Source organism: Ovis aries, chromosome 9, assembly GCF_016772045.2.
Source record: "Ovis aries strain OAR_USU_Benz2616 breed Rambouillet chromosome 9, ARS-UI_Ramb_v3.0, whole genome shotgun sequence".
NCBI lineage: Eukaryota > Metazoa > Chordata > Mammalia > Artiodactyla > Bovidae > Ovis > Ovis aries.
In genome coordinates, this window is record NC_056062.1 from 83,285,021 (window position 1) to 83,357,109 (window position 72,089).

The window sequence follows — 72,089 nt, forward strand, 5'->3', positions numbered from 1 at the left end:
GAGCCAGTCCATAATATGTCCTACCAACCTCCCAGGAACTTTCACACTGGAATCTATCTTGACTGAGAGATGAGTTCACATCCACCAGAGAGGGCCCTCAGTTCAGTTCAGTTCAGTTCAGTCGCTCAGTCGTATCCGACTCTGTGCGACCCCATGAATCGCAGCACGCCAGGCCTCCCTGTCCATCACCAACTCCCAGAGTTCACCCAGACTCACATCCATCGAGTCAGTGATGCCATCCAGCCATCTCATCCTCGGTCGTCCCCTTCTCCTCCTGCCCCCAATCCCTCCCAGCATCAGAGTCTTTTTCCAATGAGTCAACTCTTCGCATGAGGTGGCCAAAATACTGGAGTTTCACCTTTAGCATCAGTCCTTCCAAAGAAATCCCAGGACTGATCTCCTTCAGAATGGACTGGTTGAATCTCCTTGCAGTCCAAGGGGCTCTCAAGAGTCTTCTCCAACACCGCAGTTCAAAAGCATCAATTCTTCGGCACTCAGCTTTCTTCAGTCCAACTCTCACATCCATACATGACTGTGTCAGGGCAAATATGGAGACAAGCAAGATGACTGGTCAGAGACAATCTGGAACACTGTCCATACATAAACCATGTAAACAATCCTCATTCTACACTTCACTGAAGCTCCACCTGTGTATTCTTCCACACTACTCTGCTTCTAATAAATGCTTTCTCTGCTTCACAATCTGTCTCTCTGCTGAATTCTTTCTTTAAAGAAGACAAGGGCCAAGTTCCTGCTTCAAGTCACTGCACCCATTATGCCATGAGATCAGCTATTATAAAAGCATATTTTCCTTGGAAACTAGATATAAATATTTGCAGGTGAATACCTAATGAATACCTATAGAAGGCTGAATGCCAAAGAGTTGAAGCTTTTGAATTGTGGTGCTGGAAAAGACTCTTGAGAGTCCCTTGGACTGCAAGGAGATCAAACCAGTCAATCCTAAAGGAAATCAGTCCTGAATATTCATTGGAAGAACTGAAGCTAAAGCTGAAGCTCCAATACTTTGGCCACCTGATGTGAAGAGCCGATTCATTGGAAAAGACCCTGATGCTGGGAAAGATTGAGGGCAGGAGGAGAAGAGGGCAGCAGAGAACGAGATGGTTGATCACCGACTCAATGGACATGAACTTGGGCAAACGTAGGAAATAGTGAGGGACAGGGAAGCCTGGCATCCTGCAGTCCATGGGGTCACAAAGAGTTGGGCATGACTTAGTAACTAAATAATATCACCACCTAATGTATTCAGTTCACATCCTAGTAATAAACTATAGTTGATATATGAAGTAAACAGTTCAATCTATTTAAAGCTATAAGTTCAGTTTAAAATAAAGCACTTTTTAATCAATATCCACATGAGAGATGAAAGTTCAGGGAGAGAAAAGACAAGAAGAATGTTAGTAAGAGTTATCGAATTATGTGTCCAGTTTCTGCTAGGAATAATGGACTCCAGAAGTCTAATCAGAATATGCTAAAGTACAGTATCTGGGTTGTGATTTTATCCCTTCTTAGGCATTGAGATTTTATAAAATGAACATAAGTTGGAGCCAGAGACGTAGAAGTCACTCAGTCGTGTCCGACCTTTTGCGACCCCATGGACTATAGCCCACCAGGCTCCTCCCTCCATGGGATTCTCCAAGCAAGAGTACTGGAGAGAGTTGCCATTTCCTTTCCCAGGGGATCTTCCTGACGCAGGGATCGAACCGGGTCTTCCGCATTCCAGGCAGACACTTTAACCTCTGAGCCGCCTGGGAAGCCCTGAGTTCAAATCCTAGCTCTGCTGCTTACTAGCTGGGTAATCTTTCCAAATTTATCCAATAGCTTCAACACTTTAAAAATCTAAACAATGTTTTAAGGCTTCAGTTCAGTTCAGTCGCTCAGTCGTGTCCCACTCTTTGCGACCCCATGATAATCGCAGCACACCAGGCCTCCATCCACCACCAACTCCCAGAGTCTACTTAAACTCATGTCCATCGAGTTGGTGATGCCAACCAGACATCTCATCCTTGGTCGTCCCCTTCTCCTCCTGCCCCCAATCCCTCCCAGCATCAGGGTCTTTTCCAATGAGTCAACTCTTCCCATAACATGGCCAAAGTATTAGAGTTTCAACCTCAGCATCAGTCCTTCCAATGAACACCCAGGACTGATCTCCTTTAGGATGGGCTGGTTGGATCTCCTTGCAGTCCAAGGGACTCTCAAGAGTCTTCTCCAACACCACAGTTCAAAGAACCAATTCTTCAGTGCTCAGCTTTCTTCACAGTCCAACTCTCTTATCCATACATGACCACTGGAAAAACCATAACCTTGACTAGATGGACCTTTGTTGGCAAAGTAATGTCTCTGCTTTTTAATATGCTATCTAGGTTGGTCATAACTTTCTTTCCAAGGAGTAAGCATCTTTAAATTTCATGGCTACAATCACCATCTGCGATGATTTTGGAGCCCAAGAAAATAAAGTCTGACGCTGTTTCCAGTGTTCCCCATCTATTTCCCATGAAGTGATGGGACCAGATGCCATGATCTTTGTTTTCTTTTTCATGCAAAGATGGGCTCGATAAAGGACAGAAATGGTATGGACCTAACAGAAGCAGAAGATATTAAGAAGAGGTGGCAAGAATACACAGAAGAACTGTACAAAAAAGATCTTCACGACCCAGATAATCATGATGATGTGATCACTAATCTAGAGCCAGACATCCTGGAATGTGAAGTCAAGTGGGCCTTAGAAAGCATCACTACAAACAAAGCTAGTAGAGGTGATGGAATTCCAGTTGAGCTATTTCAAATCCTGAAAGATGATGCTGTGAAAGTGCTGCACTCAATATGCCAGCAAATGTGGAAAACTCAGCAGTGGCCACAGGACTGGAAAATGTCAGTTTTCATTCCAATCCCAAAGAAAGGCAATGCAAAAGAATGCTCAAACTACTGCACAATCACACTCATCTCACATGCTAGTAAAGTAATGCTCAAAATTCTCCAAGCCAGGCTTCAGCAATACGTGAACCATGAACTCCCTCACGTTCAAGCTGGGTTTAGAAAAGGCAGAGGAACCAGAGATCAAATTGCCAACATCTCTTGGATCGTGGAAAAAACGAGAGAGTTCCAGAATAACATCTATTTCTGCTTTATTGACTATGCCAAAGCCTTTGACTGTGTGGATCACAATCAACTGTGGAAAATTCTGAAAGAGATGGGAATTTCAGACCACCTAACCTGCCTCTTGAGAAATCTGTATGCAGGTCAGGAAGCAACAGTTAGAACTGGACATGGAACAACAGACTGGTTCCAAACAGGAAAAGGAGTACGTCAAGGCTGTATATTGTCAGCCTGCTGATTTAACTTCTATGCAGAGTACATCATGAGAAACGCTGGACTGGAAGAAACACAAGTTGGAATCAAGATTGCCGGGAGAAATATCAATAACCTCAGATATGCAGATGACACCACCCTTATGGCAGAAAGCAAAGAGGAACTAAAAAGCCTCTTGATGAAAGTGAAAGAGGAGAGTGACAAAGTTGGCTTAAAGCTCAACATTCAGAAAATGAAGATCATGGCATCTGGTCCCATCACTTCATGGGAAATAGATAGGGAAACAGTGGAAACAGTGTCAGACTTTATTTTTGGGGGCTCCAAAATCACTGCAGATGGTGACTGCAGCCATGACATGAAAAGACGCTTACTCCTTGAAAGAAAAGTTATGAGCAACCTAGATAGTATATTCAAAAGCAGAGACATTACTTTGCTGACTAAGGTCCATCTAGTCAAGGCTATGGTTTTCCAGTGGTCATGTATGGATGTGAGAGTTGGACTGTGAAGAAGGCTGAGCGCCGAAGAATTGATGCTTTTGAACTGTGGTGTTGGAGAAGACTCTTGAGAGTCCCTTGGACTGCAAGGAGATCCAACCAGTCCATTCTAAAGGAGATCAGTCCTGGGTGTTCTTTGGAAGGAATGATGCTAAAGCTGAAACTCCAGTATTTTGGCCACCTCATGCGAAGAGTTGACTCATTGGAAAAGCCTCTGATGCTGGGAGAGACTGGGGGCAGGAGGAGAAGGAGACGACAGAGGATGAGATGGCTGGATGTCATCACGGACTCGATGGATGTGAGTCTGAGTGAACTCCGGGAGATGGTGATGAACAGGGAGGCCTGCGTGCTGCGATTCATTGGGTCGCAAAGAGTTGGACATGACTGAGTGACTGAACTGAACTGAACTGAGCTTTAAGCTAACTTTCTCACTCTCCTCTTTCACTTTCATCAAGAGGCTTTTTAGTTCCTCTTTGCTTTCTGCCATAAGGGTGGTGTCATCTGCATATCTGAGGTTATTGATATTTCTCCCGGCAATCTTGATTCCAGCTTGTGTTTCTTCCAGCCCAGCATTTCTCATGATGTACTCTGCACAGAAGTTAAATAAGCTGGGTGACAATACACAGCCTTGACGTACTCCTTTTCCTATTTGGAACCAGTCTGTTGTTCCATGTCCAGTTCTAACTGTGGCTTCCTGACCTGCATATAGGTTTCTGAAGAGGCAGGTCAGGTGGTCTGGTATTCCCATCTCTTTCAGAATTTTCCACAGTTTATTGTGATCCACACAGTCAAAGTCATAATGATAATCTAAAAGAAAATGCAAAATGAAGGCTGGCAAATAGCACAAAGTGGTAGCACCGAAATGCGTCCCCTATTCCTGCCATAACAAGTTACCACAAGTTCAATGGCTTAAAACAGCACACAGATCTTGCAGTTCTGGAGGTCAGAAGTCTAACGTGGGTCTCTGTTGGCTAAAATCAAGGTGCGTCAGCAGAGCCACATTCCCTTCTGGAGGCTTTGGGGAGGATCTGTTTTCCTGTCTCACCCAGTGTTCAGAAGCTGCTACAGTTCCTTGACTCACAGCTCCTTTCTTCACCTTCAAAGGGAGAGAACAGCATCTTCAGGTCACTCTCACTATGATTCTTCTGCCTTCTTGTGATTACATCGGGCCCATCGGGTCATAATCCAGAATAATCTCTTTATCTTAAAGTCAGTTCATTAGCAACTGTACATCCATCTGCAAGCTTCATCCCCCCTTGTCATGGAGCACAGAGCATAGAGTTCCGAGGGACTGTGGTGTGGACATTTTTTAGACAGGGCTGTGGCTCTGCATTTCACAGTGCTCTTTGCCCTTAACACTTGTTCATTCGTTCATATACTTACTAAAGGAAAATACAAATGATATAGTAAAAGTATCTTTCAGTTCAGTTCAGTCACTCAGTCGTGTCCGACTCTGCAACCCCATGAATCGCAGCATGCCAGGCCTCTCTGTCCATCACCAACTCCCGGAGTTCACTCAGACTCACGTCCATCAAGTCAGTGATGCCATCCAGCCATCTCATCCTCTGTCGTCCCCTTCTCCTCCTGCCCCCAATCTCTCCCAGCATCAGAGTCTTTTCCAATGCGTCAGCTCTTCGCATGAGGTGGCCAAAATACTGGAGTTTCAGCTTTAGCATCATTCCATCCAAAGAACACCCAGGACTGATCTCCTTCAGAATGGACTGGTTGGATCTCCTTGCAATCCAAGGGACTCTCAAGAGTCTTCTCCAACACCACAGTTCAAAAGCATCAATTCTTCGGCGCTCAGCTTTCTTCACAGTCCAACTCTCACATCCATACATGACTACTGGAAAAACCATAGCCTTGACTAGACAGACCTTTGTTGGCAAAGTAATGTCTCTGCTTTTGAATATGCTATCTAGGTTGGTCATAACTTTTCTTCCAAGGAGCAAACGTCTTTTAATTTCATGGCTTCAGTCACCATCTGCTGTGATTTTGCCAAGAATTCTTCTGTTTGAGTTAAGTGTTTCAGTTCAGTTCAGGCCACACCAGGCCTCCCTGTCCATCACCAACTCCCAGAGTTTACCCAACTCATGTCCATTGAGTCGGTGATGCCATCGGACCATCTCATCCTCTGTTGTCCCCTTCTCCCACCTTCAATCTTTCCCAGCATCAGGGTCTTTTCAAATGAGTCAGTTCTTGGCATCAGGTGGCCAAAGTACTGGAGTTTCAGCTTCAACATCAGTCCTTCCAATGAACACCCAGGACTGATCTCCTTTAGGATGGACTGGTTGGATCTCCTTGCAGTCCAAGGGACTCTCAAGAGTCTTCTCCAACACCACAGTTCAAAAGCATCAATTCTCCATTACTCAGCTTTCTTTACAGTCCAACTGTCACATCCACACATGACTACTGGAAAAACCATAGCCTTGACTAGATGGACCTTTGTTGGCAGAGTAATGTCTCTGCTTTTTAATATGCTGTCTAGGTTGGTCATAACTTTCCTTCCAAGGATTAAGCATCTTTTAATTTCATGGCTACAGTTACCATCTGCAATGATTTTGGATCACTCCAAAAATAAAGTCAGCCACTTTCCACTGTTTCCCCATCTATTTGCCATGAAGTGATGGGGCTGGGTGCCATGATCTTAGTTTTCTGAACGTTGAGTTATGAAGCACTTCAGTTCAATTCAGTTCAATCAGTCAGTTGTGTCCAACTCTTTGCAACCCCGTGAACTGCAGTACACCAGGCCTCCCTGTCCATCACCAACTCCCGGAGTTTACCCAAACTCATGTCCATCGAGTCAGTGATGCCATCCAGCCAACTCATCCTCTGTCGTCCCCTTCTCCTTCTGGCCCCAATCTCTCCCAGCAGATTTATACATTAAAAAATTAGCTGAGGTGTTTGCGGTGGGAGAGCAGTGGGCCAAGAGCGTAAGTTGCCCACCCCAGGGGCTGCCTGCTGTCCCGCTGCCCTCCGAGTGCAGCCATGTCAGAGGAGAAGCCCCAGGAGGGAGTGAAGATGGAGAAGGATCACATCAACCTGAAGGTGGCCGGGTGGATGGCTCCAGGGTCCAGTTCAAGATCAAGAGACACGTACTGCTCTGCAAGCTGGTGAAGGCTTCCTGCAGCGCCCAGGCTTGTCCATGAGACGGATTCGGTTCAGGTTTGATGGGCAACCCATTAATGAAAGAGACGCCCCAGCACAGCTGGAGATGGATGATGAGGACACCAACAGTAGACAGGCGGCCTCCAGCATGGCCAGCTGCCTCTTGGGGTGGGGGGCTGCCTCTAGAGCCCCCATCCCCTTCTGGAGCTGGGCTGTGTTTGCTATCGAACAGTGCAGGTGTGGCCAAGCCCATCGGCAGGCAGGCTCAGATACCGAGGACCTTCCCTAGGTGCCCAGCGCCACTGCGGCAATGCTCCCCAGCCTCCCTCGGCCCATCCCCTCCTAGCTTTGTTTGGGTAAAACGCCCACGTGGTGAGGGACTTGGGTTTTGTTTTTACCTTTTTTTTTTTCTCCCTCCTATGACATTTTCTCCCAACTTGTAACCTGAATGCCTGCTCTCTGTCTAGACGGGGATTTTAACCCCAGGCGTTGACCACCCCTCATTTCAATCACGGAGAGGACTATCACCACTCTGGGGTGCTTCTATGGGGCTAGTTTTGGGGTCACGGTCGGTATGGAAAATACACTTTCACTTACTGATTCTTGCGGGCACAGGTTTTTGTTTTTTTTTTTTTTTAAATGCTAAATATTAGAAATGTAAGCTTTGCCAGAATATAGGATAGTTGAAGGGAAAAGACTGGAATGTTTCTTAAAAGGTAGAAAGTTCTTCAGTAACACAGCCCTGGGCAGGTTCTGGGGCCCCGGACCCATTGCCGTCAACAGCCGGTGGCACTGCTCAGACCCAATGAAAATGGGCTTTTCCCCTTTCCTTAACAGAGAAGAGAGTAAGTCCCACACATCTGCCAGGGTCACAGTGCCAGGGCCTCAGATTTCCTCCAGTATTTGCTTGTGATGAGTAACAATAGTCTGTACGTAAACTAGGAAGATAGAAAATACTGCTGATTTTGCCGTTATGTCTTTATGTAAAAGAGCTGCTTCAAAGCGTGGCTACAAGTGAGAGATGCCTCCTGGTTCTCCCCGAGGACCGTGCTCTGCTCCCCAAGTTGGTATGGAGCTTGCATGTTATGTGTGATTTCAGTCTGTGCAGCATTTTGGGGTCTGTCTTAGTCAACCTCCAGTGGTTGTCCCGTTGCCCTTCCGTGTGGACTCGCTCCTGTCTGACAGCCCCCTGGCTGCCTGTTCGGGTCGCCCGGGCAGGATGGCCACCATCCTCTCCTGCTTGCCTGAGACCTAGCTGGAGAAGTCTGCACTTCCTTTGTCTCTTGCTGTTCGGGCACGCACAGGGTGTCTGCGGCTCTGTTGTGTTTATTCCCCAATTGGTACATTATTTGTTGTCTTGTACTACTGTCAATGGTCAATATTGTTTGGTATTCTGTCAAAAAAAATTAGCTGATAATACAAGGTAGCATGAACAAGCCCCAATATGACTCATTTAAGAGGAGAGCTCACTTAGATGAATGAGGGAGAAAAAAAGAAAATTTTGGTTATCCACGAGAAGTAATAAGGTCACCTCCTTCCTGCCACGAAAGGGCAATGTGATCTTAGGTTGCATTAAGATGAGAACAAAGGAGGGGCTCACCTTGGTAAATCCTTGGCAAATCCCCTGGAGGTTTTGAAGGGTATAAAAAATCTTCAGTGGAGCCAGAGGAGAGAGCCAACAGGGTGAAGAGCCTAGACTCAGAAAGTATAAGAAGTTTGGGGATATTTACGGTGTGGTCTTCAAATACCTAATTGACAGACATATGAAAAGAAATCTAGATTTATCTTTGAAATCTTTGGAGTTTAAAAATGCTAAATCACTTCAGTTGTGTCCTACTCTTTACAACCCCATGGACTGTAGCCCGCCAGGCTCCTCCGTCCATGGGATTCTCCAGGCAAGAATACTGGAGTGGGTTGCCATTTCCTTCTTCAAGGAATCTTTCCAACCCAGGGATCGAACCCATGTCTCTTATGTCTCCTGCATTGGCAGGTGGGTTCTTTACCACTAGTGCTGTGTAGAAGGTAGATTTAAACACAGTGTGGTCATTTTACATGGTTACAGTTTCCTGAAATGGAATGAGCTACCTGAGTTTCCTGTCCCTGGAGGTATTAAAATAGAATCGACAAGTGTCAAAGAATGTGCTCCCAAAACACTCCTTCAGGCCTTGAACGTTGTATTTACACTGTAATCATTTGCATTCCAGTCTCCTTGTGCAACTCGTGACTTCTTTCCGGTCTGAATCTATCATTTTAACTTGGCTCAGAAGGTACAAAATGAATGTTGGTCTGGCAAATAGATGCATGAATGAGATTAAGGGTTCGACAGAGTGATCTTTAGTCCTTCCAACTCAGACTCTCAGTTCTCAGCTAGGATTTGAACTAGGTTTAAAGAATGGAATCAGTTGCAGAAAGAGGGTGGCGGTGTTGCATCCTAGGTTTCACAGTACAGAAAAAGCTCAGAGACAAGAGGGAGCGAGAGAGTGGAAGAAATACGTTGGGTGAAGTACAGGAATTAGAGTTGGGGCAGAAGGTTGGGTCTTGATTCTTGAAGGTTCTTTAATTTTAAGGATGTCAGGCTTTCTCATTCTGCAGTCTGAACCCAGGCCGATGCTTGACTAAATCCTTATGAAAGAAGACAGAAAGAGTGCTCTTACAGTTATGCATTTTGGCTCTGGGGACTTGCTATGGACTGAAATGTCCCCCATGATTCTTATCTTGAAGCCTTAACTCCTAGTGAGATGGATTAGGAGGTAGGGGTTTGGGGAGGTGATTGGGTTTAGATGAGGTCATGAGGATGGGGCCCTCATAATGGGATTAGCTCCCTTCTAAGAAGAGACACCAGGGAGCTTTCTCTCCCTCTCTGTCTCTCTCTGCCATATGAGGACATATGGAGAAGGGAGCCATCTACAAGCCAGGAAAACACCCTCATCAGGGAGCAGAATCAGCCAGCACTTTGCTCTTGGATTTCCCAGCCTCCAAAACTGTGAGAAATACTGAAATAAGCATCTCCTGTTTAAGCTGACCAGGCTATTGTATCAATATCTTTGTTATGGCAGCCAGAACTGACTAATACAGGGCTCTTGCCTACATCTGGGAGTAAAGAGTCAGAGCTCAGCACTAGGAAGTAGCAGCAAAAATATAAAGGAAATCAGATGGGAAGAGACATTACTGAAAACATTAAGACTTGGTAGTGAGATAACAAGAAAGGGTTTAAAGGGGAGGCCCACAGCTTGTGAACATGAGGGCAGACAGTTATGTACACTGAGCTTCTTAGTGCAATGGAAGGAAGACGAGAAACTATTTGGAATATCCAGGATTTCCTGCAACTGTTTCCATTAAGTTCGTGGCTGAAAATGGACTATTTTTAATGTTGATGAGAATGGCAAGTCAAGAGTTTTAGTCTGTGGAGAGCAGACCCCATGGACTGTAGCCCGCCAGGCTCCTGTGTCCATGGGATTCCCCAGGCAAGAATACTGGAGTGGGTTGCCATTTCCTTCTTCAAGGAATCTTTCCAACAGGAATCTTTCTCTCCTCTCCTCTTGGAGAGGAGCTGTAGTACTGAAAAAATTCTACTCTGAATGGTAGTATTAACAGTAGGCACTGTTGGACAAGCCCTAGGATGGGCCAGCCTGATACACTGTGTGCATCATCCCACTTCATTAAATTATCCCTCATTTGAAGGCCTCAGCTTGTACCCCAGGCAGTATCTGCTTTAGGGAGTGCCCAAGGAAAATTCTCGTTCACAGTAGCTCTAAGGATAATTATGTGTCTCTAAATAGCTGAATTTCTTTTTTAAATTTTTGGACCCTGAATGGAATTAACACATGACCCTGTGTGTGTGTGTGTTTGTGTGTGTGGTGTGGTTGGCAGAGGCAGGAGGAAGTTGAAGGAGTTATGCTAAGTTTCAGATCCAGAATTGTGGCCCAATTTTAGTTATGTGTAATATACAATTTTTTAGCCTCTTTCCTGTTTCTTATTTTTTCCCTCCCCTTGTTTTTCTATCCTCCTCCTCTTTTAATTTATGCTGCCTTGTATTTTATGTATCTCTGAAGGCAGTCCTAAATTCCAAAACAAAGGACAATAATTACAAATATATTTCTATTTACGTCAGTCCCCACTTTACAGATAAGGAAGCAGAGGCTCAATTAATTTATTTAACTTGCTCGAGATCACAGTGGGTGTACTACTTAACTATTGCCAGGTAACAAATCCCCTTCAAAACTAGCAGCTTAAACCAATAAACACATAATTTCTCAGTTGATTCCTGAGGGTCAGGAGTCTGGGAGCGGCTCAGTTGGGTAGTTCTAGCTCCGGGGCTGGTGGGGTTGCAATTGAGCCATCTGCTGGGGCTGTAACTGTTTGAAAGCGGCAAAGTCTTTTATAACTTAACCTCAGAAGTGATGATCACTCCCATCTTCCACCAGTCACACAAACCAACCCAGGTAAAGGGAAAGGAGTCCACAAGGGTGTGAGTCCCAGGGATAGGATCGCTGGAGGCCATCTTGGAAGCCGCTACTCGCAGGGAGGAAATAGCATAGCTGAGCCTGCGGGATGTTGCTTCTACAAAAGCACTGGCTCTGGATATGCTCAAGTTTGGTCCCCAGAACTACTTTGATTCCCCCCCCCCTTTCCAGCTTGAAGAACAGGTGAATGAGCACAGCAAGTGAGGAGGCTATGGGTTTCAGATTTCTTCTGATCCTGCTTACAAGTTGCCAATGCTGCCACATTTCCATCCGTAAAGCTTTGTATTGCCTCATAACTATTTAATTGCTGCTAAAAGTAAATCTGATTTTAATCCAGAAGACAACACCAAATGATCTAACTGTCGGGTCCCACTAAGAAGTGGAGAGTAATAGCTAACATGACACTATATAGGTTGACAGCCTCTGACTTTGGTAGTGCAAGAAACAATTGATAGTAATTGTAGTTCCTCCCACTTTTTATATTCTTTGCTTCATGGGAGATATGGGTATATAAAGGATGGAAGTTTTTAGTGATTCTGCTCCCCCCCATAAGGTTATTCCACCCCTCATTTGTTAGTGTAATGAGAAAATCTATAAAAATATTTTTATGGAACATATTTTTTACGGCATTGTTGATCCGTGGCCACATTTTGTCAGGGTAATAAATAAGGACGTGTTGTTTTCCTGGATTCAGGAAACTGCCGGCTCAGTGTTTGGTATTCAGACCTCAGACCCATGACTCACCAGTAAACCACCTGGACAAACGAACAGAGAGGATCTCAACTGCTGTGGACTATTGCCCTACCTCTTGATTCTTAACTCTATTCTGTATCTGGAAATTCCATATTCATTTGAGGTATGTATAAATTGATGTCACTCTCCATGTTTAAACATAGCCCCAAACTGATTTCTTTCCTGAGATTGTTTTTCAGAACAGTGGTGTTGAACTTCAATTAAAATTTGCAAGCCATCGCTGTGCGCCCGTGGTATTTGAATGTTGCTATAACTTCCTGTACATCTCTGTGACCTCCCTCCAGAACTTTGTGGTATGCCAGTTTGCAAATGAGATGATCGGTTTAGCCTAGGGAGAGAATTTTCTCTTTAGTTTTGACTGATTTAGGTACAAATTGATTTGTTAAATTCTCTTAGAGTGTTCTAGGCTTTGTGCTATATTCTCTAAGTGGCTAAAAAGCTAAGACACAGTCTTTGCGCCTTTAAAAACTTGTGGTCTAGCTGCTAGGTAAATATTAACAGGAACAATTATGAAACCATGTGAGATAGCAGAAGTATTCACAAAATGCTTGAGGAGAAAGAAGGGGATTAGTTCTGCCCAGTGGTAGAGGAAGAAGATTTTACCAGGAAAGACCTCTCTTAGATTGGTGGCCCCCAAATGTTGGTCTCAAGACCAGTGCTAGTCTCTAAGAGAATTTTCACTGACTTGTGGCAGAATGAGAAAGAAAACAAAATTCCACAAGCTAATTTTAAGATTTAAAAAATCTTAATTTAGCATGAAATTATGTATTGACATTCTTTTTCCTGTGATGTCCTTCACTTCATGAAGACATGATGATAATATATATTATTATTTGTTTTCTTTCATTGCAAAATAAAACTTGGCAACCTAGCATCATCCAAATTTTCTTGTATGCATTCATTTATTGGTCCTTGAAACCTAAACGGCTAGAAGCCCTTGTGAGGATGGTTATATTTGTGCCGGGGTTGGAAGAAAGAGATACTCATGTAAAGGCATTCTTGCTGCTTGCCTGTCAGTGGTTTAACAATACCTACATTAAGGGGAAACTAATTTGTGAGAAAGAAAAAAATGTATGCTTGCATTTAAACACTGGCTTTGAGTGTTTTTCTAGTATGTGTCTGGGGGAATGTGGAGGGGGGTGGGTGTAAGAGAAAAAAAAAGTACCCACAGTGGTGCAGAATTTGAACTGTACTTTTGGAGAGCTGCTGTTGCCAACATGAATACTGGTTTTAGAAGGATTCACACCCCCATCCCCTCAACCTTCACCCCTCTGTATAAAATCTTCAGAAGTTTAGATAAGATTTAGCTTGATGATTGTAAACCTCTACTTCTTTCCAGGTATTGGATTAAAAAGTAACCTTTGTATATATGGGCCCCTTTTCTCCCCTGAGTTTTCACCAGGGGACAGAAGAGTGAGCCATTGTGTCTGTGTGTCTGAGCAGGTCAGTGGTAACGGAATATTTAACCTGCCACATTGTCAGTCTACCTTGTTCATCTCACCTACAGTGGCAAAGCTTTTCATCTATTTGCAAATGGATGCCTCTCAGGAGTTGAGCTATATCCATAATTTTAGGGAATGTATCATCTTTGAAGAGGGATTCAAGGAGAATGACAAAGATGATAAAAGGGCTGAATAATATCAAAAGGTATCAGATTTAAGAAGAATACTATAGGGATTTCCCTATCTGAACTCTGGGGCAGTGATCTTACAGGATTCCTTCCAGCATAGATGCTTTAAAAAATGATCAAAGATTTCCCTGAAAATTTGCAAGACAACGCTTGTAAACAGCAGGCTCTTCTACTGTGCATTTGGAAGCAGCCCTGTGTGTGGTCAAGTAAGAGGCTCTGAAGTCAGAGGATTCAAATTCTTGCTCACTCATTACTGCAGTCAAGTCACCACCTTGCTAAGCTTTAATTTTCTCCTCTTCAATGGAAATAATAGTCTTACTCCAAAGGCTGATGTAAATAGAAGTAATAAGCATGCAATAAGCACAAGCTATTACTATTCTTCTTCTATTTAAATTTTTATTATTGTCACTTGCTCCTGAGAGGAGAGCCTCTCTCCTGGCCCTTCTCTCCTTGGCTCTGCGCTGTCTCCCGTGTCTGTGTCTGGAGTGTCCTGATTCAAGTGATCACGTGCACTGGTTGATTCTTTCAGCTTCCTTGAAACTAAAGCATCTGCACGTGAACAACAACAATGAAATGATGTTTATAGGGCAGATCATTTATTTTGCTTAACTCTCAAATGTTAAAGGAGATAAATAAAAATTTTATGTCACAATATTTTTAGACAAAATCATGTGGAGGAAAAAAATGTTATTTAAGTGAATTATGTATTCTATTAATAATCCACAGGCTTCACTCTCCCCATGACCTTTAGCAACCCAGTAATGGATATATTGGAAGGAGATAAACACACAAGAGAGGATGAGATGATGGAATATTCTGTGGCCTTTCTGGTTCCTATTTTGTTTAAAAAAGAGAAAAACATGGGCTTCAAGAGGTAGAATTGTGACCCAGTGTGTCCACCCTGAAATGGCCAGCTAGGCTGTTGGAAGTTGAGATAGAGAAGCTAAGAAGGGCCCTTTCCACACCTTAGCACCAAATTTTGTAATTAAAACAGAGGGGGAGAGGACACATGTATACTTACAGCTGATTCATGATGTTGTACTGCAGAAATCAACACAACATTGTAAAGCAACTATCCTCCGATTAAAAATAAATTAAGGGAAAAAAGAGAATAAAAGGTCCACGAGGTTTCATTGGTTCCTTAGAAGTGTTGAATTGACCTAACCTTGATGAGCGCTATTTGAGTCATTCATTCATTCAACCAGTAATTGTTGGACACCCAGATACTGTTCGTTCTGCAAGTATGCGTCCGACTCTTTGCGACCCTATGGATTGTAGCCCACCAGACTCCTGTGTCCAAGGGATTCTCCAGGCAAGAATACTGGAGTGGGTTACCATGCCCTCCTCCAGGGGATCTTCCTGACCCAGGGATCGAACCTGTGTCTCCTGTGGCTCCTGCACTGCAGGCAGATTCTTGACCGCAGAGCCATGGGGGAGGCCCACCGTTGTGAATACTGGAGGACAAACAGGACCAAACAAACCCCTGTTCTCATGGCACCTGCAATCCAGGGGGGAAATCACTGCAGAAAAAACTCCACAGGAAATTCACAGCAGAACCAACCTATAGTGGCTTACGAAGTCCCTGAGGGTGGCCTTGGTGGCTGATGTTTCGTAATCACCTTGCTTAATATTCATGCAGAGACATAGGTGTGTTTTTCTGTTACACTACTTACCACAGCAGTAACTTTCAATTAAAGCCATGAGGAGTTTTGACCTCTCAAAAATGGTTGACATGGCTTTGGAGATCTATTTTTGTCCTGCTTTCTCAAGTTCACGTCCTGTGTGATAGCCAACAAGGAAAATACCACGCTGCCACAAGTGTAGCCATGTAAGATCTGTGTTATCCATGATACTTGGACTATTGCGATACTGATGGGCTGAGAAACAAATTTTTCATGTACCTAACACAATATTCAGGTTTGAGCATTGAGGTTACCTAACAAGTTGATATAGTTAACTTTGGGGGTAGGGGGGCGGTATGCCTTCTTAACTTTCAATGTCAATTTTAGGTAGTCAGAAATCTTGCCTGAGGCCAGTATCTGGATAATAGTGTAAGTGTTGGTGAAACTGTGAGAATGACCATCAGATTTCCGTAGGCAGGCGGTTTGTAAAGAAGGAGGATTAGTTTTAACCTTAACCCCCCCTTCAACTCTTAACGAAAAGCATGTGGTAAATCAAGCAGGGCATGTTAGGTATTGCATTTCAGTTGTGGAGTGACATCTAATACCAAGTCAGCATTTGTTGTTAACTCTGGATGTACCGTATTAAGTAGTTAAGGACAAGTCTCTCAAATATCCCCACAGACAATTCACTAATGACTACAGGAAAAGAATGGTACCTTTCCAGTGGGGAGACCAGACGGGCCCCACCATCACCAGTGAACCCAGCATCTTCAGCCACAGGAGTTATTGACTGCCTCGAGGTTCTCCCTGAGATGCCGTGGAAAGTGCCTGGCCTCACCTGGGAATATTCGTACCAGCAAATGGTTAAACTGAATACGATCATGAGGAAACAAGCAGACAAATCCAGATGGTAGGACATTCTGTTAGGCAATTGGCTTGGACTCTTCAAAAATGTCAACATTATGAAAGCCAGACCAAAAAAGGAAAAAACCTCCGTGGGTAAATGCTCTAAATTGAAACAGACCAACGAGACCTGGCAGCTGGGGGATATGGTGCTGAAGGACACTGAAGGAAGGAGAGAGAGTGGAGGGAAAGGGAGGGGAGGAAGAAAAAAATATCTATAAGAGACATTTGGGGGCAAATTGGAGAAACTTTAATATAATCTGTGTTTGATTATCCTTTTGATGCTAAATTCTTTGCCTCTGAGCATTCTGAAGGAGAATGTCTTTGGTCAGGAGAATTCAGAATTCAGGAGATTCGTGCTGAAATATTTTAGGTATGAAATGTCCTGAGGTCTGCAACTTTCAAGGGCTCAAGACAAGGGCTCCCAAAACATGGAGAGAGAGAAACAAACACGGCAAAATGTTAATCGGTGAGTCCAGGTGTAGGAAACATGTGTTCCTTGTGTTACTCTTTCAACTTTTCTGTTTCAAGTTTTTCAAAGCAAAAAAAGGGAGAGACAAGGGAAGTCTATTTGAGGGAAATCCGGAACAAAAACAGGATGTAAGAAAACACACGTGCGTACAACTTAGCTGTGATGCCTCAGAGGAATAAAGGCCAGATCAGTGGACTGACTCTGGAGTGGGACTTATGAGGGTTGTGCTCTGGTGTGTCCTCAGGCATCACCCGCCCTGGGATCATGGGCAGTTTGCCTAACTCTCTGTATCCGTTTCCTAGGGCTGCTGAAACAAGCGTCACAAACCACGTGGCTTGAAACAACAGAGATGTCTCACTCATCTCACCATTTTGGAGGCTGAAGTCTGAAATCAAGGTATCGGCATGGTCAGGCTCCTCCTGAAACCCGGAGGGGAGCATCTTTCCTTGCCTCTTGCTGGATTCGGATGGGTTGCCAGCAGTCCTTGGCTCTCTGGGCTCACAGCTGCAGCCCTTCGCATTCTGCCTCTGTCTGTTACATGGTGTTCTCCTCTTCTGTGTCTGTCCCAGGATCCCTCCTCCTCTGGGAAGGACAGCAGTTAGTATTGGATTGGGGCCACCCTAATGATCTCATCTGAAGCCTGATTACATCTGCAGAGACCCTGTTTCCAAATAAGGGTGCGTCCACAAGTGCTGGGGGATTAAGGCTTTGACACATTTTTCAGGGAATGCAGTTCAACCCATAACCCCTTCATTCTTGTTTCTCTAACTCCCAACATGTGTGGGGGACGCAGTGGACCCGATCAACCAGAACGCACACTGAGGTCCCTTCTGAAGCTCAGAGTCTGAGGCTCTGGGTGTCCACTGTTCTAAGTTCAGACATGAGTCAGCTTTGGGCAACTAAAGAGCCCAAGAGAGACGTGATGAGAAGGAGGTTCCAGATCATTATTAAACAGATAAGAAGCGTGTCCCTTGGAAACATGATTCGTGTATGTTCTTGGCATAGCAGGGGCTGTTTTATTTTGCTTGTCATAGTCATCCTTTTTGTCCTCATTTTTATTTGTTGAATGATTGTTTGTTAAAAGTTTTCTAAGCTGAATTCCCATCCTGTTACCCATAAAATTGCATAAAGTGAGATGCTAGAGTTAAAAAAAAAATAACTGTCACATCACAACTGATATTAGAGATTGGCAAGGCTGCCAGCTGGAGCAGACTAACAAGGAAAATCAAGATTCCTCTCTCTGTCTTTGTCCTTCAGGCTAAAAAAAGGCAGGATAAGAAGAGAGAATGTTCTGTAATGAGTAAGGGTGGCCGTGCCTCGTGATGGGTCAGCCCTGCGTGTCTGGAGGAGGACTCTCTTTGAGGCCCAGGAGGTGGGCTGGGGGCAGGGGGCGGAGGATGGCAAGTGGAGGAGGGTAGGGGGAGCGTAAATCGAGATGAGAACCACCAACGGTCTCCTGATGTCTCTGTGCTTCAAAGAGAAAACTGTGTCACAGCCGCAGGAGGGGAAGGCACTGATCGCAGAGTTGAAAGAGGACATTTTCCCAGAGCTGTAGGCCCACAGTCCTCAGCGTGACTGATGCACAAAGCTGCGTCTGCCTCCCTCCTGCGTCTCCCCGCACGTGACTTAAGGTGGATGCCAGATGTGTAAACCAGGGCAGGGCTGTGTCCCATCTATTAGAAATCTCTGACTTGTGGGCATGAAACAAAAACGTCAGCCAAAGGGAATCTTCTCCAAAATCCAATTGCGCTATTTTCTTCCCTGGCTTTCAGAAATCATCTGGATAAACCATGGGTGATTTAATTATACTGTCATTATGAAAGCAGGTTCTGTCACTTGCTGTCAGTGCCAGGTAAAAACACTTGGAACTCACACTGCGTCCTTATTACTCTGGTCTTCCTTTGCCGCTCTTCAGCAATGGGCGTTATGGATTTGTCAGCATTTCTGGTGTTAGCTCTTATTTTCAAGGCTTCTGCCTTAGTTGCTGAAATTGCATTGTCCTGGATGGGAGCCTGGAGGTAATTTCCTTTAGTGTTTCAGTGGCTGCAGTCTTTTATGGCTGTGTGTGACTGTGCAAGTGATTTCAATATCTTTTTATTAAAAGATTAATTCATGCGTCTCAACTCATTTTTTCTGATGCAGATAGCTTTTATCCAAGATTGAGACATGAATCATGTGAAGTAAACATTTACAAAGTCCACAACTCAGAAAAGGCCCTGCCTTGGCAGCAGCAAAGCAAGGCATGGGAAGGAAGTAATGAGATCACTGTAGTGATTATCAGTCATAGTTCTTTATGGTCACACATTGTGTATCTCTGAGATTTATAATATAAAACACAGGGAAGAACAGATGTGGTCTGAAATTGTAAATTTAAATTATGTGCCTTTTACTTGTTATTGACTTTGAGATCCTCTCAACGAATCTTAGAATTTCAGTATCTGAAAAAGACCTTAGATCTTCTTTAATCCATCAGCTGTGGATACTTATTCCATCAGTTGTATATTCCCTCTTCTGCCCTTCCATTAATAGGTCAGTTAACTAATGATGTGTAACAATCCCAAAACGTGTGTTTTGGCTAAGAAAAAAATCCCTGAGTAGTTCACAATTCTGGGTGTTGGCAACTTGAACTGAGCTCAGCGAGGTGCTGCTTCTGCTGGTCCTGCCTCGGCTCACTCACGTGGCTTCAGTTCATCTGGCAGTTCAGCCAAGAGCTGATTGAACGTGTATGGCTTCATTGCATATCTAGCGGTTGACTGTGGCTCAGAGGCAACTGCGACAAGTGTCTGCAGCATCCAGTAGGCCACCCCAGGCTTTCCACGGGCCACTGGGTTCCAAGAGGAGCAAATGAGAGCAGATCCCAATCCACAGCTCTTGTCAAGCCTCTGTTTGTGTCACCCTTGCTAATGTGTCATCCAGTTGAGTTCAGCTGCTCAGTCGTGTCTGACTCTTTGTGACCCCATGGACTGCAGCACGCCAGGCCTCCCCATCCATCACCAACGCCCAGAGTTTCCCCAAACTCAGGTCCACTAAGTCGGTGATGCCATCCAACCATCTCATCCTCTGTCATCCCCTTCTCCTCCTGCCTTCAATCTTTCTCAACATCAGGGTCTTTTCCAGTGAGTCGGCTCTTCACATCAGGTGGCCAAAGTATTGGAGTTTCAGCTTCAACATCAGTCCTTCCAATGAATATTCAGGACTGATTTCCTTTAGGATGGACTGGTTGGATCTCCTTGCAGTCCAAGGGACTCTCAAGAGTCTTCTCCAACACCACAGTTCAAAAGCATCAATTCTTCTGCACTCAGCTTTCTTTATAGTCCAACTCTCACATCCATACATGACTACTGGATACATAGCTTTGACTAGATGGACATTGTTGGCAATGTCTCTGCTTTTTAATATGCTGTCTAGATTGGTCATAAATTTTCTTATTAGCCAAAGCCAACCATTTGGCCAGGCTCAAGTGAAAAGAGGTGAAGAGATAAGGCTCCACCTCTCAATGAAAGGAACAACAAAAGGGAAGTAGCCTCCATTTGCTTTTATTTGGAAACTGTGGTGCCATCCTGATAGCATCAGCTGAAATCTCCCTAGTATTCAGTCTTGCCTGAGAAAGGAAGAGAGTTATGGGCCACTGTGCATTGCCCAGCCCACTCCTAAAGGAAGTGACAATTCATCTTGAGGAAAGAGACAGGAGAGTTCAAGATTGTTCAAGGTCATTAAGTCAGTGATGGGGGAGGTTCCACCTCAGTACAGCCCTTATTTGTCCCTCAGGTGGCCCAACCCTGTCCCCATGACCTGTCCCCGAGACCTGGAGAAGAGGCTGGAGTAATAAGAACAGAGTTTCAGGGAAGTTTCTAGGGAAGACAAGGGGATTTAGAGGATGAAGGGAGTTTCCACATTTTGGTCTCTTCTGGGGATGGGGGCCATGTTGGACTGAACCCAGTCTGCTCCTGGACCAGAGCTGACGTGGGAGAGGAAATTGGCCTGGGATGGCAACCAGGCCAATGCCACAGGCTTTGATGGAACATGCAGGAGGGACTCACAGCCTCAGCAGGTCAAAGTATTGGAGTTTCAGCTTCAACATCAGTCCCTCCAATGAATATTCAGGACTGATTTCCTTTAGGATGGACTGGTTGGATCTCCTTGCAGTCCAAGGGACTCTCAAGAGTCTTCTCTAACACCACAGTTCAAAAGCATTGATTCTTCTGCACCCAGCTTTCTTTATAGTCCAACTCTCACATCCATACATGATTACTGGATACATAGCTTTGACTAGAGATTTACTCGCAAGAGCACACGAGACACCCTTTCCTGGATGAACTGGAGGACACTGAGGGAACTCCACACTTATGCTCAGGTATAAGTCACCGCTCCTGTTTTTAAGCCAGTGTGTGAGTTTGTATGTGTTACTCAGTGATGATGTATAAGCCATGCTGATATATGAGCGACAAGGGCTAGAGAGGGAGATGTGGGAGCCCTCAGTCAGAGAGAGACTTCAGGAAGGGGCTAAGACCAGAGGCAGATCTGCAAATAGGCGAGGACTTAGAAGAGGATTAAGTTGGAGACCGTTCCAAAGTAATCCGCCCATGAGGGCGGTTAATACTTCACTGAGAAACCTGCTCTTTTGCTAAAAACTGCTTTGTCTTAGGTCACTTCCGTGGAGTCACGAGAGAAGTTGTAGAATCAGAGGAATTGGGGAGGATAATGCTCCCAGATGCCCCTAGAATCTCAGTATTTAGAATCACTAGGGAAATCAAGTGTCTTTCACAATGGCATTGATGAACTGCTGCCAGAGAATAAATGAGTGGTGTGTGTGTGTGTGTGTGTGTGTGTGTGTGTGTGTGTGTGTGTGTGATCTTGGTCTTTATTGGCTGCAGGGTTTAACACACTCAGGCCAAGAGCCGGGGCTCGGATTTTGTTGAAAGTAATGTCAATGTTTTGCACGTGTGGGGACAAGAGAAAGCAGAAAGAACATAGAAGTCTTAGATAAAATGATGAATAACATATAACCCCCTTATTCATATATATTTATTTATACACACTCTATTTTGTTGCAAAAGAAAGTTAGGGTGACTTAAATGAATACATTTATATATTGTACGACATACATATAACTTGAAAGCATAAATTTTAAATAAGGATGAAATAATTTTTGCACAAGTTTTTTTAATGCATTGTTATATTAATAGCTTTGCACTTGTGGGGAGAAGTGAATGGCACTTCCCTCCTCCGACCTACATAAAAAAAGCAAGTGTCTGAATTGTGCACAAGTTGGGTCCCTTCTGAGTCACCACCTACTATGCATCAGGTTTGGAATGAATTCTACAACCTCACCCAGTTTGGGTTAAGGAATAGGCTTTATTGGGGAAGGGCTTCCCTTGTAGCTCTGTCGGTAAAGAATCTGCCTGCAGTGTAGGAGACTGGAGTTTGATCCCTGGGTTGGGAAGATCCCCTGGAGAAGGAAATGGCAACCGACTCTGGTATCCTTGCCTGGAAAATCTCATGGACAGAGGAGGCTGGTGGGCTGCAGTCCAGAGGGCTGCAAAGAGTTGGGCACGATTAACCGACTAACACTTGCTTACTTTATTGGGGAAAGGGAAAACTTACAAGGCAGGTTACACAGAAAGAGGACCAGGTTCCCTGCCTCCCACAGTCCCACAGAGAGACAGGCAAGGATGCTATGTAAGAAACGTAGTGTGGGTTTACGTTCCAATAGAGGAACAGTGTCTCTCTTTATTTTGCCTTTTCTATAAAGCAAGTGTAAAACAGCCGCTTTGTCAGTGGGGGAAAACTCAGGCAGTTTGATCAAGGCATTCTGGATTGGGGGGCCAGCTGTTTACAGGGGTACTGGGAAAGCCAGCAGCCATGGTCCACAGGATGCTGCCGGGAAAGGATGCTACTGGTCTCATGGGAAACTGAGCTGGGATATAGCATTTCTGCTGAAATACCTCTCTGAGGCCTGCTACCTCGTTGGCCAGGCAACCAGAGTGAGCTGCCATAGTCATTTTCAGACTATTTTGCTCATCACCCTGTAATTAGTGACAAGTCTGAGGCCAGGAAGCCTGAAGCTTGCTATAGTGGCCTTACAAAAGTCCCTCCACCTGTCTGATCCTAATTAGAGGTTCTAGTCCTCATCCTACTCTGTAGGCTGTTAGAAGACCAAATGAGTGTAACCAGTGGCCAAACAACTAAAATGGGAGGCTGGCAATTTAGCCAGCAATATTTTTCAGCTGGAGAAGGAAATGGCAATCCACTCCAGTACTCTTGCCTGGAGAATTCGGGCACAACTGAGCAACTATCACATTTTTCAGCACTTTGCTTTCAGAATTAAAAGATAAATCAGACAAGGTTGGTAATTTATCCAAAATGTGCCTTCCAAAATATAGCCCAGTAACCAGTATCAATTCAGTCCATTTTTCAAAGCCTCCTAATTCTAGAACTCAATGTAATTAAAAAAGAAAAATGATGCTCAGAATAGTGAACTGGGGGCATTCAACACCCCCAGTCACCAAAAAGGAGGAACATGGACCAAAACACAGGAGAGAAAAATTATCCAAACGTTTAAATCAAAAACCAAAATAAGACTAATAATAATGGATGGCTGCAGCAGACCACTGGCCAGTCACCTACTAGACAGACCCTCCTCATTGCTAACAGAACCCCCGTTTGGCTTTTGCCTTCAGAGGGCACCCCCCCCCCCACCATAGCCTATGAGTATGTTTTGCTGTCCTAAGTCAATCGTGGTGATTCCGCAGGGTTATGATGTGATTCTGGCCAAAGAGTTGAGAAAGATGGTCTTCAGGGGGCTCCAGGGGAGGGTCTCCTTGTCCTTGAAGAAAGGTGGCTGCTGGAGGGTGTGAAGGGTGAGTGGCCTTCAGAATTGCTGCCGAAGCCCTGGCCTCTGAGCCCATCTCGAATGAGGCCGCCTGCCCCATGGGGTTTCCTAGCTTGCTCCCTCTGTCCCCTGTCTGAACGACTCTCTCCCCCAATGTGCCCCATCGTGCCGGACCCCAGGACACAGTCCAGTTTGCAGTGTGTCAACTCCGAGGTGATGAAAAAAGCCACGGGCTCTGGAGCCCTACTACTTGGGGGGTGCCCTGGGTCCCTGGCTCCTTGTCTTGATACCTTCGTCTACTATTCTGTCATTATCCAAGTACTTGACTGCTTTCCCATTTGTCTGGGTCCCCGCTCAGGCCCATGTCTGATTACCACAGTCTCTGCAACCCCTAACAAAGTTCCTGACACCAGAAGCTCCCAGTAAACATTTCCTGAAGGAGTCAGGGATGGAACTAATGTATCCCAGTTGCCTTTACCACACGATGCGACCTTGGGAAAGTGGTGCAACCTGTCTGTGATGTTTCTTTACCTATAAACTGGGGTGATAACATCCCTTTGTAAAGGTTATTGAGATGATGTATTTTTTTTAACTGTAGTACTGGAGAAAGGACAGGGAAATGAAGGAAAATCTGTGTCACCTGAGTGGTGAGGAGCATGTCAAGTAATGATGAATCCATCAATGATAGCTGGAACTTTTTCAGTAGCTGTCACATATTGAGTATTGTATACCATTATCTCATTAACTACTTCCAAGTCTTTGAGGAGGAAATTACTGTACCCATAACACAGATAACAAAACTGAGACTCAGGAAGTAAAGCACTAGCCAGCTGGCAGAGCTGGGGATTCAGAGCACGCCTGAGCAGCTAAGCGTTGGCGTGTTGGTGCCCATCGCAGGGACGAGCTAGGAGCTGCCTCCAGGGAGGTATCAAGCCAGAGACCCGGTCCAGGCTGTCCTCAGTTAACACCTCTGCTTAATAACTTGGAAGAGAGCAGGCACAGCAGGTGCTTCAAAGACCAGAGGCGGAAACCAGAGCAGACATCCAAAGGCGCTGCTGGCGAGCGGGAGGGGAGGAACTGGGATTCGGTTTGGGGAAGTACAAACCCATCTAGCTGCGGGGAGCTAATCCACAGCAAAGGTGGAGAGGTCAGGAGAGAAAGGACAGCTGAGAGGCTGAAAAGCAACTGGGAGGACGGAGGGATGGAGATGCTGTTCTGTAATGTGATGAGGCCAGAGCCAGGCCAAGGCTATTCTGGGCAGCCTTCACTGGAGCTGCGGAGGCCAGGGAGGGCCTGCTCCCTGCCTTGTGTGTACAGAGGCCAGCTCCTACTGCAGGCTCACACACACACACACTTTAACACTGACCCCCAAGACCCCCATGAAACACGCACACACATTTTGATACCGACCCCCATCATACCCCATGAATCTTTTAAACTTTCTTCCTTCCAGGTTTTGCCCATGTTTTATTTCCTAAAGTCTCTAAGAGGAGTCACGGGGCTATTGCATTTGTAGCATATAGGGTACCGTTCTGAGTGGATGGGGAGGCAGCTAGAAAGTAAGTGAATGAAGAGGCACTCAAGCATGCTGATGAGCCGGTCTCAAGTTTCGGAAGCTCTGTCTCCAGTCGGAAGCTCTGATCCTTCTTCTAGTACTTCCAGAGACAATGCTGCTCAGTGGTTAAAGGCAGGCGCCTCTGGCTTTTACTACCCATGTAAACGTAGCCTACACATCCGAGTCTATTTCCTCAGCTGTAAAGTGGGAACAGAATTCACAGCTCTTCAAGGTTAAGTGCAGGACCGCTCCTGCCTAGAGTTGGTCCTGGATAAGCGGACATCAACATTCCCTGAAAATTTGCCCCTTGGTTGACAGTGGCATGTTCCCAATCTTGCTGTAGGCTTTTTGTTCAGATGCCTTTAGATCAGGCTTTGCAAAGATGAACAGATTGAAACCAGGAGTGAAAAATAGCCAGCTTGAGGGCTTTCTCTAGAGCTGGAACAAAGGGATCCCGACTCCTGGCAAGCTGGTTAAGTGGGCTCAGGGATATACCAACTGTGGAGCCACGCGTACTCTTGTGCACCTCTGGGCCTCACAGCACTGAGAGGGTCCTCACATGTGGGTGGGCACCTTGGGAGACAAAGCTGAGCCATGATTCTGCCTGTCCTTAATCTTGCCCCCTCTGGGGAATTAAGAGACCTACTTGCAAACAACGAAATATGCATACCAGCCCATCAGACTGTGGGCCTGACTATGACAAGATGAGGGGGAGTAGGGTGAGTTTCTCTGGGGGTTTCATCTTTCTCTCTCTTTATTTGTGGGACTTATACGATCCTTGCCAGAAGCTAAAGGATGATCTGGACACTCTCAGCTGGCCGATTCCCAGGGAGGGGAAAGGAACATCTCTGCCTTTCCGGCTGGAAGGGCCCTCTGGGGTCATTGAGTCCAGCTTCTCAAAGGCTCAAGACTTGTTTGCAATCCTTTTACAGAGTAAGTGGTGGGCAAGCCCACCACCACCCCTAGACCTGTCAGCCACTGCTCTCCACTCCAAGTCCAGGGAGAACAGGGCAAACTCAGCAATGTGAGAAAGACAAGCCATAAGGGAATCATTTCATTTTCAAACCCAAGCAGAGAGGCGAATTGTGTGCCATTATCTTCTATCTGCAGAAGTGACTAAGCAGAATTATGAACAGGTCAAGATTAATCTTCTTCCTGGTACATGAACCTGAATTTCTTCTTGTAGCATTTGATTTATTCAATTAATAAAATGCTGTTTTTCCTTTATAATGAGCAGATAAATTTATCCATTAAATGTCCTAAATGACTGCTTTTGAACTGAGTGTGACTCTCTGTGGGTGACTTTTGTGCATTTTGGAATGCAAGTTGTTTGACAGCCCTTTTAAAAGCGTGTACTGACCAGGATTATATGATATACGTACAAGAAGGAGGGCCTAGTCTCCCCACCTCTTGCCCTTTGCACTCCTCCAGCACACCTGCTTGGGAAGCCAATCCGGTAGACCCTTCTTTGATCTACCAAAGTAGACCTTCAGTTCAGCTCAGTGCAGTTGCTCAGTCGTGTCCGACTCTTTGCAACCCCATGAATCGCAGCACGCCAGGCCTCCCTGTCCATCACCATCTCCCGGAGTTCACTCAGACTCACGTCCATCGAGTCACTGATGCCATCCAGCCATCTCATCCTCGGTCGTCCCCTTCTCCTCCTGCCCCCAATCCCTCCCAGCATCAGAGTCTTTTCCAATGAGTCAACTCTTCGCATGAGGTGGCCAAAGTACTGGAGCTTCAGCTTTAGCATCATTCCTTCCAAAGAAATCCCAGGGCTGATCTCCTTCAGAATGGACTGGTTGGATCTCCTTGCAGTCCAAGGGACTCTCAAGAGTCTTCTCCAACACCACAGTTCCAAAGCATCAATTCTTCAGTGCTCAGCCTTCTTCACAGTCCAACTCTCACATCCATACATGACCACAGGAAAAACCATAGCCTTGACTAGATGGACCTTAGTCGGCAAAGTAATATCTCTGCTTTTGAATATGCTATCTAGGTTGGTCATAACTTTTCTTCCAAGGAGTAAGCGTCTTTTGATTTCATGGCTGCAATCACCATCTGCAGTGATTTAGGAGCCCCCAAAAATAAAGTCTTAGCTTTGCTTAATTTTGTCTGACGGAGATGCCAGTTTCCAAGAAGACCAGTGGGGAAGACAGAATCACTGCATTTCAGATGCAATTGGAAGGGGGTGTCTAGGTGCCTTCCGCATCCAGTAAGCCACAGTTCTCTCTGGCATAGCACATGCCCACTGAGCCACAGTTCTCTCTGGCATAGCACATGCCCAGTGAGCCATGCAACTCCAAGGAAGTCATACAACCTCTCTGGATATTACCTCCTTATTTTAGCTATGGGAATAATCATTGCATCTCTCAGTTAAATCGCTCAGTCATGTCCGACTCTACAACCCCATGGACTGCAGCACGCCAGGCTTCCCTGTTCATCACCAACTGCCAGAGCTTGCTCAAACTCATGACCATCGATATCTACCTTATATGGTTGTTGTTGGGGTGGAAGGCCATAATGTATAACAAAGGGCTTTCTAGAGGCAGCTGCAAGAGGCGGTTATTATGCTGTTATGACTATCTGCCCTCACCCGGGGTCATTGTGGAGAACTTTATTTCCCCCGGGGAAAATTTCTTTGCTTCCAAGTTAAAATGGTTAAATTTCATCAAGGACTGTGGCATAAAGGCATCGACCTTCCACTCTCAATGACAGTGAGCAGTATCTCTTGGAGACAAGTCTGAATGTTATCTGTGTACCCACTGGCACTAAAAGCTTTTCTAAACATTATGTCCTTGGATTTAAAAATCATTACCTTAAACATTCTTTCCTCTGCAGTTCTGCAGAGCTATTGTGCATGCACATAGAACTGGCCAGCATGGAGTTCAGACATGAGAGCTCCAAGGAATTTCAGACACAAAACTCACATGTGGTTGAAGAATATTTCAGGAAAGTTGCAGGAACTTCAAGGGATAGAGCTGAGAGGACTTTACTATTCTGACCAGTTTATTCATAGAGTCATAAATACTAAATTTGGAAAGTTTTCTGGGCCAAACTCTTCATTTTAAGATGAGAAAAGATGGCTTAAAATAGATTATTGGTTAAGCAGTTACTTTGGGAAAACTTAGGTTTTTCTGATTTCCTTCCAGGCCAATGTTCTTTCCATTATATTGCTAATAATATCAACAACAACCACAACAGCTACTGTTTATTGAATAATGAGTGTGCTAAGCTATTTACATATGTTTACTCATTTAACTCAGGCAATAAACTAATGAGGCGGATATTGTTCCTGTTTTACAGATGAGGAAAATGAAGGTCAGAAATATTAATTACTTCCCCAAGGTCAGGATACTGATGTTTATATCAGTCCACAGTATAGAAAGCAAGAAGGGGTATATGTGTCAAGGATTGGTGCTGTTTGTTTACATACAATAGCATGTCTCCATTTTTTAAAAAATTTAGAGATGAAAATTATTCTACCCCAAATATCAAGGGCCCTAGAAAATACATTCTGAACTCAGGACAAAACTTTCCCTGAAGTGTGTCTGACTTTATATTGACAGGAATTAACTGGAAATGAGGGTGTGGCACTTCCCCATTCTTCTGCTTGTCAGGGTTTTAGAGTTCAGACCTGAGATGAGTCATAACGGAAATGTGTAGGCTTTTGGCCACAATGGAAATACTCATTTTCCCAATTGCTCAGCAGCAAAACATTGAGGCCAACTCTTTTTGTGTGCTGGGAATGTTAAAAACATTTTTCAGTCTTAGTGTTGCTTTTAAAATCATTAAACCAATTTCTGTTGCCCCTGCTGCAATTTCTAAAGATCCTATACTCACAAGAAATTTGCCTGCTCCTTAATCTTGATTTCTTATTTTTCCAACTTTCATTAAAAGCATAACTTCCTCACTCTGGCACAAGTTATAGAGCTTGAATTTTAAAACTTCCAACATGCATTTTCTCAAAATATCAAAGGATGCTTTTCAGAAATTCTGCTTTCCCTAAAATGTTAACTTTACACTAAGCAATGCTATGTTTGAATGTCCCCAAAACACCAGAATGAGTTCTTGAAATTTCTCTAGTACAAAATAATAGCATAAGAAGAGAGAAGGAGAGAGAAAAGCAGTGTCTGAAATTAGCCAAGGTTCTTCAAGCCCAAATGGAAACTAGATGAAACTTGATAAAAAATAAAAGAAAAAAAAACATTATGAAAACAATCCCAAAGTTGATTATTGGCCATTTTTGGAGCACAGTGTAAAACGTTAACAGGAAAGGAGTTCGAGATGTTCATTTAATAGGACATTTAAAGAGGAGGATGAGCTGTGAAAACTGGGGTCTATACTGTCACGCTTACTTTCTTTGCCTCTTCTATCCTTTTATCCAGATGTTCATGCCCAGATGTTTCAGCACTTGGGGACTCAGGTCCTTACTGCATGCTGGACCCTCAGGATCCAAAACTTAAACTGTCATGGTTCATGCCCTTGAGAAGCCTTGTCCATTGGTAGAAATAGACACTACATGAACCAGTACAGTGTGATGGAATGCCTGTCACAATGAAGGGAGGCACAGAATGGAATGGGGCTCAGCTGCGTACCTCTGGGGAATCGGGGATGGATTTCCTGAGGAGGTGGCACTCGGATGCTAACCAGTGGTTAACTAGCCAGGGAGAGAAAGGGGCAGGGACCCTCCAGACAATGGGAACAGTGGGTGTAAGAGGCACAAATGCTCAGAGACCATCAGTTCAGTTCAGTTCAGTTCAGTCGGTCAGTCGTGTCCGACTCTGTGCGACCCCATGAATCCCAGCATGCCAGGCCTCCCTGTCCATCACCATCTCCCGGAGTTCACTCAGACTCACGTCCATTGAGGCCGTGATGCCATCCAGCCATCTCATCCTCGGTCGTCCCCTTCTCCTCCTGCCCCCAATCCCTCCCAGCATCAGGGTCTTTTCCAATGAGTCAACTCTTCGCATGAGGTGGCCAAAGTACTGGAGCTTCAGATTTAGCATCATTCTTTCCAAAGAAATCCCAGGGCTGATCTCCTTCAGAATGGACTGGTTGGATCTCCTTGCAGTCCAAGGGACTCTCAAGAGTCTTCTCCAACACCACAGTTCAAAAGCATCAATTCTTCGGTGCTCAGCCTTCTTCACAGTCCAACTCTCACATCCATACATGACCACAGGAAAAACCATAGCCTTGACTAGACGGACCTTAGTAGGCAAAGTAATGTCTCTGCTTTTGAATATGCTATCTAGGTTGGTCATAACTTTTCTTCCAAGGAGTAAGCGTCTTTTCATTTCATGGCTGCAATCACCATCTGCAGTGATTTTGGAGCCCCCCAAAATAAAGTCTGACACTGTTTCTACTGTTTCCCCATCTATTTCCCATGAAGTGATGGGACCAGATGCCATGATCTTTGTTTTCTGAATGTTGAGCTTTAAGCCAACTTTTTCACTCTCCTCTTTCACTTTCATCAAGAGGCTTTTTAGTTCATCTTCACTTTGTGCCATAAGGGTGGTGTCATCTGCATATCTGAGGTTATTGATATTTCTCCCGGCAATCTTGATTCCAGCTTGTATTTCTTCCAGTCCAGCATTTCTCATGATGTACTCTGCATAGAAGTTAAATAAGCAGGGTGACAATATACACCCTTGACGTACTCCTTTTCCTATTTGGAACCAGTCTGTTGTTCCATGTCCAGTTCTAACTGTTTCTTCCTGACCTGCATACAGATTTCTCAAGAGGCAGGTCAGCTGGTCTGATATTCCCATCTCTTTCAGAATTTTCCACAGTTTGATTGTGATCCACACAGTCAAAGGCTTTGGCATAGTCAATAAAGCAGAAGTAGGTGTTTTCCTGGAACTCTCTTGCTTTTCCCATGATCCAGCGGATGTTGGCAATTTGATCTCTGGTTCCTCTGCCTTTTCTAAAACCAGCTTGAACATCAGGGAGTTCACGGTTCATGGATTGCTGAAGTCTGGCTTGGAAAATTTTGAGCATTACTTTACTAGCATGTGAGATGAGTGCAATTGTGCGGTAGTTTGAGCATTCTTTGGCATTGCCTTTCTTTGAGATTGGAATGAAAACTGACCTTTTCCAGTCCTGTGGCCACTGCTGAGTTTTCCAAAGTTGCTGGCCTACTGAGTGCAGCACTTTCACAGCATCATCTTTCAGGATTTGAAACAGCTCAACTGGTACTCCATCACCTCCACTAGCTTTGTTCATAGTGATGCTTTCTAAGGCCCACTTGACTTCACATTCCAAGATGTCTGGCTCTAGATGAGTGATCACATCATCATGATTATCTGGGTTGTGAAAATCTTTTTGTACAGTTCTTCCGTGTATTTTTGCCACCTCTTCTTAATATCTTCTGCTTCTGTTAGGTCCAGACCATTTCTGTCCTTTATCGAGCCCATCTTTGCATGAAATGTTCCCTTGGTATCTCTAATTTTCTTGAAGAGATCTCTAGTCTTTCCCATTCTGTTCTTTTCCTCTATTTCTTTGCACTGATCGCTGAAGAAGGCTTTCTTATCTCTTCTTGCTATTCTTTGGAACTCTGCATTCAGATGCTTATATCTTTCCTTTTCTCCTTTGCTTTTTGCCTCTCTTCTTTTCACAGCTATTTGTAAGGCCTCCCCAGACAGCCATTTTGCTTTTTCGCATTTCTTTTCCATGGGGATGGTATTGATCCCTGTCTCCTGTACAATGTCTCGAACCTCATTCCATAGTTCATCAGGCACTCTATCTATCAGATCTAGACCCTTAAATCTGTTTCTCACCTCCACTGTATAATCATAAGGGATTTGATTTAGGTCATACCTGAATGGTCTAGTGGTTTTCCCTAATTTCTTCAATTTAAGTCTTAATTTGGCAATAAGGAGTTCATGATCTGAGCCACAGTCAGCTCCTGGTCTTGTTTTTGTTGACTGTATAGAGCTTCTCCATCTTTGGCTGCAAAGAATATAATCAATCTGATTTCGGTGTTGACCATGTGGTGATGTCCATGTGTAGAGTCTTCTCTTGTGTTGTTGGAAGAGGGTGTTTGCTATGACCAGTGCATTTTCTCGGCAAAACTCTATTAGTCTTTGACCTGCCTCATTCCACATTCCAAGGCCAAATTTGCCTGTTACTCCAGGTGTTTCTTGACTTCCTACTTTTGCATTCCAGCCCCCTATAATGAAAAGGACATCTTTTTTGGGTGTTAGTTCTAAAAGGTCTTGTAGGTCTTCATAAAACCATTCAACTTCAGTTTCTTCAGTGTTACTGGTTGGGGCATAGACTTGGATATGAGACCATAACTGGTTTAAATGGTCATGTTGGTACTGGAGAGAGAGAGGAAAGAAGGCTGAACCAGTAGGCTGGGGGTAGAGTCTGAAGGACTTTTTACACTAGAGTAGGCATTGGGAAAAGGAGTACGTCAAGGCTGTATATTGTGACCCTGCTTATTTAACTTCTATGCAGAGTACATCATGAGAAACGGGCTGGAGCAAGCACAAGCTGGAATCAAGATTGCCGGGAGAAATATCAATAACCTCAGATATGCAGATGACACCAACCTTATGGAAGAAAGCAAAGAAGAACTAAAGAGCCTCTTGATGAAAGTGAAAGAGGAGAGTGGGAAAGTTGGCTTAAAGCTCAACATTCAGAAAACAAAGATCATGGCCTCTGGTCCCATCACTTCATGGGAAATAGATGGGGAAACAGTGGAAATAGTGGCTGACTTTATTTTGGGGGGCTGCAAAATCACTGCAGATGGTGACTGCAACCATGAAATTAAAAGATGCTTGCTCCTTGGCAGGAAAGCTATGACCAACCTAGACAGCATATTAAAAAGCAGAGACATTGCTTTCCCAACAAAGATCCATCTAGTCAAAGCTATGGTTTTTCCAGTGGTCATGTATGGATGTGAGAGTTGGTCCTTAAAGCTGAATGCTGAAGAATCAATGATTTTGAACTGTGGTGTTGGAGAAGACTCTTGAGAGTCCCTTGGACTGTAAGGAGATCCAACCAGTCCATCCTAAAGGAGATCAGTCCTGGGTGTTCATTGGAAGGACTGATGCTGAAGCTGAAACTCCAATATTTTGGCCACCTGATGCGAAGAGCTGGCTCATTTGAAAAGACCCTGATGGTGGGAAAGATTTAAGGCGGGAGGAGAAGGGACGACAGAGGATGAGATGGCTGGATGGCATCACTGACTCAATGGACATGAGTTTGGGTAAACTCTGGAAGTTGGTGATGGACAAGGAGGCCTGGCGTACAGCAGTCCATGGGGTCACAAGGAGTCGGACACGACTGAGCAACTGAAAACAATTGGAAACCCTAAGTAGGTAGAAGCTAGAGAATATCAAGAGAGGGCCAGGCCTGCTGTGGTAAATGTTGGAAAGACAACTTGGCTAGAAATACCAAGTCACTGGGAAAGAGAGAAGCCAGTGAGAAGGACAGGGTGACAGGCCTACCCCAGTGTTAGTCAGATTACTCCAGAGAAATAGGCCCAATGGGGCAGGTACATGTGTGCGTGTGTGTGTGTGTGTGTGTGTGTGTGTGCACGTGTGCAATGAGACTTGTTGTAAGGAACTGGGTCCCACAATTATGTTGAGTCTCAAGGCCTGAGAACTAGGACAGCCAATGATGTAAGCCCCAGTTTACAGGCAAGAGAAGACCAATGTCCCAGCTCGTAGACAGGCAGAGAGAGAAGTCTCTCTTCCTCAGCCTTTTCTTCTCTTCAGACCTTCACTAGTTTGGATGAGGCCACCACCACAGAGAAGGCCATCTGCATTCCTCAGCCCACCAGTTCCAAAGTTCATCTCATCCAGAAACACCTTCACAGACACCCTCAGAAATAATATTTAACCAAATATCTGGGCACCTCATGGCCTAGCCAAGTTGACACAGAAAATCACCCATCACACCCCAGCCACCAACAGTTTTCCTGAGTTTCCTTAGGGAGGCGTCAGTGATGATAGGATCTGGCTCCTGGGCCCTTTCCAGACATATCTCGTCATCCTCTCTAGTTTCCATGTGTTGCAGCCACACAGGACTGTTTGCTGGGCTTTTTCTTTACTTTGTGACTTTACTTAGTCCTCATAAAGCACTAGTTAATCCTTACAGATGCACAGGAGAAATGATGCTACTTCCATGAAGCTGTCTGGATCCTTCCATGAAGAATTAATTGTTCTCTTAGCTGTCCTTGTAACACTTTTACATCTCTATTATAATATTTACTGTATTTCACAGTTTGATTTTTACACATTTGCTTCCGGAGCTAGACGGTAGGTACTCCCAAAGCAGGGGATTTCTCTTCTCTGCCTACTTCCTCTCATGCAGTACAGAGACCCTCTCAGAGTCAGTACTGAACAATCGTGAAGGGATCCATACAATTTCAAAAAATCTATTAGGATAAACCACCCACTACTTTGTAAGTCAGACAATCATCTTTCATTTTTTTTAAATAAATATTTTAAGAAGAACTTGTGCATAATGATTTACATTCCTCAGCAGGAACACAGTTCATATGGATTCCCAAGAAGTATTAATTAGGAATAAGTTAGAGTGTACAAAACAGAACAATAAGAAAAAAAAAAATCCCCAAATAATGAGGCTTAGGGAAGATAGAAGCTTACTTTTCACTCATGTAGAAGAGTCCAAAGGTAAACATAGTATACCCAGTACTATTTATGGAGCTAATCCATTAAAATAATGCATTTTATATGAAAAAATGTACTCTGGTCCTCTAGAATAAACTTCAGTTCAGTCCAGTCACTCAGTTGTGCCTGACTCTTTGCGACCCCATGAATTGCAGCACGCCAGGCCCCCCTGTCCATCACCAACTCCCGGAGTTCACTCAAGCTCATGTCCTTTGAGTCTGTGATGCCATCCAGCCATCTCATCCTCTGTCGTCCCCTTCTCCTCCTGCCCCCAATTCCTCCCAGCATCAGAGTCTTTTCCAGTGAGTCAACTCTTCACATCAGGTGGCAAAGTATTGGAGTTTCAGCTTTAACATCAGTCCTTCCAATGAACACCCAGGACTGATCTCCTTTAGGATGGACTGGTTGGATCTCCTTGCAGTCTGAGGGACCCTCAAGAGTCTTCTCCAACACCACAGTTCAAAAGCATCAGTTCTTCGGTGCTCAGCTTTCTTCAGTCCAACTCTCACATCCATACATGACTACTGGAAAAACCATAGCCTTGACTACACGGACCTTTGTTAGCAAAGTAATGTCTCTGCTTTTGAGTGTGCTGTCTTAGGTTGGTCATAACTTTCCTTCCAAGGAGTAAGCGTCTTTTAATTTCATGGATGCAATCACCAACTGCAGTGATTTTGGAGCCCTCCCAAAATAAAGTCTGACACTGTTTTCACTGTTTCCCCATCTATTTCCCATGGTGTTTAGTAAATGATAACAATTGAGAAAGACCACCTGAGAAGCAGGGAGCTGGCGAAATGGGTGAAGGTGGTCAAAGATACAGATTTCCAGCTTTGAAATGGTTGAGTCTTGCAGATGTAGTATATGGCACGGTCACTATAGCAAATATTGTATTACTGTGTGTAATATTGTATTGCATATTTGAAAGTAGTAGGGCAGGGGGAGGACATCAAAAATTCCCATTATGAGGAAAAAAGTTTGTAACTATGTATGTTGATAGATGTTAACTGGAGTTATTGTACTGTTAAGAAAAAAATGTTGCCTGCCATTCCAGTTCTGCAGAGATAAAGCCATTAGTCACTGCAGTTGCCCACCGGCAGTGTGTCCTTAAGGGAAGTCAGGATGGAGAAAAACAGGAAACATTCTATTTTTTGGATATACTTTCCCTGAGAATTCCCTGATGGGTCCAGTGGTTAGGACTCCCCACTTCCACTGCTGGGGGCACAGGTTTGATCCCTGGTCGGAGGAACAAAGATCATGCAAGTTGCGAGGTGCAGCCCCCAAAAGCCATAATTATACTTGCCCATAGATAATTAAGATGCCTATTTAAGAAAAATTTCAAATGACCACAGAGTCTTATATCTTCTTATACATAGAAAAGCAGTAAAATTATTAACTTGAGATGCCTGTTCTTAGTGATTAGCAGTACTTTTGAAGCTTGACTACATGCTTTTCCCAGCAAAAAAAAAAAAAGTTTCTATATAGCGTGGCTTCTCCCTTGCTGCTTTGAAGCAGTTCCTCAGAGTTTTCTGAGAGGTCATCTCCTGAGCTGTGGTCGTCAGTAAGGTACCCAAATAAAATTTAACTCCCAGCTTTCACGCTGTGCAAGTTTTCTTTCTGTCGACAGTGGTGATCATTTTGCAATACATAACAAATATCAAATCTTTATGGTGTATACCTGAAACTAATGTTATATCGACTACATCTCAATATTAGAAAAAATCTTAAACAAGCAAAAATGAAAGACTACCTGAAATAACCGTGGACGCTGCATTTTCCTGATTCATCTGAAATACATCCTCCAGAAAGCTCAGTTTTGTTACCCAGAAAGTAGAGCTTAATACACATGTTCTCCTGAAACTAAGCACTTGAAGTTACTCTACCAGTGATTTTTTTGCTGTTTTTAGGGGCACTGGGTCAGAATTTTAGGTCAATACTCTGGGGTTGCATTAGGGCAACAACCTCAAGTTGGGTGGGAATTATAAAGTCCCTTCTGCAGCATCTGTTTCTCTTATAGGGAACAATAATACCTTCTTCCCAAAGACTTTATGACAATTAAAATAAAAAATACATATGTGAAAGGACTTTCAATTTTCTTTTTCTTTTTTTATGTTAATCCCAAACTTTTAACTTATCCCTCTCCCCCTCAATTTTCAAAATATATCATTGTTTTCAGACTTTTAGGCAGTGATCGGGTATCGAAGTATTGGATGTAAAAGATACAGAAAAACCCAATAGTGATTGTGTTAGAGCTAACAGAGAGTTTTAAAAATAGAAGGACGGCTCACACACAGTGTTCCAATCTCAGGGTTGGACAACCTGCGCAGAGCAGACACACCTCCACCTGCGGGACTACCAACCCGAGTTCCCAGGTGTCCCACCGCCCTCCACTCCTCCTGGAGGTGATTGCCATCGCCTCCCACCCTGAAGGGAAGAGAAGGGAAGAAGGGAAGGCCGCAGGGGCTGGGCCATCCACGGCTGATGGACTGACTGACCTGGAGCAGGGTGTGGATTGTGGAAACTGAGGCTGGGACTGGAAAGTTCCCGCCCTGAGTGACGTGTCAGGTCAGAGTATCCCAGAGAAGCCCTCAGGCCCCCAATGAGGAAGTGCATGCTGAGTCAAAGGGTCACACCCAAGAGCTGGGGACTGAAGAGAGACAAAACCGAGGCAAAGGCAGACGGAGAACAAGAACCTGTCAAGGTAATCGGGGAAGGCCAGGTCTGGGGAATCACCTCAAATGGCCTTGGAGCCTATAGCGTACCTCACGGAGACCCGGCTTACGAAACTGCCTGGCCAATGTGAAGAAAAACCTTCAAGGAAAAGTTGACCTACCTTGAGACCCCTCTCTTTCCCATAATTCTGTTACCGAAAGCAGAACTGATGGCTATGGTGGATTAACCTCTTTTTACGGAGGCTGGTGGTTTTCAGTCTAGGTATAATTTGCACACTGCCCAAATGCATCCCAGAGGTGGCGGCTGGGGGGGCCAAAGGAGACTCAAAACTAGCCCCCACGTGGCTCACAAGGCCACGCCCAGGTGTGGACTGCATCTGCCCTGAGGGAAGAAGAGGCCCATTCTTTGCTCAGAGGCGCTGCGATGGACTCAGCTGCATCCTTGCACCTCTCAACTCTTATGTTGACGCTCCCGCAGTCAACAGGACGCAGAGGGAGATGCACCCTTGGGCGGTAATCAGGGTTAGATGCGGTCATGAGGGTGGAGCCTTCTGAGCAGAGGCAGCCTCACACTTTACCCACGCTCTCACAACGCAAAGGCCACCTTCCCCAGCTCAGGGACAGAGCTCTCACCAGATGTCCATCTTGCCGTCACCCTCATCTCGGACTTCCAGCCTCCGAACTGTGAAAACTCCCTTTGTGCTTAAGCTAAACTAGCAGTCTATGGTCTTTTCTTGCGGCAGCTGGAGTTGACTAAGCCAGGCCTATTTCCATCACAAAGCCACCACACGGGACCATAGGAGAACTGGTCTGACGCTTCCATGCTGCAGGTGCCAGAAAAGGATGATGCCACTTCGTTTTCAAGACACATAACTCAGTTGAAAAGTATATTCTCCAAAAGCCCTCAAGGGTGTTATATATTTTTATTTTTATGAACTTTAAATTTATTTCCAGACGATCAAGCTGAGTTATTCTGTCTGGGGACAGAGACCTTAGAATAGTTTCTTGCCATCTCTAAGCACAGATCTGAACTCTTTATCCAGGTGTCATTATATATTGACGGCTCTGCACTGGACTTGTAATAAATTCACACCTGTATATAAATGAGCAAATGACCTGGGAGTGGTCTACTGGAGCTAGAAAAAGGATCCCATAAAGCCCAGATGAATCACAGTGTCTCAGTACTTTGGGGGTGAGAATGGAGGCCATGGGGTGGACAGTGACCCGATCTGTCTTTTTCTCAGGCTAAGAGGATTCCCATCATGAAGTGAGGACCTCAGACTATATACCCAAGTCCATTTTACATTTAACTCTTGCAATAACCTTTCCTTGCTGTGACTCGACACCCAGTGTATTAGTTAGCTAGGGTCATAACAAAGGAGCACAAACCAAGTGGGCTGTACAACTGAACTGCATCATCTCACAGTTCTGAAAAGACTAGAAACTGCAAAACCAAGGTGGTTACAGGCTGGCTCAGACGGTAGAGTCTGCCTGCAATGCGGGAGACCCAGGGTTGATCCCTGAGTGGGAAAGATTCCCTGGAGAAGGAAATGGCAACCCACTCCAGTGTTCTTGCTTGGAAAACCCCATGGATGGAGGAGCCTGGCAGGCTACAGTCCTTGGGGTTGCAAAGAGTCAGACGGGACTGAGTAACTTCACGTTCACAGGGTTGGTTCCTTTCTTCTAAAGGCTGTGGAGGAGGGATCTGTTCCAGGCGTCTCTCCCTGTCTTATAGAAGGCAGTCCTCTTCACGTCATCTTCCTTCTAGACATACCTGTCTCTGTTCAAACTTCCCCTTTTCACTAGGATGCCAGTCACACTGGATTAGGGCACACCCTGACACCTCATTTTAACTCGATTACCCCTGTACAGACCCTGTTTCTTTTATTTATAGGGGTTAGGACATTTGTATTTTGTACGTATCTTTTGAGGGATACACAAGTCAAACAAGAATACTCACCAAGGGATTTTCTGGAGAAAATCTGGCCTCCCTGAAGGTTCTCCTATGCAGAGAGAATACGGGAAGCAGGCACTTGGAGCTCTTCTCGTTGCCCGTGAATGACGTGTGCTGGGGACAGAAACCGAAACTCCTTGTCAACCCACAAAACCTGTCCACATGGATAAAGAAGCTGTGGTGCATATATAGAATGGAATATTTTTGTTGTTCAGTCGCCAAGTCGTGTCTGACTCTTCGCGACCCCACAGACTGCAGCACGCCAGGCCTCCCTATTCCTCACCGTCTCCTGGAATTCATCCAAGTTCACGTTCATTGAAAGCCATTCAGCCTTCTCACCTCTGTCTCCCTCTTCTCCGTATGGCCTCAGTCTTTCCGAGCATCAGGGTCTTTTCCAACGAGTCAGCTGTTCTCTCTCCTCTCCCTCTCCCCCTGCACTCCAATCCACCTGATGAGAATAGAATGAAATATTACTCAGCCATAAAAAGGAATGGATTTGAGTCAGTTGTAGTGAGGTGGATGAACCTAGAGCCTGTTATACAGAGTGAAGTCAGAAAAAGGAAAACACATGTATATGTTAACATGTATATGATATCTAGAAAAATAGTACTGATGAACCTATAGACAGAGAAGAAATGGAGACACAGGAAACACAGTTGTGGACACAGAGAGGGAAGGAGAAGCTAGGACAAGTTGAGAAGGTAGCATTGACATATATGCACTATTATATGTGAAATAGAAGCTAGCAGGAAGCTGTTCTGTGATGCAGGGAGACCAGCCTGGTGCTCTGTGACCATCTAGAAGGGTGGAATACACAGGGGCGGGAGGCTCAAGAGGGAAGAGATATATATATATATATAACTATGATTATATGTATTGCATATTATATACATATATAATATATATATAATTATGACTGATTCACACTGATGTACAGCAGAGACCATCACAACACTGCAAAGCAATTATCCTCCAATTAAAAAAAAAAAAAACCTGTCCACAATAGTAAAGGAGAATGGAAACATTTTTATCACTAAGCATTCAATCAGGATGTGATGCATATCACAGGCAATCTGCTAAGAGACTGCAAAGACATCTTGCCCTACACAGTTAAGCAGATGCAGCTCACTATTTGCATGCTATTTGTCACACATAATAATTGCTAGCTAGTAATTACAGTCGGAGAAGGCAATGGCACCCCACTCCAGTATTCTTGCCTGGGAAACCCCATGGACGGAGGAGCCTGGTGGGCTACAGTCCATGGGGTCGCTAAGAGTCGGACACAACTGAGTGACTTCACTTTCACTTTTTAGTTTCATGCATTGGAGAAGGAAATGGCAACCCACTCCAGTGTTCTTAGCTGGAGAATCCCAGGGACGGGGGAGCCTGGTTGGCTGCCGTCTATGGGGTCGCATGGAGTTGGACACGACTGAAGCGACTTAGTAGTAGTAGTAGTAATTACAGTGACCATCTGTGTTAGCTATTGGCTTTATCCAAAGGAGAAATAAATGTCTTATCTCCTTTTCCTCCCAGTTTCATTGAGATATAACTGACATACAGTATTGTGTCAGTTTATGGCAAAATGATAAATGTATATGTTGTAAAGTCATTTCCACAATAAGTTTAGTTAACATCCGTGACCACACATAGTCACAAATTTGTTTTCTTGTGATAAGAACTTTTACGATCTAGTCTTTCAGCAGCTTCCAAATATACAGCACAGTACTGCTAGCTACAGTCACCATGCTCTATGTTACATCCTCAGGACTTATAAAACTTCTCACATCCTTGTGACAGGAGGTAGGTTTGCAAGTCAGAGGCAGGTGGTCCACCAAAATTAGGCTCTAACCCTCCTACAGAAACTGGCTGCCTTGTCCTCCTCGATGAATACTTTTCAGAAATGACTCCCAAATTCCTGAGAAAGTATTCCTGGGTCTTAAAGCTGGCAAAAGGCTTATTCAGTTTAAAGAAAAAAAAATTTTTACACTCATCTCAGAGAGGCAGAAAAAGAATTTCCAAGTTTTCTAAAGTAAGTGCTGAAACAAAAGGGAGAGGGGTGGCGGGTCTCCCTTTTTGTATGACGGAATTATTTTTTCTTTTTTGATTTGTATTTTACCCTTGCACTTGGTGTTCTTATTTATACACCATTCCTTTCTAAGTTTTGTTAAAGTCATTCACAATGCCCAGGCCTGCTTCACCATGAAAGAACAGAATAAACCGAGTTGCTGGACATGAAAATGTAAAGGGAAGATACTGAACAGTGATGATTCCACTTTGTGAGATCCCGAGTGGCCAGCTGATTTCCTAATGACTCCTCTATCTGATAGGTCTCTGATTCCAATAGTAGTTAGACATTTTATATATTAAAATTTTTTTCACATCCATGCATGCATGCTAAGTCACGTCAGTCATGTCTGTCTCTTTGTGACCTCATAGACTGTAGCCTGCCGGGCTCCTCTGTCCCTGGGATTCTCTCAGCAAAAATACAACAACGAGTTGCCATTCCTTCTCCAGGGGATCTTCCCAATCCAGGAATCCAACGCATGTCTTCTGCATCTCCTGCACTGGCAGGCAAATCCTTTTATCACCGAGCCACCTGGGAAACCCACTGATAGGTGTGCCCCATGCTATATAGAATAGGACTTTGCGCCCCAGTGGATTGCACCCCAGTAATCACCCCAACGGTCAGACACTTGATCTTACATGTATCCACTGATAGGAGAAAAAAATTATTAGGCTTAAAATTATGAGTCTTGGGGTTTCCCTGGTGCTGCTGCTGCTGCTAGTAAGTCGCTTCAGTCGTGCCCGACTCTGTGTGACCCCATAGACGCCAGCCCGCCAGGCTCCCTTGTCCCTGGGATTCTCCAGGCAAGAACACTGGAGTGGGTTGCCAGTTCCTTCTCCAATGCATGAAAGTGAAAAGTGAAAGTGAAGTCACTCAGTCGTGTCTGATTCTTAGTGACCCCATGGACTGCAGCCCACCAGGCTCCTCCATCCATGGGATTTTCCAGGCAAGAGTTCTGGAGTGGGATGCCTTTGCCTTCTCCTTCGCTGGTGACTCAGTGGTAAAGAATCTGCCTGCCAATATAAGAGACTTGGGTTTGATCCCTGATCTGGGAGGGTCCCATGTGCCACGGAACAACTAAGCCCACGCGCCACAACTATTGAGCCTGTGCTCTGCAGTCAGGGAGCCGCAACTACTGAACCCACACACCACAACTACTGAAGCCCGTGCGCCCTGGGGCCCAAGCTCCACAACAAGAGACGCCACTGCAGTGAGAAGCCTGTGCTCCACGATTAGAGGGTAGCCCCTTTGAGCAGCAACAAAAACCCAGCACAGCCAAAAAAAAAAAAAAAGAACTATGAGTCTGGGAGGTAATGAGATCTATCACTGGAGCTGTTCACACTTGGGGTAGATAGATGGTTACTTGATTATATTGTAGAGGGATTCGCGTAGCCTTTGGAGAGTTAGATTAGATAATTTTTAAAGACCTTTTAATCCTGAATTCTATATTCTCATGATTCTTCTGTTTCCAATGTGTTTTGCTTCAACTTCTTTCAAGCAGTTTATCTTATTCTGCCTTTTATTGTATTGATTTATGCATGCATTTGTCTCTTCCGGTAGACTAAATTCTTTGAGGGCAGAGGTTAGTTTGTATTTCTCATTGTGTCCCCAAATTACCTGAAACCATTTTTTTTTTTTTTTTTTTTGCAAATTGGAGGCATTCAACAAAGGTTTGCTCATTTAAAGAGTAAAATGTAATTATCTTTAATAAAGTAAAAAAATCTTGTCTGACTCTTTAGGGGATAAAATAAAATCCAAAGAAAACAGTAGAGTAAGTTGTTCAGAGGTCTCAGATCATTTGTGATATTGAATACAGATCAATTTCAGTACTGAGTACACGATCATTTATTAAAATGTCGTCCTTGTGCAAAGAGGGTAGGGGCTGCCTCATCACAGACAGGTCATGGCATCGCATGGGGTTTTATTCTCCCAGTGATTATCAATCCACATGTATTTATTGAGCAGTTATCCCGTGTCAGAAGCCGTGTTGTACACTGTGAGGATTATAATAAATATTTACATGGTTTCTGTTCTCATAGAGCTCAGACTTCGACTCAGGAGACAGAGGAGAAGGCATGCCCGTGAAGCAGAGAATGCTGAAATGCCAGACATTACGACATTATAAATTGGTTCTAACTGAACACTGTCTTGTTCGGGGACAGGAAGGTCCTTGTGGGCTGGAATAATTGAGGAAGGCTTCTTGGGGCAGCACGTCTTTGAGCAAGATTTTGAGGGCACCAACTGCTTTGGTGTCTGGAGAGAACGGTTCCCCCATCCAGGATCAGTTTTCTTTTTGTGATCCATCTGAACTTCTGCTATTAGAATTCTGGAGTAAAATTCAGGCCACAAACCAGAGTTTTCCTGTAATCAGAAACACTGATAATATGCTGTGTTGCCATCATAAAGCCTCCAATTCGGTGTTTTTTTTTAAATCTTTTACGTGTGACAAATTGTGGTTGACCTGGTATGGAAAATTCCTTCCAGCTGTAAAATATCTGTAATTTCATGAAAAAAGAAAATTTCCTGAGAGGAAGACAGACCCAGGGCACTTGGCCTTGCCAGATGGGCTTTCTAGGTACAGTCTGAAGAAAGAAACAAAGCCCTAGGGAATTGTGGAAGACACAAGCAGGTGAGGAAACGAAAGGACTGTGCGTGGTCTTCATGCGGGTGGCTCCAGCATGGGCCGCCCCGCTGAGGCTGCTTAGCAGGACTGTCCTTGCAGACATGGGCCTGGTGTCACCTGGCTCCATGGAAGCTGCAGTCCTGCAGCCACAGAGAGAACTGATTTGGTTTCGTCCTTCATCAAATGTATCGTGGCTGCTAAGAAGAGCTCAGATCTTGTGTCAGAGACTCTCAAATGACAGTTCGAGAGGAGCATTTTGCCATGAACGAGTCAGGAGAGCAAGTGGCTGTGAGCACGAGGCATAAGCCAGGTGGAACTCAGTAGAGCTGCATCATCTTTTCTGTTTGCTGTTACGGAGAATGAGATCCTAAGAAGGTATGAACCATCTGAGACAGAACCTTGATGCCCTAAAATAGTCAAAGTCCCCAGGTTTACTACATCAGATGGAATTCTGGAATAATTGTGTAGGTGCTCACCAAGCTGTTGTTTCGCATCTAGGACCAAAAATATCAAATGCCTGAACTTGAAAAGTGGAAGAACTGCTTTACTAGAAGTCTGTGAGAAAAGATTAGGTGCTAATAATTGACTGCAAGCTGAACTTGAATCAGGTGTAACAAGAGACCCAAAATCAGCCTCAGTTCAGTTCAGTCACTCAGTCCTGTCCGACTCTTTGCAACCCCATGAATCGCTGCACACCAGGCCTCCCTGTCCATCACCAACTCCCGGAGTTCACTTAGACTCACGTCCATCGAGTCACTGATGCCATCCAGCCATCTCATTCTCTGTCGTCCCTTCTCCTCCTGCCCCCAATTCCTCCCAACATCAGAGTCTTTTCCAATGAGTCAACTCTTCTCATGAGGTGGCCAAAGTACTGGAGTTTCAGCTTCAGCATCATTCCTTCCAAAGAAATCCCAGGGCTGATCTCCTTCAGAATGGACTGTTTGGATCTCCTTGCAGTCCAAGGGACTCTCAAGAGTCTTCTCCAACACCACAGTTCAAAAGCATCAGCTGGGAATTACTAACAAGATCCCATATGCACAGAGCTTCTAAACCCTTGTGCTACAACTACTGAACCCACACGTCACAGCCAGAGAGTCTGTGTGCCACAACAAATGATCCCACGTGGTGCAGTGAAGAGACTGTATCCCACTGCTAAGAGCCAACATAGCCAAATAAACAAATTTTTAAAAAAGAAATAATAACCATAACAAGTAAAGTATGTGGCATGTTAGAAGGTGAGACGTGCACAAAAAATGAAAGAAAAAGCAGAGTAACAGTGGAAGTGGGGAATACCCGGGGGTACACTGTGGTGGGGAACACTATTAAACATCCAGTTTAATGCTCTAAAGGACAGGTGCAAGTCGGAGCTAGCTGGGAACCACTGTGAACTGCTTCTCTCCTTACCTTCCAGGTTGCTTCTCCCTAGTCCATGTTCCAAACTTTTGCTGGTGTAAACTTCCTGAAATTGACTCTATCAGTCCTCTGATTAGATGATTCAGTAGCTTGCCCATTAATTCCAAGTTCTGTTCTTCCGTTCTCATCAGGAGACATATGGTCTAACCTCTGCCCACTTTGAGTTTCACTTCTGGGATTATGGATGTGTATAGACTACTTCCCCATCATCTATTCCCCTCTTCATATTTCTGCTCAGCCCAGCATCAAGTAGAAGCCAGCCCACAATTCTATACCCTGAGCAGGGTAACTCTTTGTGAAGGCATCAGATCTGAAGAGACCCAATTAGGCTTGTGCCTGGAATGCTGGGACAAATGGCATTTCTCCTGCTTTGGATTACGTTGTATATGAACTTGAGGCCTGGAACTGAGGCAGACGTTTTAGCTCTTGTGGGCAAAACCAGCCTGTAGATCAGCTGAAAGATGGAGGTCGGACAAAAGAGACTAGCAGAGAGTCGGAGCCCCAGTGAACACAGATGACTTATGAGCCCCACATCAGTGATTACAGATGTAGCCTCAGCACCACCTGGCAGTGGGTTAGAAATGCAACTTCTCAGCTTGCATTGCAGACCTACTGAGCCAGGAACTCCAGGGTGGGGTACAGCAATTTGTGTTTTAACAAGCCCGGTAAGTGCTTCTGAGGCTCATGAAAGTTTGAGAAATACTTGCATACAGTAGTTGCTTAAGCCAACACATCTGCTTTCTAGTTTAAGTCAGCTTGAGTAGGATTTTCTAGTAGTTTTGTCACTCACATTTTGAACCAGTAGGACTCAGGTGGTGTAAAGACAAACACAGCTTCATTCGTGTCCCTCCCTGGCCCTGTAAGCCTATTCAGAGTGGGCAGTTCTCTTACCACTAGGTAGAAATTTGGACGGGCCCCATAACTTTTCTCTACCTTTCCCCCCCGCCCCGTATTTTGTATATCGGGGCAAAATATACACAGACATAAACATTAAATTTACCATTTAAACTATTTTTTTAAAAGTACAGTTCAGTGGTATTAATTATATTCACAGTATTGGTAACTAACATCACCATCTACCTTAAGAACGTATATCTTCCTGATCTCAAACTCTGTACTTATTAAAAACTAACTGACCATTTTTCCTACCCCCAGCCCTCTGGTCTACTTTATGTCTTTTTAAATTTGCCTATTCCAGATACCTCATGTAAGTGGGAATGTTCTTCTGTAACTGGCTTTTTTTCATTAGCTTAATGTCTTCAAGATTTGTCATTGATGTAGTATTTTGTAGGATTTGTCTAAATTTCATTCATTTTTAAGGCTAAATAATGTTTTATTTGAAGGATTCAAGAAAGTGGTCAAGATGGTACAGTAGGAAGACCCTGAACTCACCTCCCATGAACACATCAAAATTATAACTATTTACAGAGCAACCATCAATAAGAATGATCCTGAGACTGGCAGAAAATATTACCCACAATGGAAGACATAAAGAAGGAAGCAGAGAGACTGGTAAAAGGAGTGGAGATGCAGTATGGTCAGGACCCAAACCCCCACGTTAATGACGGACAGTGGGAGGAACATCACAATCGTAGAGGTCCTCACCAAGGAGGGAGGGGTCCATGCTCCATAAAGGGGTCCTCAGTCTAGGGGTCTTCCATTGGAAAGGTCAGGCCTCAGAACATTCGACTTATGTTCAAGACAACCAGAGGCCCAGGGGAAACAGAGACTCCATTTTTAAAGGACACACACAGCATCTCACACTCAGTCCCAGCACAGAGTTAATAATTTAAAAGGGGCCTGGTTCAAACCCACTTTCTGATCTTGGAAAGCCTCTTGAAGAGGCAGGAGACAACTGGGACTTCCAGTTCACTAAGCTGCAGGGTACAAAATTAATATACAGAAATATGTTGCCTTTCTACACACTAACAATGAACTGTAAGAGAGAGAAATTAAGACAAAAATCCCATTTACCATTGCATCAAAAAGAATAAAATATTTAGGAATAAATCTAATTAAGGATATAAAGACCTGTCCTTGGAAAACAAGACACTGATGAAAGAAATTAAAGCTGACGCAAACAAATGGAAAGCTATAGTGTGCTCATGGATTGGAACAAGTAATATTGTTAAAACAACCATTCTACAATGCAGTCTATGATTTCAAGCAATCCCTATGAAAATGCCAATGGCATTTTGCACAAAACTAAAACAAATAATTCTAAAATTTGTATGGAACCATGAAAGACTTCTCATAACCAAAGCAATCTTGAAAAAAGAAGAGCAATGCTGGAGGTATCATACTCCTTGTTTTCAAATTATATTACAAAGTCACAGTAATCAGAACAATATGGGGCTGACACAAAAACAGACATATGTATCAATAGAACAGAACAGAGAGCCTAGAAATGGCCCAAGGGTATACAGTCAGTTAATCTGTTAAAAAGGAGGTAATTATATACAAAGAAATTATATACAAAGAAAAACAACTTCCTCAAAAAATGGCATTGAGAAAATTGGACGGCTACATGCAAAAGAATCTATGCTTTTTGACATTGATCTTATCAATATATTTTTGGGTCTGTCTTCACAGGCAAGAGAAACAAACACAAACATAAATGAGTGGGACTACATCAAACTAAGAATCTTTTGCACAGAGAAAGAAACAATCAACAAGATGGAAAGGCCACCTACTGTGTGGGAGAAGATATTTGCAATGATATATCTCAGTTCAGTTCAGTCTCTCAGTCGTGTCCGACTCTTTGCGACCCCGTGAATCACAGCACACCAGGCCTCCCTGTCCATCACCAACTCCCGGAGTTCACCCAAACTCATGTCCATCGAGTCGGTGATGCCATCCAGCCATCTCATCCTCTGTCGTCCCCTTCTCCTCCTGCCCCCAATCCTTCCCAGCATCAGGGTATTTTCCAATGAGTCAACTCTTCGCATGAGGTGGCCAAAGTATTGGAGTTTCAGCTTTAACATCAGTCCTTCCAAAGAACACCCAGGACTGATCTCCTTTAGAATGGACTGGTTGGATCTCCTTGCAGTCCAAGGGACTCTCAAGAGTCTTCTCCAATACCACAGTTCAAAAGCATCAATTCTTTGGCGCTCACCTTTCTTCACAGTCCAATTCTCATATCCATACATGACTACTGAAAAAACCATAGCCTTGACTGCTGCTACGAAGACACTTCAGTCGTGTCCGACTCTGTGCGACCCCATAGACAGCAGCCCACCAGGCTCCTCCATCCCTAGGATTCTCCAGGCAAGAACACTGGAGTGGGTTGCCATTTCCTTCTCCAATGCATTAAAGTGAAAAGTGAAAGTGAAGTCACTCAGTCGTTTCCTTGAATAGACGGGCCTTTGTTGGCAAAGTAATGTCTCTGTTGTTTAATATGCTATCTAGGTTGGTCATAGCTTTTCTTCCAAGGAGCAAGCGTCTTTTAATTTCATGGCTGCAATCACCTCTGCAGTGATTTTGGAGCCCCCCATAATAAAGTCAGCCACTGTTTCCCCATCTATTTCCCATGAAGTGATGGGACCAGCATTCTGAGGGAGATCAACCCTGGGATTTCTTTGGAAGGAATGATGCTAAAGCTGAAGCTCCAGTACTTTGGACACCTCATGCAAAGAGTTGACTCATTGGAAAAGACCCTGATGCTAGGAGGGATTGGGGGCAGGAGGAGAAGGGGACGACCCAGGATAAGATGGCTGGATGGCATCACGGACTCGATGGACGTGAGTCTGAGTGAACTCCGGGAGATGGTGATAGACAGGGAGGCCTGGCGTGCTGCAATTCATGGGGTCGCAAAGAGTTGGACACGACTGAGTGACTGAACTGAACTGAACTGAACTGATGGGACCAGATGCCATGATCTTTGTTTTCTGAATGTTGAGCTTTAAGCCAACATATTCACCCTCCTCTTTCACTTTCATCAAGAGGCTTTTTAGTTCCTCTTCACTTTCTGCCATAAGGGTGCTGTCATCTGCATTGCTGAGGTTATTGATATTTCTCCTGGTGATCTTGATTCCAGCTTGTGCTTCTTCCAGCCCAGCGTTTCTCATGATGTACTCTGCATAGAAGTTAAATAAGCAGGGTGACAATATACAGCCTTGATGTACTCCTTTTCCTATTTAGAACCAGCCTGTTGTTCCATGTCCAGTTCTAACTGTTTCTTCCTGACCTGCATACAGGTTTCTCAAGAGACAGGTCAGATGGTCTGGTATTCCCATCTCTTTAAGTATTTTCCACAGTTGATTGTGATCCACACAGTCAAAGGCTTTGGCATAGTCAATAAAGCAGAAATAGATGTTTTTCTAGAACTGGAGTTAATATCCAGAATATGGGCTTCCCTCATAGCTCAGTTGGTAAAGAACTAGCCTGCAATGCAGCAGACTCTGGTTTGATTCTTGGGTCAGGAAGATCTGCTGGAGAAGGGATAGGCTACCCACTCCAGTATTTTGGGCTTCCCTTGTGGCTCAGCTGGTAAAGAAACTGCCTGCAATGCAGGAGACTTGGGTTCAATCCCTGGGTTGGGAAGATCCCTTGGAGGAGGGAAAGGATATCCACTCCAGTATTCTGGCCTGGAGATTTTCATGGACTGAATAGTCCATGGGGTTGCAAAGAGTTGGACAGGGCTGAGCAACTTTCACTTTCACTATCCAGAATACATAAAGGGCTTGCACAGCTCAACATTAGAAAAACAAACAATCCAATTCAAAAAGTAGGCAGAAGATCTGAAGGGACATTTTTCCTAAGAAGACATACAGATGGCCAACAGACACATGAAAAGATGCTCAATATAACTAATCATTAGGGAAATGCAAATTAAAACCACAAATTAGATACCACCCCACACCTACCAGAGTGGCTATCATCCAAAAGACAACAATAACAAGTATTGGCAAAGACGTGGAGAAAAGGGAACTTTTGTGCACTGTTGGTGGCATTGTAAACTGGTATAGCCACTATGGAAGCCATCATGAGCATCCCTCAAAAAATTAAAAATAGAACTGCCATATGATCCAATAGTTTCATCTCTGGACATTTATCTGAAGAAAACAAAAACACAAATTTGAAAAGATATGCACACCATGCTCATTGCAGCATTATTTACGATAACCATGATATGGAAGCAACCTAAGTCCCCACCTGTAGACTAATGGATAAAGAAGATGTGATGGACATTTACAATGGAAAATTACTCAGCCATTAAAAAAAAGATGAAATGTTGCAATTTACAATAAAACAACTGGATCTAGAGGGTATAATACTAAGAGAAATAAGTCAGACAGAGAAAGAAGATACCACAGGATCTCACTTATATGTGGAATCTAAAGACAAAGCAAAATGAAAACAGACTCATAGATTAAAGAAAGAAAATCTCTCCTTCCTAGAGCTTTCAGACAGACAAAAGTCAAGGAAGGAAGAATATGTATCTGTGCACATCAGGACTTCCCAGGCGGCTCGATGGTAAAGAATCCATCTGCCAGTGCAGCAGATGCGGGTTCTACCCCGGGTCAGGAAGATCCCCTGGAGAAGGAAATGGCCATCCACTCCAGTGTTCTTGCCTGAGAAATCCCATGGACAAAGGAGCCTGGAGGGCTACAGTCCATGGGGTCACAAAGAGTTGGGCGCAACTTAGTGACTAACCACCACCACCACCACCAATAGATACAGAGGACAAAAGGATGGTTGCTGCCCTGGGGGGTAGGGGCGGGAGTAGGAAGGCAAACTTAGGTGAAGAGGATTCAGAGGTACAAAATGCCAGTTTATAAAATAAATCATCCAAATGAATGTAATATGTAGCAAAAGAAATATGGTCAATATTGTAATAATTTTGTAGGCGATAGTTGGTTACTAGACTTCTTGTGGTCATCATTTCATAATGTATGCAAATACCAAATCACTATGTAGTTAAACTAACATAATATTGTACATCAACTGTATTTCAATTTAAAAAAATAAAAAATGTTTGCACTTGATGTATATCCACATTCTATTTATTTTGTGATGAACATTTTGGCTTTTTTCCACCTTTTGGTTATTTTCATTCCTTTTAAGGATGGACAATACCTTGATCTCTTTATCACAAAACCCCATCCTGATTGAGAAGTTAAGAAGCTTCATTCACTACATTAACATGCAATATTCATTGAAAGGCAAGACGTCCTAGAGGTCTAGCTTCCATACCTGCCAGGTAGGACCTCAGCTCTCTGCCCTGGGGTCTGGGCAGCTTCTCCTTACCCAAATCCTCCTGCCCTTTAGCGCTGTGACTATAAACCACACCTGTCCAGGACTAGCTCAGGAAGGAGGGAAAGGAGAGGAAGACAGAGAAGTTCTTACATGATGGTTTTGCACGCTCTGGACCCAGGTGCTATACTACAACATTTCTGGGACTTCATCAGAGATTACAACATCTGGATGGGGAAAAGTACTTTCTAAAGACAGCTCTCTGCTCTGGAGCCACAGGCTGCCTTGGTTCCCTAAGGCAAGAGCCAGGCTCCAGTCTATGGTTCCAACCACTGCTGGAAGCCCATATTACACCAAAGCTTTCCTTTAAAAAAAAGTCCTTTATAGAATTATTCTACATGACAATTTACTTTTTTTTTCTTAAAGAAGGTTTTTGTTTGTTTGTTTTTGGCTGCACCAAATCTCAGTTGCCACACGTGGGATCCTCCACATTTGTTGCAGCACATGGGATCTTTTTAAGTTGTGGCATGTGAGACCTTTAGCTGTGACATGTGAACTCTTTAGTTGTGTCGGGTGGGATCTAGTTCCCCGACCAGGGATCGAACCCAGGACCCCTGCACTGGGCGTTCGGAATCTTAGCTACCGGACCACCAGGCAAGTCCCGATTGCAACCATTTTTTAAGTGTGCAGTTCAGGGGCATTAAGTACATTCTCATTGTTGTACAACTGTCATCACTACATACCTCCAGGGCTTTTACAGCTTCCCAAACTGAAACTTTGCATCCATTAAACACGGATTGTCCATCTTTACTACCCTCAGCAACCCCAAACCAGCATTCTATTTTCTGTCTCTATAAATGTAGCTGTTGCAGGAACCTCATTTGACTGCAATCATGCAATGGTTGCCTTATTGTTACTGGCTTATTTCACTTAGTATAATGTCCTCAAGGTTCCTTTCTGTCGTGGCATGTGTTAGAATTCTAAGTTCCTTTGAAAGGCAGAATAATATTCCATCATATGTGTATACTACATTTTGTTTCCCTGTTCATTGGTCAACAGACACTTGGGTTACTATCCTCTTTAGACTACTGTGAATAATGTGAACATGGGAGTGCATCTGAGTCCCTAGCTTCACTTCATAGAAATTTTTATGCAAAATCTTCTTTCACTCTCTATTCTCTCCCTTTGGGATGAGGTTTTAGTGTCCTGAAATTGGTTCTGGATACTTGGAATATTTTCTCTTGCATTTTTAAGTCTCCATTAAAATGAACAGCTCAACATCCTGTTATACAACTGAAAACACATGAACTAATGTTAATCTCTTGTGGCAGTTCTTTAAGTATGAGTCATAGTGCTGATTTCAAAGAAGAAAGGAAACTCACTGTTATATAGGACTGCCAAGTGCTGGGCCTCAGAAAGAGCTTTACATGTTTCTGTGTCATTAAATTTTTAATGACCCTGGCAAATGACATTTCTTATTATCTTTCCAGATGCAGAAACTCAGCTTCACAGAAGATAATAAGCTTAGTGTTTGTGAGGTCCCACAGCCGGAAAATGGAATCCATACACAGATCTGTTGGTCTTGTTAGGCAGGAAGTTAGGCATGAGCAACCAGGGGTGGCCTAGCCTAAAAAGATGCAAGCTGATGTCTAAACCCCATCTGAGACCAGCCCAGGAGAGCTCACAGATATGCTACAAAAATAACCACAGAGACTTTTCTGACTCCTGCACATGCCCCTAGGCACACAGTGGATACAAACTAACCACAGGGGCTTCCTCAAGTAACCTTAGGCAGCTAGGAGCCTATTACAGGTTCACAAATATTCTATATCTACATACATCTGATCATAACAGGCTGAATTATGGGAAAGACATGTGCACCAGAACCTGCTGTTATGTAACCTGCAACTGTCAACCATCCTTGAGCCTCTGTCGATTTGCATTCCCTTTCCTGATTGGTGGCTGGAACAAGCCCTATCTTGCACAGGACAGAACCAAGAGGAGGAGACAAAAAGCATAAAAAGGGAAGCCAAGAGGGATTGTTACAACTCCTTTGAGGTCAGCCCACAGTCTTGGAGTGTCCTTGTTCAGTTGCTAAATCATGCCTGACTCTTTGTGACACCATGAACTGCAGCACACCAGGCTTCCCTGTCCTTCACTATCTCCCAGAGTTTGCTCAAACGCATGTCCATTGAGTCGGTGATGCCATCCAACCATCTCATCCTCTGTTGCCCCCTTCTCCTCCTGCCTTCAATCCCTCTCAGCATCAGGGTCTTTTCCAATGAGTCAGTTCTTTGCATCAGCTGGCCAAAGTATTGGAGCTTCAGCTTCAGCATCAGTCCTTCCAGTGAATGAATATTCAGGGTTGATTTCCTTTAGGATGGACTGGTTTGATCTCCTTCCTGTCCAAAGGACTCTCAAGAGTCTTCTCCAGCCCCACAATTCGAAAGCATCAGTTCTTCGGTGCTCAGCCTTCTTTATGGTCCAACTCTCACATCAGGGAGTGTTTGCTTAAATGAAAGATCTGTCTGCTTGAGCTGTAACTTGTCTCTTAAAAATCCTTCCGTCCATTGTTCCAAATGTTTGTGGTGATGAGACAAGAACTAAGGGAGAGAAACTGACCTGACAGTCTGAGAAACACTTTCGTCATCTCTGCAGCTTACACTGGTTTTCACATCTGACTTCTGAAACATTACATTATAGAGTACTGATCATATAGTAAAGCTCAGGAAAGGAGAATGCCAGCCTGGGCTCTACTCATCTGGGGGTAGTCTATGCTTAGGATTGAACTTGGTCTTGAAGCATGAAGAACATTTAGGTGAACAGAAATTGGAATGGAGGGCATTCTTGGGATAAGAACTATACTAGGCAAATAAACGGAGGGGGGACTTAGTACAGAATATATGAGGGACAGAGACTGGACTTTCCTAACTGAGGCTAAGGTGCCTCTCAGAGAGCAGTGGGAGATGAGTTTAGATCAGAAGAGCCTGTGAGCATTAGAACAGAACTGGAGAGATCTGAAGGATGAGTTAGAATGAGCCAAGCAATAGGGAAGGGGAGCATTTCAGGCAGAGGAAATAGCATGAGCAAAGATCTGAGGATCACATTTCCCCAGCATTGGATGAAAACCTGCTGTTTGAGCTAAGAACCAGAAAAATCCATACTGAAATTCATAAGCAATCACAAGGAACCCCCAAAGCCAAAACAATCCTGAAAAAGAACAAAGCTGGAGAACTTAGACTTAGGATTTCAAATCTTTCAAAGGTTGCCAAAACCATTCATCTGGGAAAAGATGATCTTTTTAACAAACGGTGTTGCAAAAACTGGATATCCATATACAGAAGAATGAAGCTGGACTTTCACTTTATACCATATACAAAACTTATCTAAAATGGACCAAAGACTTAAACATAGGATCTAAAACTGTAAACTCTTACAAGAAAACATAGAAACTAGGTAAACAGAACTTCACAAAGGATACTGCTAGGTAAATAGAACTCCACAAGGACACTAGTGAAAAGGGAAGCCCAGAATACACACAGAATGCCTACAACTCAACAACAAAAAACTCAATCTGATTAAAACTTGGACAAAAGATTTGAACAGACATTTCTCCTGAGAAGATATTCAAGTGACCAATAAGCACACAGATGATCAACATCCTTAATCATTAGGAAAATGCAAATCAAATCTATGAGATCCTATTAGAATGACTATTAATGAAAAAACAAATAATCAAAACAGAAAATAACAAGCGTTGGTAAGGATGTGGGGAAATAGGAACCTCTGAGCATTGCTGGTGGGAATGTAAAATGGTACAGCCGCGGGAGAAAATGGTAGGCTGTTTCTCAAAAAATAAAACGTAGAGTTACAAAAAAAAAAAAAAAAAAGAACAGAACTGGAAATCCACGCGAGCGCTCTGAAAGCAGTGTGACATAGCACATACATGGTGGGGATAGGCTGGGAGTTGAATCTCTGCTGCCTTTGACTTGTGAGATCTTGGGCTAGTCATTTAAGCACACCGATTCTCAGTTTTCTTACCTGGACAGTAGAGACGAGTGCACAGCTATTGTAAGAAGTAGAGATAGTATATGTATAAAGAGTTTTCCCCAGACCTGGCATGTAGTAAGCGCTTGATATGCAGTAGAGGTCGTTGCTACCATCATCATTATCATCATTATCATCCGCGTTAGACGGAAGGGAACCAACGGGGGGTTCCTAAAGACAAGTGCGGTTGAGCAGAGCCGCTGTTTTAGGAAGACCTCCTGCAACAGAATACAGTGTGGACCGCTCAGGGTGATTTTGGAGGCAAAGGGGACTGTCGGAGGAGCCTCAGCTTCCTGGAAGGTAGCAGGGACTGCAGCGGTGGGAGCGCTGGAAAGAAGAGGGAAGAGCAAAGTAGAGGCTCTTCGAAGGAAGAGATGGCAGAGCTCGCGGCAGCCCGGAAGTGAGGTACCAGGGAGAGAAAAGAGTCCAAACACCAGCACCCTTTCTAGTAAGAGAGCTGAGGGGGAGGATGGGAGCTCCAGGGCTGTGAACCAAAACTAAGCAAGGAGAACTGATTGCGGAGTGGACATGCCCCCGGCGAGCCGCTATGGTCAGTTCTAGGCTTGCTGAGATAGATATTAAAGTAAGACACGCCGATACCAGAAAAAGGGAAGGAAAAAAAAAAAAAAAAACAAAAACAGAGCATCTGAGAGAGAGAGAGCAAAGCAAGAGTCAATTTGGGTTGGATGAACTGGCCACAGTCCTCTTCATACAAAGAATTCTTGTTGTCTGAAGCCAGCAGCAGAGAAACAGTGCCCTCGATTGTCCCGTGGAGGCAGCCGCAGAGCCGGGAACCACGAGACCCTGCATGGCCGCCCTCTGCCCACTTGGCCCGGGGATGCTACTGCACCGGGCAGAGTGCCAAGCGGTCAATGCTTGTGGCAGAAGGACGGAAGATGGCGTTATGAGAAGTCGCATGTTTCCTCCGCCGGCGGACTCCAATCCTTTATCCACGCATACCTTGTGTCTCAGGTCATGTGACGTAAAGGCAACGCAGCAGCACCGACTCCAGTACTGGGATGCTGATGTTCAACGTATGCATGCTTAGTCACTTCGGCCGTGTCTGACTCTCCGCGACCCCACGGACCATGGCCCACCAGGCTCCTCTGTTCATGGGATTCTCCAGGCAAGAACGCTGGAGTGGGTTGCCATTTCCTTCTCCAAATAGTCTGTTGGAAATTCCCTTAACACTTCTAGGTTGCTAGGATACTCTGTAGAACCACTCAGAACTTTGTATTTCTTGCAAGTGTTAATGTAGATCCCCTAAGACGTTAACTGTGACCCATTATGTCTAAAAACTAAAATGGAATTCATTTGATTTCGCAACAGTCACAAGGCTTTATCCTTCTTCGTTTTTTTTTTTTAAATTTCAGCCAAATTTATCTAATGCAAGAGCTATTTTCAGAGTAAAGGATTTATCTTCATTTCAAACCGTGTCTGATTATTTCTGTGTAAATCACAGGGTTGATCAGTTTCTCAAGGACCGAGAGCATCAGCATGCAGGTACATTCATTATTTGAGGGGAGTGGCCTGCATCATTAGTTGAGTCCTAAATGTGGGTTCCATCTGACCAGCATTCTGAATTCAAACGGAATCTTAATTAAAGTCTTTAAATTGTATGCAAGCAATACGATATCTCCAGAAGTGCCTTTTGGGTTGAAAGGAGGAGATTTTATTCTTGGCTTTTGTTGTGTCCAATGCCAACTTGACAACAAACCTCAAGCCTGAAATTATGCTGCCATGATAATGGCAGGATTTGGCCCATTTCCATTTGGCCCATGTTGCATTCTTGGGAGCTGATAGCCCTGGTGACTTTTATTATAGAATTTAAGTAATAATACTTGAGATACACTGATAATGCCTCTCCCATGTTCCCCTGGCATTCTCTAACATAGAAACACTGTGGAATGTTTACTTAGCATTAAATTGTCAGTTCTTTGAAGAAAAGACCACATCTGCCTTATTTACCATTGTATCCCCAGTACAGGTTCTGTGGCAAATTGTGAGCATACATACAGTCCATGGGGTCACAAAGAGTCGGACACAACTGAGCGACTGAACTGAAATGAACTGAACAGAACAGTACACATATTTGAATATCTAAACCCATGAATGAGGGCAACAAGCTGGTTCATTTGACTAGTTACCTGAAATGCTAAGATATGTTCCTTGATTGTGCCATTACAATTTTTCCTTTAACCTATTGTTTTACCTTAGAATCATGGAAACTTAGGACTTATAGAGATCTTATAAGTCATTTGGGCTTCCCTGGTGGTTCAGATGGTAAAGAAACTGCCTGCAATGGAGGAGACCCAGGGTCCAGATCCCTGGGTCCAGAAGATCCCCTGGAGAAGAGAATGGTATTCTTGCCTGAAGAATGCCACGGACAGAGGAGTCCATGGGGTCACCAAGAGTCATACACGACTGAGTGACTAACACACACAATGTGAGTCATTTCCTGCACTGGTTTTTGACTTTAAACGCACACTGGAATCATCTAGGAGCTTTGCAGACACTGATGCCTGAATCCACCAGAGATTGTGATGCATCTGGTCTGGGGCGTGGCCCAAGTACTAGGAGGCCTGCAAGCTCCTCAGACGCTCTAATGTGCAGTCACAGCTGAGAGGCGTTGCTCTGTTGCAATCTTCTAGAGATAAGAAAGTTGAGGTCCAGAGCAGTTAACTGGCTTGCCTCATATCACACAGCTAGCTAGGAGCAAAGGACGAAACCCAGGGGCCCTGGCTCTCAATCAGCATTCTTCCCACTCATTGCTTTTTTCAACCTGGACTCACTCACAAACCACTTATTCTATCATTTGATATTTTCCCTTAAAGGGACTCCTCTTTTAGCAGTTACCCCATTTGTCATAAAAGAATATTTCATACCATTTGATAACTGGAAAATCTGTTTCACTTGCTATACATAGATGAGAACTAAAAATAAAAATGTTACTAAGTTTCAGCTTGATGAAATTGCCTGCTGAAGAAGCCCAGCCTGAAATTTTTTTCTCTCTTTGAAAAGAACAGCAAGTGACAAGAAGAAATGACAGGTTAACTATCATTGACTTGAGCCTTTCTCCTTAACAAGAGGATTGAAAGGGAACTGAAATCGAATGACTTTTTAATGATATGAGTCAAATAATAAATGCTAGAAGAATGAATTCGTTTATTAATCATAGGTTCCGGGTCTACACAGCACCTACAGTTGCCTCGAAGGCCACATCAAATCTTCTGTGAGATTCCAGAGTGCAGGAGCCCTGGCTGTTTCGCTTTCTCTGCAAGGGTCATCTAATCCGAGTGGTTAGAGACCAAAACACATTAGGGGTAGAATCCTGGCATAAAAGGAACTGTAATCTAAAAGGAAGGAAAGAACACCACAACACCTTCTTTTGATATGCCAGAAAAGTAAAAACTCACTAAAAATTTCTTTTATTGAGTTTAAAGCTCTTGCGACGGAGGATGAGATGATTGGGTGGCATTACTGACTCAATGGACATGAGTTTGAGCAAACGCTAGGAGATGGTGATAGACAGAGGCCTGGCGTGCTGCAGTCCCCGGGGTCGCAAGGAGTCGGACACAACTTACCAACTAAATGACAACGAATTATTCAGTTATCAAGGTCTGGTGGAGATTACAAACTGATACATTTACTAAGTGTTCTCTCCAGGCAGAAAAGGGGAAAACATTAGGTGGAAAGGAAACAGAAGATAAAGGGGGGATGGAAGACCCTGCTGAATTCTCAGCTAAGTCAAGTCTGACTAGACTACACTTTCTAAAGCAAATGTGTATTTTCTGAGGCAGAAATTAATCTGATCAGACATATGTGGCGTGGCCCAGTGGGATGGGACAAATTATGAGGGCCACAGCTTGACGTCTGTTTCCTCAAGCATTATTCCATTCAGAGGAAACGTTTGCTAGAACGATCCCTAGGCTCTGCATAGCATTCGGACGTATGGGCACTCATCCAGTTTCTTTCCTGGAGGCTGAAAATGTCTTTGTCTCCTCTGAGCTGCTTAAAAGTGGTCTCATCAACACTGTCCTTCCTGGGGAAAAAAAAAAAAAAAACCACCCAACTGGGATCTTTGGTTCTATCAGGGGGCGAGTTATAATACAGACACTTGCCTTTCAACACATTGGCTGAGAGATCTCCCCTGCCAGGAACTAAAAGGCTTTAATTTTATGAATCATCAAAGCTTTTTCTTATCCATGATGTAGAATAACCTTTCCTTTTCAGAAGGTCTAATCCCACAGCCTCGCAGACCTCAGTATGTCACCAAATGGCATGTGTGTGGAGCTCAAGGAGAGCAAAGCTGAGCGCTTATTCGAGGCTAGGCGGTGTCTTGCATAACACCCTGTGTTAGAAAACCTCGACCCACAAAATGCTCACCTACTTTGCAGCGTTTAAATAAAGCAGAATGGTGCTCCTTTTTTTTTTTTTAAAGAAGAGCTTTTCAGTTATCTTCCTGTCAGAATTTCAATTATTCTATGACTCAGTGGGTATATGTCTAGCTTTTTTTTTTTTTTAAATTCCTTTTTTGGGGTAAGAATGTGAAGAAGTTTTTAGGAGAAGTTTGTAAAGGAAAAGTTTATATAACAAGGCTGCTGCTGCTGCTGCTGCTAAGTCGCTTCAGTTGTGTCCGACTCTGTGTGACCCCATAGACGGCAGCCCACCAGGCTCCCCCATCCCTGGGAGTCTCCAGGCAAGAACACTGGAGTAGGCTGCCATTTCCTTCTCCAATGCATGAAAGTGAAAAGTCAAAGCGAAGTCGCTCAGTCATGTCCAACTCTTCGAGGCCCCATGGACTGTAGCCTACCGGCTGCTCTGCCCATGGGATTTTCCAGGCAAGAGTACTGGAGTGGGATGCCATCGCCTTCTCCAATATAACAAGGCTCAGTCAGTTCAATTCAGTTCAGTCCCTCAGTCATGTCTGACTCTTTGCAATCCCATGAATCACAGTACGCCAGGCCTCCCTGTCCATCACCAACTCCTGAAGTTTACTCTAACTCATGTCCATCGAGTCGGTGATGCCATCCAGCCATCTCATCCTCTGTCATCCCCTTCTCCTCCTGCCCCCAATCCCTCCCAGCATCAGGGTCTTTTCCAATGAGTCAACTCTTTGGCGTGTGAGGTGGCCAAAGTACTGGAGTTTCAGCTTTAGCATCATTCCTTCCGAAGAAATCCCAGGGCTGATCTCCTTCAGAATGGACTGCTTGGATCTCCTTGCAGTCCAAGGGACTCTCAAGAGTCTTCTCCAACACCGCAGTTCAAAAGCATCAATTCTTCGGGGCTCAGCTTTCTTCACAGTCCAACTCTCACATCCATACATGACCACAGGAAAAACCATAGCCTTGACTAGATGGACCTTTGTTGGCAAAGTAATGTCTCTGCTTTCTAATATGCTGTCTAGGTTGGTCATAACTTTCCTTCCAAGGAGTAAGCGTCTTTTAATTTCATGGGTGCAGTCACCATCTGCAGTGATTTTGGAGCCCCCCAAAAATAAAGTCTGACACTGTTTTCACTGTTTTCCCCTCTATTTCCCATGAAGTGATGGGACCAGATGCCTTGATCTTCATTTTCTGAATGTTGAGCTTTAAGCCAACTTTTGCACTCTCCTCTTTCACTTTCATCAAGAGGCTTTTAGCTCCTCTTCACTTTCTGCCATAAGGGTAGTGTCATCTGCATATCTGAGGTTATTGATATTTCTCCTGGCAATCTTGATTCCAGCTTGTGTTTCTTCCAGCCCAGCGTTTCTCATGATGTACTCTGCATAGAAGTTAAATAAGCAGGGTGACAATATACAGCCTTGACACACTTCTTTTCCTATTTGGAACCAGTCTCTTGTTCCATGTCCAGTTCTAACTGTTGCTTCCTGACCTGCATACAGGTTTCTCAAGAGGCAGGTCAGGCGGTCTGGTATTTCCATCTCTTGCCTCTAGGTACCCTTAAGAATTTGTGCATCAAGAGTTCCCAGGACTCCCAGTGGCTTGTTTGGGAGAGGGTCTTGTTATGGGCCAGGGTTATTGGCTTCCTTAATCAACAGAAATTGACAAGAGGCCAGACAAGAAATCCAGGCAAGGCTTTACTGAGGCCCTGACTACAGTGGACGGTGAGCGAGAACAAACAGGTTCCCTTGCTCACTCCCTCCCCAAGGGTGGGGGACAGGCTGGTTCCTTTATGTGGGGTGAGCATAGATGTGTCTAGGGATAGGGCCAGCTGGGCCAGGGGGTGGCTGAGGTGGTCTCCTGACCCCTTTGGTGGTGCCCTGTGTAGGGGACATAAGTATCCTGCTTTTGCTCCCAACACCCTGCTTTTGTTCCTGACTCTTCAGAAGGTCTTTATGTATCTTGTTGTCCATAATTTGCCCCAGCTGCACATGCACAAAACTATTTTTAGTTCCTTATATTCTTAGTATTTTGTTGCTCCAGGTGCAAACACTGCGGCAGAGGGTCCAGGGTCCCAGGTCCCAGCCTGTTTCATATTCAGTCCACAAACACTGGCTAAGGGCTCATCCTAAATCAGGTACTGTGGAAGAACTATCAAGACGAAAGGTAAGATCCCTCTACCCTGGAAGACAAAGAACACAAATCAGCTTGATGAGGTTTACAATCATTCCCTTCATTTGAACCATTCTTGATGAGACCCTCAGCATTGTCAGTTTCAGAAGAGCTAGAAACTGGAGACACACTGAAGTAAAATGCCAGAAAGAACCTGGACCAGATGCCAAAGCTTTGCACCCAAGAGGAACACAGGGCTGATACAGAGCTGAGGTCAGATAGCCGTCAAACTGCTGGAGCTGGACGCCAGGATTGGCACGTGGGGGCACGGGCAAGCCTGTGGAACATCTCTGATGTCAGAAGTGAAAGCGGTGCAGAGAGAGACACAGGAAAGAAACCTAAAGCTAGGCACGTGGGAGCTTTCCATCGTGGGGATTTTCTCCTAGACCTAGTGACCAGCCTCAGGGAATAGTCCTCCGCTTGTCCTAAGGATCCTGAAGGAAAGTTACTCAGCTAAAAATAGCCTGGAGTTAAAACTCCCCTCTGGGTCCTCCCCACCATTCTATGCAAAACAAAGAACTCTCTAACCCGAAGGAAAAAAAATGGACATTGAGGTTGATTACGCCCAGCTCCCAGCCAGTCCAACCTCTGGCCAATCTCCAGAATTCCTTGCCCTAGCCTTTTAAGAGATAATTACTCCGAACAACCTTGGAGAACAGGCCCCCTTAAGACAGCAGATTTCCACATATATGCCTATATATACTTACTCTTTTCTTGCGTAGTGCGGCAGCTCACTAATCTGACTGCTGCCCCTTCTCGCCTCATTAAATGTGATCTGTTCCAGTAAAATGCTGGTCTCGTTCTTTTTCCGAACCTTGCCTTCTCTAACTCCCTCCCTCTACAGATAGTATCACCCGATCAAGTATCTAACTGTAGAGATGGGTACAAAGTGGTGGGGGGGCTTACCACCCAGGATTTTCAAGATTTCTTGGAGGACATCACAGAGAATGTGGGCGGCTTGAAGGGTGGAGGATAGAAAGGAAATCCTTTCTATGCATTTCCTTAGGAGGAGGAATGGTTGCTAGCTGCCCACAGCCAGCTTTCACTCAGCACTTTCTACAGGACAGGCAAGGTGTAAAGTACTTCACACGCACAATCTTATTTAAGCCTCACAACAGCCTCGTGGGATAAACTCTATGACAGCCCAACTTTGCACCTTCAGGAACTGAGATTTAGAAAAGTTGCGTAACTTATCCAAGGTTTTACGTTAGAATGCATGTTCTAGCTCCAGAGCTAGAATGTTAACTATTAAAGTAGCTGTTACCATTAACTGCGGAAGCCTCCTGGGGCACTGTTAAGAGTGAGCTGTGTTTGAAATGCTCAAAGGTCTGTGTTTCCTTCCGTCGGCAGTGGTGAGGAGCTGAACGTGCTAAAGCCAGGGACGGATATGTGTTTGGTGGCGTGGTTCCTGTCATCTGCATGAACTTCGGAGTCCTTGGGTTCAAACACTAGTTCTTTTGACTTTCTGTGGATACCTGATCAACATAATTTTCTGAGGCTTCAAATTCCTGTTCTAAATAAAGAAGAACAACGTCCTCTTGCTGGAATGTGGTGGTGCTACTTAAATATGACAACGTACATGAAAGCATTTTATTCACTGCCAAGCTAAAAACAATGATCTGCTATGATGATTTCTACTGTATTTCAAAAAAATCAGTGCAGTCAGGGGCAGAGTAATATGAGAGCCACTGGGGACCACTGTGATGGTCCAGAAGAAGGAGAATGATGAGGCCCTACACCAAGGCAGTGGTGACGAGGATGGAGAGGAAAGACATTATAGTTATGGGATAGCTAGGACGGGTCACAAACTGGACTAAATGACTGGATCCGGGGGAGCGGGGGAAGTAACGGGAGTCAGGATGATTCAGAGTTTTCTTTTGAGTAATCAGGTGGAGGTGATGTCATTAATGCAGGAGGAGGGTAGGCAGGATAACACACTCTATTTCAGGAGCATTGTGAAGAGGTGGCTGAGGCACCCAGCAAGTGGAGGTGGTGAGATACAAGTGGGACTGTGAGTGGGGGGGTTCGGAAAAGAGATGTGCTGGAGCTTCAGATTTGGACATCTTTGGGTATTTGTGTGACTAAAACTCTGAGAGTAGGTGTCATATCCAGGTGGAACGTATAACCCAATGTTTTCTGTAACTCTTTAAAGCAAAGGAGTCTTCCCCACTCGCACACAAAAATAAATGCTTATGCAGAAACCCAGTTTGCAAAACAGATCAGAATAATGCTTCTCTGGTCACAATCTGGAGTGAGTTGCCTGGAGCCCACTTCTTGAAACAACTTCCGAATGGGCTTCCCTGAGCCCAGTTTGAGAGTCACCAACTTGGAGCAAGAAGAGAAGGAGAGGGCTGGGGGGTGGTTAATTGCCATATTGCGTTTGAAAGAAAGCAGTCACACAAGGTCAGATCAGAATTTTCATTTTGGATTTTTTAAAGGCCGCTTTGAAACTTTGCTTCTTTTGGAAGCCTCTCACTGCAGGACTGATACTTTTTCTGGCCTGCCTGATACTGTGGCGGTGCCCACGCGTGCCCACTGGAAGTCACGGTGCCATTCAAATAAAGAGAGTCAGCTGAGAGTGTGGGTTATATCCATTTCCAAGGCGGTTTTCCTCATTGGAAGGCGGTTGTCGTGTACATATCTGCTGGTAGCACTGAGATCACTCACCCTGAGGTGCTCACATAATTTCAAAATTGAATAAATGTTCACCATTTACCCAGTTGTTTAATAAAAATTATCCTAAATATTAACTTATAAGCTTTTTGAAGAGTTGAGTGGATTGAACTTTTTCTCCTAGTTAAGTTAATTGAACCTGCTTATCCTTTCAGCTTTGATCTCAAATCCAATAAAACCAGTTTGGTTTGGTTATTACATCAGAAAGTCCTCATCACATGATAAAGAGAGACAGCAGAAGCCAGGGAAAGAGGGGTGCAAGAGGAGGCGAGGAGAAGACAGTGAGTGACGTGTGGTTTTACTGTGAAAAACAATGAAAACTCTCAGCTCTCGGTGATCCAATGCAACAAGGGCTTCCTTTTGACTCTGAGCTCAGCGCTGTGCATCTTGGCGGTTGGCACGTGTCCGTTCAGCTTGTGACTTGGCCTCAGCATCCTCGCCTGGATCCTTGGCCGTTTGGTGATCACAGCAAGTTTCTATGGGCCAAGCCAGAAAAGCACACCACTTCTGTCCACGTGTCACTGGCTAGAGCCAGTCACAGGCTGTGCTAACCTGCCCAAGGGGTTGGAATGCCATCCAGCTGTGTGTTCAGAGGGGGAGGTGCATAAAGAAAGCTGTTGGCCAGGCTCTGCTGTGGATGAGAGAAAGGGTGGATGTTTCGGTTTTGTGAAGAGCAGGAGAAATTAATCATTTCCCTGTAGGATGTTTCAGCCTGATTCATCATCTTCTGTGGAAGTCTGAATCCAAAGGACAGAGACAACTGAATATGGAATAACCTCAACTCTTCCATAAATGTCAGTTCATTCCCTAAGTGAATTATCACGTTTTCAAAGGCCCTGAGAAAATGTTGATCACTTTAATAGGTAAGGCTCAATTCTTCCAAATGTTGCTTTTAAAACGGTGCCAGACTTTTCCTGGTAGTCCAGTGGTTAAGAGTCTATCTGCCAATGCAGGCGCTCCAGGTTCAATCTCTGATCCAGGAAGATCTCAGATGCTTCGGGGCAACTAAGCCCGAGCACCACAACTCCTGAGCCCACATGCGCCTAGAGCCTGCGCTCTGCAACAGGAGAAGCCGCCACAGCAGCGAGACAATCGCGTGCAGCGCAGTCACCCCTCCAGCCACAGCGAGAGTAAAGCCCGTGTGCAAAAGGAAGGCTGAATGCAGCCGAGAATAAGCAAATAAACCAGCTTAAAAAAGCCTACACTGTATTTCCAATAACGAGGAGGGAAGCTGCTTTTGTATTTGAGGCAGCTTAGCCTTGTTATTCAAGCTGGTTTTAGAAAAGGCAGAGGAGCCAGAGATCAAATTGCAAACATCTGCTGGATCATCGGAAAAGCAAGAGAGTTCCAGAAAAACATCTATTTCTGCATTATTGACTATGCCAAAGCCGTGTGGATCACAATAAACTGCGGAAAATTCTGAAAGAGATGGGCATACCAGACCACCTGACCTGCCTCTTGAGAAACCTATATGCAGGTCAGGAGGCAACAGTTAGAACTGGAGATGGAACAACAGATTGCCAGGAGAAATATCAGTAACCTCAGATATGCAGATGACACCACCCTTATGGCAGAAAGTGAAGAGGAACTAAAGAGTCTCTTGATGAAAGTGAAAGAGGAGAGTGAAAAAGTTGGCTCAAAGCTCAACATTCAGAAAGAATCTGGCATCCAATCCCATCACTTCATGGCAAATAGATGGGGAAACAGTGGAAGCAGTGACTGACGTTATTTTTCTGGGCTCCAAAATCATTGCAGATGGTGACTGCAGCCACGAAATTAAAAGATGCTTACTCCTTGGAAGGAAAGTTATGACCAACCTAGACAGCATATTAGAAAGCAGAGACATTACTTTGCCAACAAAGGTCCATCTAGTCAAAACTATGATTTTTCCAATAGTCATTTATGGATGTGAGAGTTGGACTATAAAGAAAGCTGAGAGCTAAAGAATTGATGCATTTAAACTGTGGTATTGGAGAAGACCCTTGAGAGTCCCTTGGACTGCAAGGAGATCCAACTAGTCCATCCTAAAGGAGATCAGTTCTGAGTGTTCATTGGAAGGACTGATGCTGAAGCTGAAACTCCAATACTTTGGCCACTTGATGTGAAGAACTGACTCTTTGGAAAAGACCCTGATGCTGGGAAAGATTGAAGGTAGGAGGAGAAGGGGACGACAGAGGATGAGATGGTTGGATGGCATCACTGACTCAATGGACATGAGTTTGGGTAAACTCTGGGAGTTGGTAATGGACAGGGAGGCCTGGCCTGCAGCAGTCCATGGGGTCACAAAGAGTCGGACATGACTGAGAGACTGAACTGAACTGACTAGACCGAGATTTGTCGGCAAAGTAATGTCTCTGCTTTTAATATGCTGTCTAGGTTGGTCATAACTTTTCTTCCAGGGAAGCATGTTTTAATTTCATGGCTGCAGTCACCATCGGCAGTGGTTTTGGAGCCCCCACAAAAAGGGAGTTACGCATCTCAAAAGTTGAAGTGGAGGTTTGAGGACGAGGTAAGGGAACCGAGGAGAGGCAGAAAGAGCCAGAAGCAGGCACAGAAGGAGGCCCCCGCACAGGCGCTCCCGCCGCTTCCGAGGGGCGAGCTCTTAGAAGGCCAGAGGCCTGAGAGCAAACAGAAGCGCCCTCTGGCGCCACCTTCTGGTCACCTCGTGTGTGTGCACCATACCATTTTCTGCTCATAGAGTCCACTTGGCTCTTCTAAAACGGTTAGAAGACCTAGGGAAGGAGTTATTACAGAAAATAACCAAGAGGTTCAACAGCGGAAGAGACTAAGATTTTTGTCTAGGAGACTGTTGCAGATGAAGGAACGTAATTTTCCTTTTAGTCTTGTAAGTTTTTAGCTGAGATCCCTGTTAAAAAAGACATGAACAAGAGAAAAACAAATATTTTATTAACGTGTATTATGTTATATAATATATAATATACGTATATATAATATATAACATGCATTATATGTCATGTATGGGGCTTCCCTGGTGGCTCAGGAGTAAGGAATCCGCCTGCCAGTGCAGGAGGCTGGGGTTTGATCCCTGCATGGGGAAGATCCCCTGAAGAAGGAAATGGCAACTCACCGCTAATATTCTTGCCTGGGAAATCCCAAGGAAAGAGGAGCCTGGAGGGCTACAGTCCATGGGGGTCACAAAAGAGTCCGACGCGACTGAGTGACTGAACAACATATGTCATGGGTATGTGGTAGGTGTCCAGGGAAAAATAAGTGACTCCTTGAGGTGGCTCTTGGAATTCTGACTTAAACGCCATTGGAATAGAGAAACGGGAAGGGAATGTAGCCCTCTTAGCAAGGAGTGAATGGTCTTTAGGAGCGGTGACTAGGCACTTAGAAGAGCCTAGTATGATGGTTTGTGACAAGCTTGTCTGGTCTTCCTTCCTGTGTAAAAAAGTCAGTCGTCCTTGGTTGATGAAACTCCTGGGGCGGGGACTTCTCACAGTTGAGTTCCTTTTGGAAGCTGTGTCTTTAGGCAGATAAAGGGAGTTCAGAGAAAGTGTCTCCTTGCATTTGTTGCTTTTCCAGTCCTTGCAGCTGAAAATAATCAACATTCAAAGTGGCGTATTGTGGGAGTGGCATGTTCTGCCCTTCACTATTTATTAGCATGAAATTTACAATATGTAGCTGAGTGAAAAAAAGCAGATTACCAAAAGTGTGTGCACATTTGCAAGTGTCATGTCACTGCTGTAAAAACGACAACATGCATGCCATATATTGTAAACAGGCAGCCACAAACATGGGAAGGAAATAGGAAGTGGTACCCTTTCAGGTGTTAACAGAGTTCTGGGCACTGGGGTTAGATACTGAAGCAAATAGGACAGACAAGGCTCCTACTGATGGACATTTCATTCTTGTGAAGAATGAAATAATATAAATAAATATATATATAAAGAATAATATATATATTATATATAATAATATAAAGACATAATATAAAAAATAATATAAAGAAATATAACTTAAAAAATAAGCTTATATGTAAGCAATAAATTTTTTAAAACATGTGCTGCAAACTCTCATCAGTGTTGGGTGTGCAATTTTGTGTACAAGACGGGTAGACGTGGTCCCTCCTGACAGAAGTCTCGGTCCTTCCGCGGAGGCAGACCCAAAGACAGGTTGGGTCCACGCCATGGTCCATGGAAGGGGAAGTAAGGATGCTGTGGCGGTGAGGGGAAGTGATGCCTGACCTGGTCGTGGGGGTCAGGGGAAGCTTCCTGAGGAGGGACGTCCAAGCTGACAGCTGAAAGAGGAGGTAGGATTTAGATGAAATATGGAGGAGCTTTCCAGAAAGAGGCCATTGCAGGTTGGAAGGCCTCAAGGACACAAGGGAGATGCGGGAACAGAGAGACAGACAGGCTGGATGACGGACTGAGGCTTTCTGAGGGCTGAATCCGGAGTCTCTGGTGCTGAGAGCTTGAGCTTGCACAGAGCAATGAGAAGAGAAGAAAACGGAGAGGCAAATAAGGGAAGACCGTGAAACCCTGTTAAGGGGTATTAGGGCTGGACCTTGTGTTTCCTCTCAAAGACCATCATCGGTAATTCAAGGGATCAGTAAATGAGGTTAGCCCTAGCATGTTTCTCTTTAGTAGGAAAACATCATTTTAAATAATGATATTGTTGAAATCAATTTCTGAAGAATATTTAATCACATTTATTCAATGTAGTCTTTAAAAATGTAGACTACAAAGCAATATGTAGCATATAATCTCATTACAGAAAAAGGTATAAATATGGTATCTTTTATTTAAAATACAAAGAAAAACATCTAGGGGAATAAAATTGAAAATGTTAGTTGTGTCCAGCTCTTTGTGACCCATGGACTGTAACCTGCTAGGCTCCTCTCTCCTGGAATTCCTTTTGCCTCTCCAGGCAAGAATACTGGCCTGGGTTGCCCTTTCGTCCTCCAGGGGATCTTCCCAACCCAGGGATCAAACCTGGGTCTCCTGCATTGCAGGCAGATTCTCTACCATCTGAGCCCCCAGGGAAGCCCTTCTAGGGAAATATGCGTGTTCGCTTAGTCGCTCAGTTGTGTCCGACTCTTCTCAATCCCTGGAACTGCAGTCCGCCAGGCTCCTCTGTCCATGGGGACTCTCCAGGCAAGAATACTGGAGTGGGTTGCCGTGCCCTCCTCCAGGGGATCTTCCCAACCCAGGAATCGAACCCAGGTCTCTCGAACTGCAGGCAGACCCTTTACCATCCGAGCCCCTAGGGAAATATGCTATGGTTGAATTGTAGTCTGTGCTTATCTCTAGCGACAGAATCTCAGGTAGTTTTTGCTTTCCTATCTCTGTGCTTTTCTCTATTGCCCAAAGTTTCTACAAGGAACATGCATCATTTTTATGATCAGAAAAAAAATTTTAAATACGTTAGAAGTATGATTTGGAATTAGAGAGCAGTATCCTAAGGGTCAGAAATCTCCAAGCATCCTAATGATGTGAAAGAGAAAAACTCAGGGGGAAAACCTCAGGCTCACCACTGAGGGTCCATGAGATTTTACTCTCATTTTTTGGGTAACAATTTGAATTGCAATCTGAGCAGCCCTAAAGGAAGCTGTTTATCTTTTGGCAATATAACAGAAAATCCCCTATTGGCAGATAAACGTCACCTGTACAACAATGGATATGTGCATATTTTTTGCCTGTCTAATAATGTCACTTGCATGAAGTTTAAAATCATAAGTCACGCTTGTAAGAATTTGAGCCTTAGTGGTTGTACTCAACAAGCAAGGGGAACAACTTAAATTATATTCTGTCTCCATCTAAACTATTATCAGACCAACAGTGGATGTTCTGCCTGCATGCCGTGTTAGGTCACTTCAGTCGTGTCCGACTCTTTTCAACTCTATGGACTGTAGCCTGCCAGGCTCCCCCATCCATGGGATTCTCCAGGCAAGAATACTGGAGTGGGTTGCTGTGCCCTCTTCCAAAGAATCTTCCTGACCCGGGATCAAACCCCTAGCTCTTATGTCTTCTGCATTGACAGACAGGTTCTTTACCACTAACAACACTTGGGAAGTCCTAGGCAGGCTTTAATCTCAGCCCTCCATTGAGGGGCTTGCCAGTGACCTTGGGTCTACCACAGATCTCCTTGGGCTTCCGTTTTCTGATCCATGAATGAAGGAAGTGAGTTACCATGGCTAAGTTCCTCCAAAGTCTATGATATGTGTCAGGTAAAACCTGGCACATCCTAAGAACATTCTACAACTAAACACTCTTTGGATACTAATAATCTTTACTCTACAAGTTTTACAGAAAAGAAATAATTGCTTATTTAAAAAAAGAAATTTTGAAGCTGTTTTCTAATAGGTGGAAGAGACAAGGCTGATTTTTGTTTGTTTGTTTGAGGAATACCTGGAGGGGGCTTTGGGGTTATAAAAGGTGGGCTCTGAAAGGCATATTCTGGAAAGAGGTATTTTGACAGAGAGTCTAAAGTAGAGAGATTGTGGATTTGCAGTGTAAAATGAGTGTGACTATCAACAGAAGTGGCTTCAGTTGTTATCCTATAACCTCCAGTGAAAGTAAAGGTCGCTCAGTCGTGTCCGACTCTTTGCGACCCCATGGACTATACAGTCCCCAGAATTCTCCAGGCCAGAATACTGGAGTGGGTAGCCTTTCCCTTCTCCAGGGGATCTTCCCAACCCAGAGATCAAACCCAGGTCTCCTGCATTGCAGGCAGATTCTTTATCAGCTGAGCCACGAGGGTAGACCCTCCAGTCTGCTTCAAGTAACATATAACAAAGGACACTTGGGCGGAGAGGCTTTACCGCTCACCTCCGATCCAATTTTTCGCCCTAATCTCTTCTTCCATATAGTCTGAGAGTCACCACCAGCCAAAGCAAAAGGTTTAGGAACCCTGGGGACTCCACGAAGAAGATAAACAGGAGAAAAGTCAGGTGAAGAGAGAGATAGGTCTGCAGCACACAGCAGGCCAGGGCCTGAAATTAGGACAACAATGTAAATTCCCCCCAGTGGGGAGCTGGCTGAAGGCCTCTGAGAACGGTGAGGCCTGATATTCAACTTGAAGTTGTTTTCTGAACCATGCTATGCTGTAGCCCCTCCTCTGTTATTCCAGA

At 44.4% G+C, this 72,089-nt stretch overlaps 1 long non-coding RNA gene across 2 annotated transcripts; it reads left to right on the forward strand.

Moving 5' to 3' along the window:
* The first annotated feature begins 16,435 nt into the window (after positions 1 to 16,435).
* On the forward strand, positions 16,436 to 34,620 carry LOC105610886 (uncharacterized). Of its 2 annotated transcripts, XR_001435149.4 has the most exons (3): positions 16,436 to 16,769; positions 17,075 to 17,168; positions 32,621 to 34,620. It is a non-coding gene; the product is annotated as an uncharacterized LOC105610886 (long non-coding RNA). The 2 variants fall into 2 exon arrangements; XR_009595010.1 differs by lacking the exon at positions 32,621 to 34,620 and having other exon boundaries at positions 17,075 to 18,895.
* Positions 34,621 to 72,089: the final 37,469 nt, after the last annotated feature.